The sequence below is a fragment of the Rutidosis leptorrhynchoides genome, chromosome 5 (assembly GCF_046630445.1).
Source record: "Rutidosis leptorrhynchoides isolate AG116_Rl617_1_P2 chromosome 5, CSIRO_AGI_Rlap_v1, whole genome shotgun sequence".
NCBI classification, from domain to species: Eukaryota; Viridiplantae; Streptophyta; class Magnoliopsida; order Asterales; family Asteraceae; genus Rutidosis; species Rutidosis leptorrhynchoides.
In genome coordinates this window covers 444,716,625-444,788,713 of record NC_092337.1, presented here as the reverse complement: position 1 = coordinate 444,788,713, position 72,089 = coordinate 444,716,625, and the positions used below count along the sequence as shown (strand labels likewise).

Genomic DNA, 72,089 nt, shown 5'->3' with positions numbered 1-72,089 from the left:
CGGAGTTTTGTGGTACCCACATTCGCACTCGCGGAGTTTGAAAATCCCGGACCAGTTTAACTGGTCGATACAAACCAGTTCCCAACACACCCACACACAAAATTCTGCGAAAAACACACACAAAACACTCTAAAAATCGCGATTTTTCACCGTTAATCATCAAATTTTTTGCTAAAATCATGTTGAGAATGATCCTACCAAGAAGTTACTCAAGGAGATCGGTAATTTCTACATCTAAACACTCTTTAATTCGGATTTTTAGTGTTCTTGAACAAATTTATACCTAATTTGATTTTGATAATTTCTAGTTTAATTATGCTTAAATTGTTTGTGTATTATGCTTGTATAACCTAGATTGATGCTATTTAACATGATTAGAAGCCTTAAACTTCAAATTTTGAGTAATCTAGTGTTTGTGTTCTTGAGCAAAATTGGAGCTTTTTGATATAAACGGGTTATGACCGAATTTTGTTGATGATTCATGCTTAATTGAGTAGTGTAACATGTTTAGGTTGCTAAATGATCAAAACTTTGATCCTAAACATGATTTTTTGAATATTAAAGTGGACTTTTTGAGTCAAAAATGCATGAACTCGATTTAATTAATATGAATGCCATTTGAAACTCGTTTAATTGCTATAATGATTATTTTTGACATGATTTAGAAGATGAATGCTAAGGAACATTGTATACATTTTCATATATGTTTATTTGTAAAAGTGTAGAATTGTTAATATTGTGAAAATGCATATAAAGTTTAATATGGATTAAACATGTCATTATGATTGTTTTGATTTATGATTCTGATAACACTAATGCATATTTGGATGCACAAAAATTGTGTTTAATGTGTTTTGCAGACTGAAAGGGGTGAATCTTCATCCGCATCTCAGGCTCACAATGCTCCTCCTGAGAATGCAGAAGAACAGGAGATTAACGACCAATATAGACAAAATCTACCGCATCAATTCATTTCATATTCAAATATAGAATTGGCAGATTTACACCCTAATTTAAGATTTGACAGACATTGGATAGATTATCCAAAATATCAGAGGAACTTGCACACCCTTCAGTCTAATGTTGTTGAAGTACCCAGGGTAATAGATTGGAACCGTTAGAAACAGTGGGATTGGCCGATCCAATCAGAGAATTACTTACACAAAGGTATGGTAATTCTACTTTTAATGATTGGGAACGTTTGTTCAATATACGTAGGCGTGTATATAGAGAATGGTGTGTGGAATTATTATGTAGTGTTGAAATAAATGATCGGGTAGCTACCTTAACCGATCGGAGTTTTATTAGATTTTTAGTAGGAGGTGTGATGCGCCATATGTCTCTACTAGACATGGCTTAGGCTTTGTGTGTATATACGCCCGAGGAACTAGCATCTACTGATTGTCAAAGGTTGATAGTTAATGGTAGGAGGGTTGATGAAAATTTTGATATGAATGGAATATGGAGTTGAATGACTAGCCATAACCGATTTCGTGGGGGGAATAACTTTTATACTGATATTTATAGAGCTGAGCTAAGAGTAATCCATAGGTTCTTAGCAAACTCGATTACACAGCGAGGTAGGAACAAAGAGAAGGTAAATGAGAATGATTTATTTTATCTCATGTGTATTCGAGACCCACAGAGCACTGTGAGTATACCTTATTGTGTGGGTTATTATTTATCGGCTATGGTTAGGAGTATACAGCCTAATAGTATAATAGGAGGTGGTATCTTTGTTACTTTAATTACTGAGTATCTCGGTGTAGATAGAAGTCAGGGGGGATTAATAATTGCAGCACCAGAATCCCGTGATACAATTGGTTTGAAAGTATATCATGGAGCTAAGGTTTTAAAGAAACGACATAACGCTGCAGCACCATATGATGGCAATCATCCACATGTCGAAAGAGATCAGCAGCAAGGTAATGCGGGAGGGGGGAATCAGATGATAGAAATGCAAATTTTTATGGCTCAACATGAGTATGAAATGGCTAGACAACGAGCATTTCAAGATTGACAGTATCATCAAAACCAAATCATAAGTCATTGTACATACATAAATACAAACTACATTCCTACTCCAATGCCCGTATTTCCTCCCTGGACTATACAGACCCGACCACCGTACCCTACATATGACCCAGCTCAAGCATTCTACAGCACTACGGCTATGAATGGAATCCCTACTGACATCATCCTCATTAACCCTAATTTTTTTTATGCCTATTTATTTGGTAACTTGTAATTTTATACTTTTAATACTTCTTTTGATACTATAATAGTTTTTATAATTTTCTAACTTTTATTATTAGATTTTAATAATTTTTGAATGTGGGGTGATATATCCAACTTCAAAAATATGTTTATATATGTTTGTAGTTTATCTCATGTACAAAACAGGGTAAAACAGCGCACTTTCAAAGACTGGCATTAAGTTCAGCAAAAGCTATTAATTTTGACGACAAAACGAAAAACAAGTGTGATGTAACAACAGACGGAATGAACAAATGATGTGCACCATTTATCATTCAACACAAACAACAATATGTTTGAAACTTTGATAAAATTTAATCATTTTTCTACGCTAATCACCCTCAATAATTTAAATTGTTACTGATTTCTTGCAAATGAGGGCATTGCAAGATCTTAAGTGTGGGAAGGGGTTAAATTCTTTCGGATAAATTCTTTTGGATATTTAAAATTTTAATTTAAACACTTGGTTACCATAAAAAAATACTAGTAACGCAGTAGTTGTATTAGAATCTAGTGCTCTCTGATAATAGAAGAACAGCCATAGCCTTATATACTGACTACCCAATTCTAGTAAAAAATTTCAAAATTTTCAACTAAATGAACTCAAAATCATGTTTATACATATTTATGAACGATAAAACTAGGTGTTAACACCGAAATTATTGTTACCTCGGAAAGGACATAAATTGAGAAATAACTCAAAACGCTTGAATTCATTAAAAATGGAATAGAGGAGAATAAAAACGCAAAGAAAGAAAAATAAAATCCAAGTGTGGAAAAATTTACCAAGTGTTATAATATATAAATATTTATATATAAATGGATAATCAATTATTGATACACAAAAGTAATATTATTGTATTACCTAAACTTGTGATATTTTTGCTATAAATAGCCATGAATGCAAGCATTAAACTTGCACCATTTCTCACACTTACAAAGTGTTTCTTTCTTTCTCTCCATTATCATCTTTGTTCTTACACTTCATTATTAGTATTCTTAATCAAGAATCAAATCACTAAAGGTAGTTATAAGCCTACTGAATTATAACATCAAGAATCAAACCACTAAAGGTAGTTATAAGCCTACTGAATTATAACACGTTATCAGCACGATAATCTTAATACTAATTATGGTTGGCTCTGCCACCTAAATGATATATGGTCGGTTATACCACCTGAATAATATATGGTCGACACTGTCGTCTAATTATCATTTATGTTACTAACATTTATATTTCAATTATCTAACATTTATATGGCCGACACTGTCGCCTAATTATCATTTATGTTACTAACATTTATATTTCTATTATCTAACATTTATATGGCCGACACTGTCGCCTAATTATCATTTATGTTTACTAATATTTATATTTATGTTATATAACATTTATTAATGATTGCTTACATATGGTCGACACTGTCACCTACTTATCATTTATGTTATATTAAATTTATGTTTAATGTTTATATACTTATGAATATAAAGTGACTATAATTTATCATGTTGTTTGTTTTAATAGAAAATGTCGAATCTGGAAAAGCTTAAATTTACTCCTTTAGAATCAACTGGAAACAACTACATGCCATGGGTTATAAAAGTAAAAATGCATCTTAAATCAATGGGCATTGTTGAAGCCATAAATGAAAACAACACTTGTTCTGAAAAAGAACAAGCAACGGCATGTTGCTTTATTCATCAACATATTGATGAATGCTTACAAAATAATTATGTGACTGTAGAAGATCCCCATGTTTTATGGGAAGGTCTCAAAAGCAGATTCAATAATCAAAGAGAAATTTTACTTCCAGCTGCTATGGAACAATGGAGAACATTAAGGTTCCAAGACTTTAAGAAAGTAAATGAATATAGCTCAGCTCTGTATAATACATGTTCACAACTTAAATTCTGTGGACATGAAATAAGTGATGCAGACATGATGGAGAAAACTTTCTCCACAATGAATGCTGCAAACATCACAGTGCAAAGAAATTTGAGAATGCTAAAGTTCAAAACATATCCTGAACTTAATTCATATCTCTTAGTTGCAGAGCAAAATGATGAGCTATTAATGAAAAATCAGCAATCCCGTCCTACTGGTACACTTGCAATCCCTGAAGCAAATACTGTAAATAATTATAAACAGGGACAAGGACGCGGGCAAGGTCGTGGTTATAATAACCATCACCATCATCATGCCAAAAGCCATAACTATGGTAGAAACCATCCTTATGGTAATGGTAATGGGCGAGGACGTGGTCGTGGCCGTGGTGGTCAAAGAAACAATAATCCACGAAAATATAAATATCAACCACAAAACAAGCCCACTAAACAAGATGTTGAAGAAAATTCTTCTAAAAATTCTGAAGAATCTTGCTACAGATGTGGTAGAATGGGCCACTGGGCTAATACTTGCCGAACATCTAAACATCTTGTTAAGATGTATCAGGATTCGCTGAAAGATAAAGAAAAGGAAGTAAACTTTGTGGATAACGTCGATCCAACAGTCACTGAGAAACCATCTGATTTATATGAAGATTTCTTGAATGTTTAAGTTGTGTCTTTCAAAAAATAAACGATTTAATATCGTCTGTCTTTGTCATTATGTTTGCTAAATGTTTCAGTACTATCTATTTGCGTTTAAAATATTGTGTAATATTAATGTACTCACTATTTATTTCTTATATATGAAGTTCAATATGAATTTTGCTGGAATACAACATCAATCAAGTGGTGGAGATCTCTGTATAGCAGATAGTGGAACTACACACACTATACTTAAATCCGAGAAATATTTTATTGATCTAAAACCAACGGAAGGAACTATACATACAATATCAGGACCTGCTAACTTGATAAAAGGGATAGGAAAGGCAAATTTTATACTACCAAATGGTACAAAATTTTTAATAAATGATGCCTTATTTTCTCCCAAGTCAAGCAGAAATTTATTGAGTTTCTCCGACATATACCTTAACGGGTATGATTATCAGTCAGTGACAACAGAAAATGAGAAATATTTAAGTATCACTGACAAGAGTCATGTGGTTGAAAAACTGCCAAGACTTAGTTCTGGATTACATTATACACATATAAATGTACCAGAAATACATATGGTAGTTAACGAAAAATATATTGATCCTGGTGTATTCAGTTTATGGCATAACAGATTAGGCCATCCAGGATCAACAATGATGAAAAGGATTATTGAATGTACTCATGGACAACCACTAAAGGATAGAAAAATCCATCATGATACAATGGTTCCATGTACATCTTGCTCTATTGGAAAATTGATAACTAGACCCTCACCACTTAAGGTTGAGAAAGAATCACCAATGTTTCTTGAAAGAATTCAAGGTGATATATGTGGACCAATTCATCCACCATGTGGACCATTTAGATATTTCATGGTTCTAATAGACGCATCTAGCAGATGGTCTCATGTTTGTCTGTTATCAAGCCGTAATGTGGCATTTGCAAAATTTCTTGCCCAAATTATTAAATTGAGAGCTCATTTTCCTGATTACACCATTAAAAGGGTGAGACTTGATAATGCTGGTGAATTTACATCTCAAGCATTTAATGACTATTGCATGTCTATAGGAATTGTTGTTGAACATTCTGTTGCTCATGTGCATACACAAAATGGTTTAGCCGAGTCATTGATTAAACGTTTACAGTTAATCGCTAGACCATTGATAATGAGAACAAAACTCCCTGTATCTATATGGGGTCATGCAATTTTACATGCTGCTGCATTGATTCGCATCAGACCAAGTGCAAGTCATAAATATTCCCCCCTACAACTTGCTTTTGGTCAAGAGCCAAATATTTCCCATCTTAGAACATTTGGTTGTGCAGTGTATGTTCCAATTGCGACACCACAACGTACAAAAATGGGTCCTCAAAGGAGGTTGGGAATATATGTTGGATATGAAACATCTTCAATATTAAGGTATATTGAACCTATGACAGGTGACGTTTTTACAGCACGTTTTGCTGATTGTCATTTTAATGAAACATTGTTTCCTAGATTAGGGGGAGAAATGAAAAATAAAGAAAATGATGTTTCATGGTGTGAACCTCAATTAAAGTATCTTGATCCTCGCACAAAAGAATGCGAGACAGAAGTTCAAAAGATAATGCATATACAAGAACTTGCAAATCAATTGCCTGATGCATTTACAGATACAAAAACGGTGACAAAATCATATATACCAGCAGTAAATACTCCAGCTCGAATTGAAATTCCAAAAGCTGGCAATAACGTCACTTATGAATCTTTGCCACGTCAGAAACGTGGAAGACCAATTGGTTCAAAGGATAAAAATCCTCGAAAAAGAAAATCAGCTGATAATGAAGTAAAAGAAAGTGTTCAAGAAGAACCACAAATCAGTACTCCTACTGCAGAGGAGATTGATGATGTCAATACAGAAATTGCAATCAATTATGCATATTCAAAAATATTATGGAACCGAAATGAAATGAAAAATCTTGATGAGAAATTTTCATTTAATGTTGCATATGACATCATGAATAATGATGATGATCCAGAACCAACATCTATGGTTGAATGTCAAAATAGACATGATTGGGCTCAATGGAAAGAAGCAATACGAGCTGAATTAGAATCACTCAATAAAAGAAAAGTTTTCGGATCCATCATTCTCACTCCTAAAGATGTGAAACCTGTAGGATACAGATGGATTTTTGTCCGAAAAAGAAATGAGAAAAATGAAGTTACAAGGTATAAAGCTAGACTTGTAGCTCAAGGTTTTTCTCAAAGACCGGGAATTGATTATGAAGAAACTTATTCCCCTGTTATGGATGCAATTACTTTTAGGTACTTAATCAGCCTGGCAGTTTCTAAAAATTTAGAAATGCATCTCATGGATGTTGTGACTGCTTACCTATATGGATCACTTGATAGTGATATATATATGAAGATACCTGAAGGATTTAAGGTACCAGAAGCATCAAATGCAAAACCCAAAGAAATGTATTCGATTAAATTACAAAGATCTTTATATGGGTTAAAACAATCTGGACGTATGTGGTATAACCGATTAAGTGATTACTTGATAAGCAAAGGGTATACAAATAACCTTACTTGCCCTTGTGTTTTCATTAAGAAAACAACATCCGGATATGTGATCATAGCTGTTTATGTTGATGATCTTAACATCATAGGTACAAATAAAGAGATCTATGAAGCCATTCAACTTCTAAAGAAAGAATTTGAAATGAAAGATCTCGGAAAAACCAAGTATTGCCTTGGTTTACAAATTGAGTATATGCCTAATGGTTTACTTGTACATCAAACAACATATACTGAAAAGATTTTGAAACGTTTCAATATGGACAAGGCAAAACCATTAAGTACTCCTATGGTTGTTAGATCACTCAATGTTGAAACTGATCCATTTCGTCCATGTGAAGATCATGAAGATATTCTTGGACCAGAAGTACCATATCTTAGTGCAATTGGAGCTCTTATGTATCTTACAAATTGTACAAGACCTGACATTTCTTTTGCAGTTAATTTGTTGGCAAGATTCAGCTCTGCTCCTACCAAAAGACACTGGAATGGGATCAAACACATATTTCGATACCTTCGAGGAACTACTGATTTAGGATTATTTTATTCTAACGAATCAAAACAAGATTTGGTTGGTTATGCTGATGCAGGTTATTTATCTGATCCACATAAAGCTAAATCTCAAACTGGATATGTATTCCTAAATGGAGGTACTGCAATATCATGGCGTTCTCAAAAACAAACACTTGTTGCTACATCATCAAATCATGCCGAAGTGATTGCATTACATGAAGCTACTCGGGAATGTTTTTGGTTGAGATCAATGACACAAATCATTACTGATTCTTGTGGACTAGAACGCGATAAAAGTCCAACAATTATCTATGAAGATAATGCAGCTTGCATAGCACAGATGAAAGAAGGGTATATCAAAAGTGACCGAACCAAACACATACCTCCTAGATTCTTCTCATACACTCAAAATCTCATTAAGGACAACGAGATTGAAATGAGATATGTTCAATCCAGCAAAAACTCTGCTGATCTTTTCACGAAAGCACTTCCAACTGCTATTTTCAGAACACACGTTCATAACATTGGCATGAGACATGTTCAAAAGATGTAACAACCGAAGCGATGTCTACTTGAGGGGGAGTCAACTCCATGCTGCACTCTTTTTTCCTTAGCTAAAGTTTTTCCCACTGGGTTTTCTTTAGCAAGGTTTTTAACGAGGCAGTAACTTACAGTTGATCTTCAACAAACAAAATTGCTATCCAAGGGGGAGTGTTATAATATATAAATATATATATATAAATGGATAGTCAATTATTGATACACAAAAGTAATATTATTGTATTACCTAAACTTGTGATATTTTTGCTATAAATAGCCATGAATGCAAGCATTAAACTTGCACCATTTCTCACACTTACAAAGTGTTTCTTTCTTTCTCTCCATTATCATCTTTGTTCTTACACTTCATTATTAGTATTCTTAATCAAGAATCAAATCACTAAAGGTAGTTATAAGCCTACTGAATTATAACATCAAGAATCAAACCACTAAAGGTAGTTATAAGCCTACTGAATTATAACACCAAGTTATTTAGAACATATATCACATATTTTTGTACAAATAATTGAAGATACTTTTGTTTTGGACAATTTTATCAGTTTTACCCAATTTCTTATAATATATTTGAAAGAAATGTGCCACTTGATTTAAAAGGAAGTAAAGTCTTCCGAGAAAAAAGACACGCGCTTCTTGATTTAGGTCAGGAAGTTGTCGTCCAGACCAGTTGTAGAGTCTACGAAAAATCTTGAAAAGTTTTCTCGAAAATCAGCTGGAAATCCACGGACCTCAGCATCAAACAGGGTCGCCAAATGGTCAGACTTATCCTAACCATGAGAGGATCTGTCTCGTACAATGGGGGTACCATGCAAATTAGCTTATAAGACTAATGAATCAGATCCCCAGAAAGGATAATCTCCTTAAAAGGTCAAAAATCAGCTTTTAAGCCTGATATTACTCAATCCTTGAGATTGACTTTAAAGATTGAGAATTCAAACTCATGGAATTCGATGATATCTAAACTCGAGCTTGAACAAGAAAATATTTTGATCAAATTACAAACCGATTTGTTTTCTGAAACCCTATTTTTAATGCGTTCATTACCATTAAACGTAAAATTCTAAGAATTCACCGGAATTCATTAGGTCACCTGAACCAAATCGGGTGTCAACCGTAAGAACGGTGGTTGCATAGCATGGTCAAAGACAGGATCTTGTGCCAGACCGAAAAACTATAGGGTGATCTTTACTATTGCTCCTACCAAGGATAGTAATTGCATCCGACACGATATAGACCATAATCAAACGCATGTCACTGGACATTGCCTTAACAGTTGCTTGTTCAACACTTTCCTTTACAACCGGACGGTAGTTTACCGAAAGGTAATATACGAAGAAAGTAAATTGGACGTGTTGCTTTCCTAATACAAGGTTAGCAAATGGGTGACACAAAACCATAAGTTTTGAGCTAAAATTTTAAATATCTGAAACCCACAAAAATATTTTGCAAACACCCGTGAAGGGTTATTCTGGAATACTTATCTAGGATAAAAGCTAGATTGAATTTTCAAAAGATCAAATGTTTTCATAAAGATCCAATTTCCTAAAGGATCTAAATTTTTATAGTCATTTGGGACTGCAAACCACATCGTTATTACCATTGTTCATACCGCCGTATTGAAATCACTGATGTACAAAGTGTGAAGAATAAAGAAGTGATTCTAGTAAAATTTTATTCAAGATCTATATTGCTTGAGGACAAGCAATGCTAAAGTGTGGGAATATTTGATAATGCTAAAAACGAACATATATTTCATAGCATTATCCTTCAAGAAAGACAAGCTTTTAGTTGCAATTGTTCTATTTACAAGTTATATTCGTTTAAATAATAAAAGGTGAAGACAAAAGACAGATTCAACGAATTGAAGACGCAAACGACCAAAAAGCTAAAAAGTACAAAGTACAATCCAAGTGGTTCAAATTATTGATAAGAAACGTCTAAAAATTACAAGAGTACAAATCCCAAAAAGCAAAGTACAACATATTAAATTGTACGAAAAGGCGTTCGAAAATCCGGAACCGATACATGAACCAACTTTCAGCGCGCGACGTAACGGACCAAAAATTACAAGTCAACTATTCACAAGAATATAATATAATACATAATTAATTATATATATTATTATATATTATAATTATACGCAACCCACGTTTTGAATTTGATCTATGAGCTGGAATCCAGACCTCCGCACTCGCGGAGCTGTGATGAAGAAAACCTCCGCACTCGCGGAGCTCAACAGTTAAACGTGGGCCTATAAAAGGCCGCGCATTCTGATCGATGAAACACACCTTTTTCTATCTATCTATCTACGATATATTTATATTTATATTTTATAATTTTAATTTTAATTTAAGTTTAATAATAATAAGGTTATAGTGGCGAATGTTTTAAGTTTGTAAGTCGAAACTCTGTTCGTGTAACGCTACGCTATTAATACTCATTGTAAGTTATGTTCAACCTTTTTAAATTAATGAAAATTCAATCTAGCTATTAATACTCGTAGCTAAGTTATTATTATGCTTATTTAAGCCGAAGTAATCATTGTGTTGGGCTAAATATTAAAGACGGGGTTATTGGGCTTTGTACCATAATTGGGGTTTGGATAAAAGAACGACACTTGTGAAAATTAAACTATGGGCTATTAATGGGTTTTATATTAACTAAACGATACCTCATTAATTTAATATTAAAGGTTACAATTCGACGTATCTATAAATAATCACATACGCTTAATCGGGTACGGTGGGCGGGATATCTATAAATACCAATAATTGTCCATTTTACCGGACACGAGGATGGATTAATAGTCAATGGACTCGTTGAAACAGGGGTGGATTACATTCAAGGGTAATTGGTGTAATTGTTAACAAAGTATTGAAACATTGGATTACACGCAGTCGATAACCTGGTGTATTTATTAAACAAAGTATTAAGACCTTGTTACAGTTCGAATCCCCAATTAGTTGGAATATTTGACTTCGGGTATAAGGATAATTTGACGAGGACTCTCGCACTTTATATTTATGACCGATGGACTATTATGGACAAAACCGTATGGACATATCGAATAATCCAGGACAAAGGACAATTAACCCCTGGTAATAAATTAAAATCAACATGTTGAACATCATGATTACGGAAGTTTAAATAAGCATAATTCCTTTATTTTATATCTTATTGCATTTTTAATTATCGTACTTTTTAATTATCGCAATTTTATTTATCGTCATTTTATTTATCGCACTTTAAATTATCGCACTTTTATTATTGTTATTTACTTTACGCTTTAAATTAAGTCATTTATATATTTAATATTTTACATTAGGTTTTAATTGCGACTTAAGACATAAAATCGACAAACCAGTCATTAAACGGTAAAAACCCTCTTTTATAATAATAATAATAATAATATTACTTATATATATATATATATATATATATATATATATATATATATATATATATATATATATACAAATATAGTTTTTTTTTTTTTAAATATAACGTTAAACTTGGCTAAATCCCTGCGGAACGAACCGGACTTACTAAAAACTACATTACTGTACGATTAGGTACACTGCCTATAAGTGTTGTAGCAAGATTTAGGTATATCCACTCTATAAATAAATAAATAACTTGTATAAAATTGTATCGTATTTAATAGTATTTCGCAATAAAAATATAACTATTTCGTATACTACCTCGCATAACATCATAGCACGACTACAGTGGAAAACTTGTTAGGCTTTAAACTAGTGATACTATTGGAAAGTGTAAATTTTTTAGTGTGACACCATTAAATAGTGTAAAATTTTTTACGCTTTTAACTGTTGATACCCGTGACCAGTGGCGGAACTAGAAATGTTTTTAAAAAGCCTAGCAACTTTTTTTGGGCAAAAAATGAGCCTTTTGGGTAAAATATGAAGTTTTTTAGGCAAAATATTGAGGCTTTGGGGGCAAAATATAGGGACTTTTGGGCAAGAGAAAAATTTATCGGGAAAAAATGAAAAAATCCAAAATTTTTGCACTAAAAAGTTGAAATTAACTGGGGGCATCTCCCCTGGACTAAAGTACTTTCGCCCTTGCCCGTGACTACGATTCTTGGTCACATCCCTTGTAGGGTCCACGGGGCAGCGCCCCCGGTTGGGATTAACGCTTTCCATGGATATTTTCGCCAAAAGTCGCATCGTTTGGATTGACGATTTTTTTCACCGAAACGAAGGGTTGCACCCTTCCGTTACACCCTTTCAATGCACCCTTTTGTGTTGCAACCGAATTTAACATGTTTTCATTCCGGAAAACAGTTAGTTCCTTTCATTCGGAAGACACAAAAAAACACATATTCTCTAATATTCATATTTGAATCTTCAAGTCTATAATCAAATCATTGTTCTAATAGGATTAACAATTTCATAACCTGTTTTCTAATATGAAAATCAACCAACAAGGACCATGACCAAAGTGAAACAAAAAATAATTGACTACCTGGTTCAAATGATCAAATTGAAATGTAAATATATATGGAGCTGCAACTGCAAACTTACTATGTAGCATTAAATCTGAAAACTGTTTGCTGTTAATATGAACACATTTATGATTTAAGTTGTAGAGGTTTAAAAACATCTCAACATTACAAACACTAGGATTCTTCCAACCCACATGGTGTTCTGCTCTCAAGTCTCAACTCACACCCTTCATATTTACAAAACTATCCTTTATTCACGAGTATTAAAAGTTTCATTATTTTATACAAGTATTGTTTAAAAATTAAAACATTAATTTAAAACCAGCATTTATTATTCTCTGCCCATTTCTGAGCTTTTGGCACCTTCCCTTTCATCACCTCCATATATACCATCCCTGTGAAGCATTTGTTTGTGCCTCATCTCTTCACCTTCTTTCTCTTTCATTAGAATTGGTCTATCAGGATTCTAGACTGATAAACCAAACCAACATTGCCATTACAACAAATCCAGTTTGTTGTTTTTATTTAAGAATAATTAGATTGACTGCTTTGTAATGGAAAGACTTAATTCAATAGTAACTATTTTGTTGCTGCTTATTGGAATTGTACCTTTAGCTTTAGCAGGTGTGCATAACTATGGTCAAGCTCTCACTAAGAGCATTTTGTTTTTTGAAGCTCAAAGATCTGGCTATCTCCCTGGTAACCAAAGAATTAAATGGAGAGGCCATTCTGGTCTCAATGATGGCAAAGTCAATGGGGTAAAATTCATTTTCTACTGTATTTACTATCTTCAAGAAAAATTACAAAAAATAAACTAAAAACAACATTTGGGTATTTATTTAAAATAAAACTAAGATCAAACCCAATAATTAAATTGAAAAAAGATGAAATCTTGATGGTTAAATTTTGGTATACAGGTGAATCTTGTTGGAGGGTACTATGATGCAGGGGACAATGTGAAGTTTGGGCTGCCAATGGCATTTACAGTGACAATGATGTCTTGGAGCATAATAGAATATGGAAAGCAATTGGCTTCAAGTGGTGAACTTGCTCATGCCATGGATGCAGTCAAATGGGGCACTGATTACTTCATTAAAGCTCACCCTCAACCTTATGTACTTTATGGAGAGGTACAATCTTTCTTTGCATAATTGGATTTGTACAGCTTTAGGTGGGACCCGTCACCCACTTGAACATCTAAATCTAAATTATGCTTTAAAGATATTAGTATTTCTTAGTGTGTATTCTATGTTATAACAAATTTTAAAGATGCTGATTTTAAACTGTGGTTTGTTGTAGGTGGGAGATGGTAATACTGACCATTACTGTTGGCAAAGGCCAGAGGATATGACCACTTCAAGAAATGCTTACAGAATTGACCAAAATAACCCGGGATCGGACCTTGCCGGAGAAACTGCAGCCGCCATGGCTGCCGCTTCCATCGTGTTCCGTCGCTACAACCCTGCTTACTCAAAAGTGCTCCTCAGTCATGCTTACCAGGTACTAAATGAGTCATTAGTCATTACTGGCTCAACAACATACAATAGGTAGTTTAGGTGCTAACTTACAAGTTAATCATACAAGAATAGTTGTCAATAAAAACATCGTACTTTTATTTCTACATTGCCCCTTTTATCTTTCCCGTTAATTAAAGGGAAGTGATATGTACACAACCAATTTTTACACATACATAATCAAACATGTTTTACAGTGTTATACTGTACAACACTATAAAGTATATTTAGTTGTGTATTTGTAAAAATTAGTGTCCGGTCAATTGGCAGAATTAAGTAATGGTCAATTGGGCGTACGTTAGCAAAAATTGGGCGTAAGTTAGCAAACAGTTGGAGTATATAATTATGCTAAAGTGTAGCATGTGACTGAAAATTAATTAGGGTCAGTATGGTGCACGCTAGCAAAAGATGGCTGCATGTTAGCAACCATTCCATTTGTGGTCCGTTTCGCGCACGTTAACAACCATTGACAAATATGCCACTGGAAGTGTTTTTCTAGAAAAAACTAATTTTATTGATATATAGTGATTTAATTGCATGTGAGGTAAATATTATTAGTGTCTTTTATGACACCCCTAGTGTGTGTCAGTGGGTCAACTTTAATTTGGCAAAATTAAGAACACGTTAAACAAGATATGACTATATGAGTATCCAGTTATTGTAGTTTACATAGACATAGGGCGTATGTTAGCAAGGCAGTTGTAATTTCTTGGGTTATTTCATGGCTTTACCATCGACTTATTCCAGGTGTAAGTTAGCAGCATATCAGGGAATAGTGAACAGTTGTTTATTTACTCCATTAAAGTATCGTTGTGTTACCATTAATTTGTCTTACTCATACCAATTAAGGTACCAGTACCGATGCGTGTTAATTGTACTAATTACTAAGATTAAAAAAGATCCTCCTAGTATTATGTTTGTACAATTACTAATATCTAATAAGATTTTGTAATTTTACATTTACTCCACATAACGTTCTTTCTACGCCTCCATTAAACAATACTCCGTACATGTCTTAGTATCGTTACTTTATAATTTCTCAGCTAAAGAGTTCATTTTAACTAGTTCAAAGTTTTGAATTTTTTTTTTTTATTAACTTTATTCTTCACAATTAATTAAAAATCTTTTACTCCTTCCGTGTCTCATATTAATAGTCCAGTAACTCATTTTTAGATGTCACAAATTAATAGTCTGCTTTTATAAATAGAAAAGAATAAGAGCTTAATATCTATTATTATGCTATGTTGATATAATTAAAGGATAAAGAAAATGTAAGGGTAAAACTGAAAAGTAAACAGAAAATATATAATTTTATGACAATTTTTTAAAGTGTGTGTTTTTTGTATGTGTACTATTAATACGAGAGAGAGTAAATTTTCATACTAATAGTACTATGTTCGCAAAAAAAAAAAAAAAAAAAGCCGATTTGAACGTCCGTCTTGTAATCTAAAAAAAATATATGTTAGGCGCACATGTTGGATCACATATAGTCTGTACCACCGTAAGATTTGCTAGGACCACAATCTCATCCGTTAATATGATCTAGTTGATGAAGCGATAGATTGGAGGTGATCACACATATGGTCCAATAACACCCACTGATACATCACTATCCGTAAAATACCAATTATAACCCTAAATCATTCTAAATTGCTTTTTACCATATTTTTCAGCTATTTGATTTTGCGGACAAATACAGGGGCAAATATGACAGTAGCATCTCTGTTGCCCAGAAGTACTACCGATCTGTCAGTGGATATGGAGTATGTGATTTTAATCATTTCTAACTGCAAATCTTAACTAACTTTTTTCAATTATCAATGTTGATTTTATTTGGTTACGTACTGACTTATTTATTATATTTTTTGATACTTTTTAAGGATGAATTGCTATGGGCAGCTGCTTGGATGTACAAGGCAACAAACAATAAGTACTACTTGAATTACCTAGATCGAAACGGGGATGCTCTCGGTGGAACCGGTTGGTCCATGACCGAGTTCGGTTGGGATGTCAAGTATGCCGGTGTTCAAACCCTTGTTGCTAAGGTCGTTATTAATTTTCATTCAAGTGTCGTTACTTTATAAAAAAATTTATTTTCGTTGTAGCCTAGGGTTGGGGTCTTTATACAAGAGGTTAAGTTCAAACATTCCTATCAACATAGATTAGAGGATCATAAAAAAAATGATTGGGAACACTGAAACAGTCACAAAATAACCCATTTAAGTCGTATACAACTTAATAATAATAATCGCCTTGTGCGGTAAGCTACGAAGGAAAACCTTATATGTTTACCCGTTCTCATTGTAGCTGTTAATATCACATATTACATCTCAATTCTCAATACAATATTATGTATTGGTTGAAATTTATTATATTGGAGTACTTACAAATCATGTATTGAGTTGATATTATGCAGTTTTTGATGGGAGGAAAAGCCCGTGGTCATGGCCCGGTGTTCGGGAAGTATCAAGAAAAGGCAGAGTTTTTCATGTGTTCATGCCTTGGTAAAAGTAGTCGTAACATTCAAAAGACTCCCGGAGGCTTAATATTTAGGCAAAGATGGAACAATTTGCAGTTCGTCACGAGTGCATCTTTCCTTCTTACGGTTTATGCAGACTACTTGACTTCTGCACGAAGAAACCTACGTTGTTCCTCTGGCACCTTCACCCCACCTCAGCTTCTAGCATTTGCAAAATCTCAGGTACATAAGAGTTAATGTACATTTTTGACTTTCTAAAGTCAACTTTAGCTACTTTAATATTCAAGAAACATCTTGAAATGTGTGATTTTGGCTAAAATAGAAAATACCCATGATAGAAATGAGCAACAAAACATGTGGGTAGTAATCAAAATTTAATCTTTTGACATAAAAATCAATGTACATTTTGACTTTCAAAAGTCATGTTTATTGTTTAGCTACTGTATTATTCAAGAAACATTTTTAAATGTGTGATTTTGGCCAATATTTGAGATACCCATGATAGAAATGTGGGAAAAAACATGTGGGTAGTAATCAAAATTCAATCTTTTGACATAAAAGTCAATGTACATTTTGACTTTTAAAAGTCATGTTTAGTGTTTAGCTACTATATTATTCAAGAAGCATTTTTGAATGTGTGATTTTGGCCAATAAGGAGATACCTATGATAGAAATGTGAGAAAAAACATGTGGGTTGTAATCAAAATTTAATCTTTTGGATTGGTTTATGATCTTTCTGTAGGTGGATTATATTCTTGGAGACAACCCAAGAGCAACAAGTTATATGGTTGGATATGGGAACAACTACCCCCAACAAGTACACCATAGAGGTTCCTCAATTGTGTCAATTAAGGTCAACCCTTCGTTCGTGAGCTGCAGAGGTGGTTACGCCACATGGTATAGCCGAAAAGCAAGTGACCCGAATCTCCTAACAGGTGCAGTTGTTGGTGGACCCGATGCGTATGACAATTTTGCTGACCAAAGAAACAACTTTCAGCAGACCGAGCCTGCTACATATAACAACGCACCTCTTCTTGGAGTATTAGCTAGACTACATGCTGGTCATACTGGTTATAACCAGCTCCTTCAAGGTACATTTATGAATAATTGATTTACTCTATTTCTCATCTATTTACAGCCTTCCTAGAATTTTTTTAATCTAAATATCCTTATAAAATTTTTATGCAGTCGAAGTCCCTCTTCTTAAGCCTACTGCTGTTCAACCACAGCTTGAAGTGACTCCATCCGAAGGTAAATGTTGAAAACAGTTCTGTTTTCATACATATATTCAATGTTGTAGATGACTTGCTACATGTGAAATAAATCCAACTCTTGATTCTATCTTCAGATTTGATGGCCATCACGCAGAAGCCTACAAGTTCGTGGGAAGCTAATGATAAAACATACTATAGATACACAGTTACACTGACTAATAAATCAAACAAGATTATCAAGAACGTGAACATTTCAGTAACAAAGCTGTATGGTCCACTATGGGGTCTAACCAAGACTGCAGGCGGTTCATACGGGTTCCCATCATGGGTTAGCTCATTACCAGCAGGAAAAAGCATTGAGTTTGTGTACATTCATCCCAAGGCACAAGCAGAGGTCTCAGTTTCAAGCTACACTTTTGCGTAAATGGTCAAAGAAGACCAAAAGTTGTATACATGAAGGCTATAAGGAAAGTCCACTTTTTGGGATTTTCTTTAGGACGTTACGAATAAGGTCTGAAGATGGAGGAAAAACGGAGCGAAGAGACGGTTTAAAAAAGAAGTGCTCATCCTCTTTATCCTCCTCCTTCATTAGGTCTTTGAGACAATTTGAGAGGCAATACAAGTACACAAGGCATACTTCTAAATCACAAGATATTAGAAGAATCCTTTTTTTTTAAATATTTTTTTCTACTTCAAAATAGGTTGAAGTGTCATCTTTTCTTGTTTGTGTGTAAATTTGCAATCTTTTCTAGTCTTGCATTATGAATATAGTTTTTTCAATGACCTTGTTTGATCAAGTCTTGTTTTTGTTTTGCTGATATATCATAGTTTGTAAACTTAACTATTCTTAAACATAACCCTAAGGGCTACATTTAGCAATCTCCTTATGTTATAATCACAATGTTACAAGGTTACTCATTAAGCAGTAACATATTTTGGTTTGACTCACCTACAACAATGACTCGTAAGAAGTAGTTTTGAGCAAATTACTTCTGCAATCCGCAACCCGATATGTAGTTCAAGAAACAATAGTGTAGTATTATACTCCATATAACATAAAACTATCAAAATCTGGTATAATAAGCTTACATAGTTGATGTCTTACTCTTATGGATACAACAAATTTCTAATTTTCCCTATAAGGACTCCCTCTTCCATCTACAGAGCAAAAATAGTGGACATATTACATCAAGAATGATTCTTTGAGGTACTCTCAAAATATGATCATTGCTTGTGTTAATATGTCCAGCTATATATATTGTCAAAAAAGATTATTAATACGATACAACATAATGAATAAGTTATTACATTTATTCAAAGGGCATGTAGGTAATAGGTACCCATTTTTAAGTTTTATTTGATGACTCCTTCCATACTCATGTCCTCTTGTTCTTTTTTCTTCCTTTAGCATTTCTCTCTAAAGTTTTAATCCGATTGCTGAGAACTGACGTTTTTGATACTTTTTGATCCGTGATTGCGGGCTTTTGTTTTTCCAAATGTTGTTGCATTGCTTTTGCAGCGGCATACTTTTTCATTCCTTCAAAAAAGGAAAACGCCGGTTTCGATTCACCAGCGGGAGATGTCGGTGGAGGTACTATTATCGGTATGTTCAAAAGCTGCTTCACACCAGGTCTTTTAATTACTGGATTATGAGTAGTAAAAAAATCAAATGTTAACTAAAGAAACAAACACTAATATTAACAGTTTTTAAATTTCACCCAATGACTTACTTAGTCCATATACAAGGGAGAACAGGTTAGAGGTAATCCAATAACAAAAGAGAGCCTGCACAAATGTTAAACATGATCTTCAATATGAATATATAGTTGCACATATTCTGCTATGTATTTTGTTACTTCTTTTTTTATATTTTAAAGAAGAATAAGATCTATAGTAATCAAATAAGGTGTTTTCTGATTCAGTAATCAAGAATTGTAATATGTACCTTTGGAAAAGTTGCAGTAAGGGGAACCGTAAGAGCAGCAAAACCCCTTGAGACGTTTTTCATCGTGCCGGCAGCAGGATTGCCTTCTAACCCTTCTTGCATGTTAAACTGATACTCCGTAAAATATAGACTTGTGAATAATATATTAATTTAGACAAGTGATAAAATACTGAATATAATTTCATCACGTATTGAAGAACATTTAAGAACACGCAATTAAGCAACAAATAATAAGGTGAGTGTCATAGTTAAAAGAAAGATATTAGATGTTACCTCTACAGTTATCCAGAATGAAAATGCAGTCAAACAAGGTAGTAAATAGAATGGATCAGCAGTAGTAAGATCGAGGAACCAAGAAACACCACCGGTTGAAAAAGATGGAACCTTTTCCACCATGTTTTGAATCTACAAACAAAATTTTAACAAGCCAATAAAAAAACAAAATATAGTAACTTCACAAATTCATTAATTTCCACAATATATAATGTGAAACATGAGTTATAAGAAAAATAACATGACCAACTTACAGCAAGAAAAAAGCTAACGAAGACAGGACCTTGGATGAGGAGCCCCTTCAAAGGAGTAAATGTACTAACGCCATGCCTGCAGATTTTTTATGTTTACTTGATTTTAAATAAAATCATTATAAAATACATATACATATAATCGAGTAAAAGTAGCAAATTACTTCTTCGAATAAGGATTATTGTAAGGAACTTACTCCTTGAATACCACCTTCATTTTCTCCTGACCTTCGGCTACAGCTGACGGACTCATGCCCTGAAAAGGATATTAAAGAAATAACAAAAATAAATAAACGTTCTAATGAAAATCAATAGACAACATATATTAACAATATATTTAGAGCACGCGGAAAAAGTGCATCTGTACCTTATCTTGCATCTCCTGCTTAATCTCCTCAAGTTGTGGTCTCAAAATCTGTTCAAAATATGCAAGACGTGAACAAATTAAATGAATACTACTCAATTTCAGAAGCACTGACAACCAATTAACAAAGATGTAGAGTGTGCAGATTTATGAATTAAATTACAAGATATTATAATCCATCCAGATATAACATATAATACAATATACAAATATTGCACTGTTGCTGTCAAATGTGCAAAAAAAAAATTAACAGGTTACGCAAAGAGTATATTAACGAATGAAAGCTGGAGAGTGTTGAACTCACCGTCAACTTTGTGGTAGCCTTCAGCTGATTAATCATGATCGGTATTGAACAGGTTCTAATAATTAGGGTTGTTATTACTATGCTCACCCACCTGACAGAAATTGAATGACGAAGAGTTATTCTTTCACCATTTATGAACCAGAAAGAAGACTACAAAGAGTATAGCATGTAAAGTGACAGTAAAATTATAAGAAAATCTTCACATAATAATCTGCATTCCATTCCACATGACACATGTTAATGGAATGATTTAGCGATGAATGTTGAACAAATGCTGAATCATTCGGTATTCGGTGCGTTTGTTTGTAACCTCAGAATGACAAGTGGTGGTGAAACTGTGTTGAACCATTTAGAGTTGAAATTATCTCTTAACAACTAAGCACATTCATTTTCTTTGAATACCTTCATGAAATTATATCCAGAAAAATTATCAAACAATTGTTTTTTATATATTCATGTAAAAAGTTAATATGGTAGATTTAAAGTATTTAGTGTTCATTCATCAACATGATTATCAAACAGATTATTGTCACTCATAACGAGGTTCAATTAGAACCTTTAAATCATTCCGATTATGAACCACTTTGCACTTAATCATTTTGTTTTATCTAACACACCTAGTAAATTTATATGAAAGTTTCATTCAGACAATAGTTAAATTTCACAATAAGCAATCTAAGCTATATAGTGTGAATATCAATTCCAAGGGTGTTTGTAGCTTTGTAAATCTACCCTTATTATTCAAAAAATTAGAAATCAAATAATCAGTTTTATAGTAGCATCAAGAAAACCATATTTGTGATAACCATGTTACTTAGATGTCATTTTAAATGTAAATCCTTGAAAAACCTACTCCGCATATTTTAGTTAATTATATGATATTACAGCTTCAAATAGTAGAAGTAGGTTACGGCTGATTACATCATACAATTCCTCTGAAAATGATAATGTACTATTATAATAAAAACAGAGTATCATAGTTATGGCCTTAACATACCTATAAAAATGTAAGTTTTACAATGTCTCCTTACCAGTTGAGCCCAGTTAAGCTATGGATCCCATCAATGGCATACTGCAAAGCTGCAACCGGCGGCCACGAATCCGCAGCAGCAACAGCAACTTCACTAATCACAGGAGCTTGATTCGACACTACTTCAATAGTTTTTTCAGTCAAATCATCAGCTATTTCACTCAAATACTCAATCTTGTCTACTCCATCTCCAATTGTAGTAGAAGATATATTCCTAGCTAACAATAATCCACCTGCTGTCATCGGTACATGATATCGATATCGAGACCATTTCGAATCTCGAAAACCGTTACCGCCAAACCCTAACGATGTATTATTGTTGTTACTGTAAACACCATATGATCTACTTTGAATGAACCTATTCAATTTGTCATCAGGATACTGATTATGCCGATTTTCATCATCGTGATTAAGATGTGAGATTGAAGGTGTAACTAATCGATGTTGAGTGAATTGTTTCAGTTGTGTAGTGAGACTACGTCTGTACGCCATTGGTTGATTCAGTTAACTAATAACTAATTTCCCCTGGATCCAGTGAGATTAAATTAGCATGCAGTGGATATAGATATAAGATGTATACGTATAAATTTAAACTATGAATACGATTGCTATCAAATTGAAATAAGAAATGAAAAAAGGAGACTTACAGTGAAAGTTTTATTACAAAAAATAGGGTTTATAGTTGGAAAAGATCAACCGTCTATCTGGTTTCAGTACTGTGTTTTTTAGGTATGACGACAGTGTTCTGTTTGAGATTTGTTTAATTACAAACAAGTCCTTTCAGTTTAGACATCCATCAATATCAGTCCTTATTCAAATCTAATTCATCAAAAAGTTGCCAATAATTATTAACTCAGACTAGATAATTTCAACCATCTTAATTCTTAATCTGATTCATAAAGGAAATTTATGTGACAATTATTGAAGATATGGATATCATCCAGAGATAGACAATTCTATGAAAATAATCTCCTAAAAGAGGAGTTTCAAGATAAAAGTAATATAACGAGTATGAATGGCGTTAGATACGTTCACAATATAGAAATTAGAAAATTGACGATGTCTAAATATTGTCATATTTATGTCTAAATTTGAACAATACTAGACAAACACTATGAAACAAAAGTAAGAATAACTAAAGTAGTTAGAATGCAAACATTTTGAGTGTTTGAATGAAGGGGAGCACTTATATGTAACTAAAGTAGTTAGATTACATAATAATGAAAAGTATTTCAAACATACAAAAAAGTATTAACATTAAATTATAAAGGAGGAAATATGTTTATTTTAATTTTCATATAAAGCCCTTCAAGTTGAGAGCTTTAACAAAACCTGTTCAAGATTGGTCTTGGTTAATTAAGACCGTGCAGTGTTATAATACCAACGCATAATCCGCAAGCAACCGATCTTTCATGAGCATTACAATATGAAACAAGCGTGATAATCAAGCCGTTCGTGTTTGTTATGCTTACAATCTTCATACGTAAAAGATTGTGTAGATGTTCTTATTACGTTTTAAATGAACTAGGTTCAAGGGGAGTTTGTTGGTGCATAATGTTTAAGTCCCTAGTTCATTTGTGGTTTACATTTGTTAGTGGATATTATTGATACTTATGTGTGGTTATTGCTTAGTACGTTTATTTATCATTATATAACCAAACACGTGATTTAAAATGTTAAATATATTCACTGTATCCATACGAATGTATTCTCCATCCGTACATATCAACTAAAGGGCGAGGTTTGTGCTCCATCCGTACGTACCAGATATACGTTTGTACGGATCAATTGACAGATACTATAAATTTAGGGTCTCGGGTTCTAACTTAAGGTTACTTTCACCCTACCCTAGCCGCACCAATTCGCTTTGAGTTGTATAGCATCATTGTTCTTCGATTTCTAAGTTCAAAATGTCGTTTTAATCTCTAGAATCGATTGTGTTATAATTGGTTTTGATTGAATACTTAATAGTGGGGATTTCGCACCGAATATTGAGAGTAGCGATTGATATAATCCGTTAAATCGATCCTACAAGAATCCAATAAACATAACTCACATCTCTCCATAGTTACAACTTACAAGTGCTAAAAGCGTATATGAACCATGACAGGCAAAAGTTGGCATATGACTGAAAGTTGACAAAGCAGTTAAAGTTTGATCAGTTGGCGTAGAATTATTGTTGATAAAGAAGAAGTCGTATAAGTTGTTTCTTCTGATTGTCATTGTTGGAATCTAGGTTGTGGTCGTTGTTCAAGAGCTTCTTCACACTGGGTTGTTTTAGAATTGAATAGATGGCAGAAAGGTAATTAAATGATAAATGATTAAAAGAAACTCACAGCTCCATAGTTACAAGTGCTAATTAGTTAACGTGAACCGTGATAGGCAATAGTTGGCTTCTGACTAATAAGAGTTGGTGAAGCAGTTACAGTTTTGGTTAATTGTGGTAGAATTGTTTCTTATATTTCCAATTGTCACTCTGGCAACCTGCAAGGCTCATTTTGTGGTAATTCTTCCGTACAGGGTATGTTCAACAGCTTTGATAAGGCTAAAAAGGAACATATATTTCATAGCATTATTCCCCAAGAAAGACAAGATTTTAGTTGCAATTGTTCCATTTTCAAGTGATATCCGTTTATATTAAATAAGTGCGAAGACAAAAGGCGAAAATGACGATTTGAAGACACAAAGGTCCAAAAAGCTAAAAAGTACAAGATACAATTCAAGAGGTTCAAATTATTGATGAGGAACGTCTCAAAATAACAAGAGTACAAGTCACAAAACGCAAAGTACACGATATTAAATTGTACGAAAAGGCGTTCGAAAATCCGGAACCGAGGCATGAACCAACTTTCAACGCTCGACGCAACGGAGCTGAAAGTACAAGTCAACTATGCACAAGAATATAATATAATATTTAAATAATTCATAATAAGAATAATATTAAATAATAAAAAGTTGTTAATTGAGCATAGTTCAGGGGTCATAAGTGAAAATTTCAATTTATCATTTGCCTATAAAAGGCCATCTAAATCGATGATTTAGATACACCTTTTTCCAATCTTCTTTCTTTCTTATGTAATTTATATTTATATTTATAATATTAAGTTTAATTTAAGATTAATAATAATTGGGTTATTGTAAGAAATGTTTTACGGGTTTTAAAGTAGGAACTATGTCCGTGTAACGCTACGCGATTAATAATTGTAACATCCCGCCTTTTTCCGTTTACTTTTCCGTTTAACTATTTATGTTCCGTTATATGTTTTTAACATCTCCCGTTAATACGCGTTTTAAATTATCATGTCTAGGTAATTTAACGCACCCGCAACCGAACTCGAGGGACTAGTTCCGCCACAAAGCCAAAGAAGTGACTAGCTTTTGACTAGTCAACCCCCTTATCCTCCCCATTTTCATTTTCTTTCTTCTTTTCTTTTCATACTTCTCCATTTTTCTCAAATTCTCCAAAAAGCAAATCATCATCTAAAATCATTCAAGAAGGATTCATTCCAAACCGTTTACATATTTGAACTCCTCGTGATCTCCTCTTCGATTCCATACCAACCTCATCAAATTTGGGTAACTTTCTAAAATCACTAATCTTTGTGTTCTTGAGATTTTTAAGTTATAAGTTTGTTAATTAGTGTCTATGGCTCAAGTTTAGTTTGTTTATGTGATTTGTATGCTTGATTTCGATATTTTGAAGTAACTAGTTCATATGGAAAGTTAACATGTTTAATCTTGAATTTTAAGTGTTCATATGTTGTTAGATGCTAAGACTTCATGTTTTAATCATGTTCCTAGTGTTACTAGCTTCATTATGATGTAAAGATTGACCAAGGAAACCCCTTAAACTTGATTATGAAATTTGGTGATTTTTGGTTGGGGTTTCATGAACTAAGAATGAATCTTTGATGCATTAAATGACATGAATGTAAATTGTAAGTGTTAGGTTGTGTTGTATGCTTAATTACCTACGAAACGGCATATCGTTCATGTAATTTGGTTACCGAATCATTAAATTTCAATATTGACTTGAATGCATTGATTATGGAACATTAAATGCGATTTTTGGTTGTTATAAGTGCAAGTTTGATTGATGATATGTGTTTAGTTGCTTTCCTCGTCAAATTACCTTTCCAACGATGTATGATAGGCGTTATAAGTGTTTGCGGGTCAAGAATTGTGTTAGAATTGGTTTTGGTTCGTGCATAATTAAAAAGCAGAAAAATAGCTGAAGCAGCAGGGTGGCGCGGCGCGCCATACCCCCCGCGCGGCGCGCCGATTGGGTCTGTCCAATTTGGTCAATTTTCGAATAATGTTTGGCATGCTACGCACCTCCGATTAACATGTAACTTGGCCAACATGCTCATATATGATTTCTAAGATTAGAAAAATAGTTCGGAACCCGACCCGAACGTGTTGACTTTCGTTGACTTTGACCGACCAAAGTTTGACTTTTTGTCAAACTTAACCAAATGATTATGCAACCTTCCTAACTTATTTATATACTTGTATCTTGCATGAAACTTGGCAATTTGATTTCACATGCTAAATAATCGAGTCGTAACGAGCCATAGGACTAATTGAACATCTTTGACCTATCGTGTTTACCGTTATTGATACAACCTATTGTTTAGGTCAAGACTAGCATTGTTCTTTGCACACGTTTACTTGTTGAAGTACTTTACTACTCGTGCACTCAAGGTGAGATCATAGTCCCACTTTTACTCTTTTAAACTTACTTTTGGGATGAGAAAACATAAACGATTCTTTTGAACTAAGTGAACACAAGAACGGGAAAACAAACATTCTACATACGAGTTTAGAACGAAAATCCTCAATCCGATTATCATTAGTTACATCAGATGGTGTAAGCGAGAACTTATGTTATATGGCCATATGGGTTTGACAAACCCTCATTCAAACGGTTCGCTACCGTTTACGAATGAAATATATTTTCGGGAACAGTGTTGTTCTAGCACTAATTGATGGGGTATTCAACGGACGGAACGTTAAGCTTTGATAATTGGGTGCTCGTGAATATTAACTTTTAGAATGTACTATGGCTTTATCGATGTTGCAAATCTTGTGGTTCAACTTACTATTACTCATTTACTTATTTAAACCTATGATTTCACCAACGTTTTCGTTGACAGTTTCACTATGTTTTTCTCAGGTCCTTGAACTTAGGTGATACATGCTTCCGCTCATACTATTTGATACTTGCATTGGATGTCGAGTATACTTGCATACGTGGAGCGTCTTCTTGACTACTTTTAATCGTGTCGCATGTGTTTCATACAAACTTTAAACATTGTTATGTACTTGTTATGGAAACTACTTTTGTAAACTTTGAAACACCCTTATTTATGAAATGAATGCGACATACTTTTCAGTCAAACTTTGTTATAAAGACTTACGACCATGTAATGGGACCATACGTAGATGACGCCGTCATTTGACGATTTGTCGGGGTCGCTACAAGTGGTATCAGAGCTTTGGTTGTAGGGATTTAGAGTTCATTGGTGTCAACCCCGAGTCTTAGGGTACATTGGTGAGTCTAGACTACAACCGGCATATAGACTTGACATAGGAATTACTTGACAAATTGTGCATTTATACTCTAACTCTTCTACTCATATCTACTCTTATTCTATCTAAATCTTGCGTTGTATAATTTAATTGACACGCCACCTTGACTATATGACGTAATGTCGAATGCACATATGAATTAGGGTAATATAATTCCCGGAAATTATATTACGGTGACTCATATGAACATACCGACATTATGACATAAAGAATTTAAGGCGGGTCAAGGATAATTTTCTCTCTATCTTTATTCCATATCACGGTTAGTATTATTTAGAATACTAACCAACGGTATTATTTTGTTTTGAAGGAACAATGGCTCCTCGTCGTGTACGCCGCAATGAAACTCCCGAACAAGCTCTCGAACGGATGATAGCTACCGCCGTAGATGCGGCCATGGCCGGTCACTCTTCCAACAACAATAACAATAACAACCACCACAACAACAACAACAACAATGGGGCCGGTAACTCAAACGAGGGATGCTCCTACAAAGCTTTCATGGGGTGCAAACCTCACACTTATGATGGAACCGGTGGACCGGTTGTGCTTACTCGTTGGTTTGAACAAACCGAGGCCGTCTTTAGCATAAGCGGTTGTCGGGATCAAGACAAGGTCAAATACTCCACCCACACGTTCTCCGGTGTTGCTCTCACTTGGTGGAACACCTATGTTCAATCGGTGGGTACCGATGAAGCTCATGCCCTCTCTTGGACCGACTTGAAGGAAAAGATGATTGTCGAATACTTTCCGCGCGAAGAAACCCGAAAGCTCGAGGAAGAACTAAGAGCTTTGAAAGCGGTCGGAAACGATCTTAAGGCTTATAATCAACGCTTCGCCGAACTATCCTTGATGTGTCCTAATCTTGTTAACCCCGAATCTCAAAGGATTGAGCTCTACATGCTCGGTCTTCCAAAAAGCATCAAACAAGGGGTGATGTCATCCAAACCCACTACTCATCAAGCCGCTATGAACATGGCTCGCCAACTAATTGAAACGGTTGACGAAATCGTAGCGCCGGCTCCTAAGGCCGAGGACAAGTCGGGTGGCAACAAAAGGAAATGGGAAGCCACTCCATCAACTAACTACAACAACAACACCTTCACCAAAAAGCCCTTCAACAACGACGGCAAGAAGGGTTATGTCGGAAACTTACCTTTGTGCAACAAGTGCCACAAACATCATTACGGCGAATGTAACAAGCTAATTTGTCACCGTTGCCAAGGAGTTGGTCATAGGGCCAACAATTGCACAAGCACCGCCCCCGTCGCTCGAAAGGGGCCCAATCCTCCAAAAACGGTCACTTGTTACGAGTGTGGCCAAACGGGCCATTATAAGAACGAATGCCCGAAAAAGAAAACCAACCCCAACAACCGAGGCCGAGCCTTTAACATCAACACCGAGGAAGCCCGAGATGACAACGAACTAGTCACGGGTACGTTTCTTCTCAACAACTCTTATGTTACTTGCTTATTCGATTCGGGTGCCGATAAATGTTTTGTGTCCAAGACTTTAGCTCCTACCCTTTGCACTCCACCACACCCTTTAGATACTACTTATTCCATCGAAGTGGCCGACGGAAAACTCTTAAGTGCCGACAAATATTACCGGGGGTGTACTTTGAACATTTTGGGTAAAGAATTTGAAATTGACTTGATACCCATGGAACTAGGAAGCTTTGATGTAATAATCGGTATGAATTGGTTAGTCAAAACGAAATCTCACATTCTTTGTGATCTTAACGCAATCCGAATTCCTATCGAGAATGGTGAACCTTTGATCGTCTATGGCGATAAGAGTTGCACCGGACTCAACCTCGTTTCGAGTATTAAAGTTGGAAAACTACTCCGTAAGGGTTGTTTTGCGATCCTTGCTCACGTTAAGAAAGTCGAGTCCGATGAGAAGCACATCGATGATGTGCCAATTGTTAGTGACTATTCCGATGTATTTCCCGACGAATTACCGGGTCTTCCACCTCATCGACCGGTTGAATTCCAAATCGATCTTATTCCGGGAGCCGCACCCGTAGCGCGTGCACCATATAGACTCGCTCCATCTGAAATGCAAGAATTGCAAAGTCAAATCCAAGAACTACTTGATCGTGGTTTTATCCAACCTAGCCATTCACCTTGGGGCGCTCCGATTTTGTTTGTTAAAAAGAAAGACGGATCCCTACGAATGTGCATTGATTATCGCGAACTAAATAAATTGACGGTTAAGAACCGATATCCTCTTCCTCGCATCGATGACCTCTTTGATCAACTACAAGGGTCTTGTGTATATTCGAAAATCGATCTCCGCTCGGGTTATCATCAATTGAGGGTTAAGGGGGAAGATGTCTCCAAAACCGCTTTCCGAACTCGTTATGGTAGTTATGAATTCCTTGTCATGCCATTTGGTCTCACTAACGCACCGGCGGTATTCATGGATCTTATGAACCGCGTGTGCAAACCGTATCTCGATAAATTCGTTATTGTGTTCATCGATGACATATTGATCTATTCTAAAAATGAAGAAGAGCACGAGGAACACCTCCGACTTGTGCTTGAACTTTTAAGACAAGAACAACTCTATGCCAAATTCTCCAAGTGTGAATTTTGGTTAAAGGAAGTTCAGTTTCTTGGTCATGTTGTAAGTGACCAAGGTATTAAAGTCGATCCAACGAAAATCGAAGCCATTAGCAAATGGGAGACTCCTACTACTCCTACTCACATTCGTCAATTTTTGGGTCTCGCCGGGTACTATCGTAGATTCATCGAAAATTTCTCTTTGGTTACACGTCCTCTAACCGCATTGACTCACAAGGGAAAGAAATTCATTTGGGCGACCGAACATGAATCCGCATTCCAAATCTTGAAAACGAAGCTAACCACCGCTCCTATCTTGTCACTTCCCGAAGGCAATGATGACTTTGTTGTATATTGCGATGCCTCAAAACATGGTTTTGGGTGTGTATTGATGCAACGAACGAAAGTCATTGCTTATGCTTCTCGACAACTCAAAATTCATGAACGAAACTATACGACACATGATCTCGAACTCGGAGCCGTTGTCTTTGCACTTAAAATGTGGAGACACTATCTTTATGGAACCAAGAGTACTATCTTCACCGATCACAAAAGCCTTCAACACATTTTCGATCAAAAGCAACTAAACATGAGACAACGAAGGTGGATTGAAACCTTAAACGATTACGATTGCGAGCTTCGTTACCATCCTGGGAAGGCAAATGTAGTAGCCGATGCCTTAAGTCGAAAAGAAAGAGCGGTGCCTCTTCGTGTCCGAGCCTTAAACATCACTATCCACACAAACCTTAATAGCCAAATTCGGGTAGCCCAAGATGAGGCTCTCAAGGATGAAAACCTTTCGCACGAGCTCTTGAACATTCTCGTCTCTCGATTCGAAATTAGGGAGACCGGACTCCGATATTTCGCCGGAAGAATTTGGGTGCCTAGTTATGGGGATCTACGAAGCCTTATTTTAGATGAAGCCCATAAGTCACGATACTCGATTCACCCCGGTGCCAATAAGATGTACCACGATCTTAAACAACTATATTGGTGGCCGAACATCAAAAGGGACGTAGCTACGTATGTTTCCAAGTGTTTGACATGTTCCAAAGTCAAAGCCGAACACCAAAGACCGTCCGGACTACTTCAACAACCCGAGATCCCGCAATGGAAGTGGGAAAGGATAACGATGGATTTTATCACCAAGCTACCAAAAACGACGGGCGGTTTTGATACCATTTGGGTTATTGTTGACCGTCTCACCAAATCCGCACACTTCCTTGCCATGAAAGAAACGGACAAAATGGAGAAACTTGCACAACTTTACATTAAAGAGATCGTAGCCCGACACGGTGTACCATTATCGATTATCTCCGACCGAGATGGCCGTTTCGTTTCTAGATTTTGGCGTACATTGCAAGAAGCGTTGGGAACGCGTTTAGACATGAGCACCGCATATCATCCTCAAACCGATGGACAAAGCGAACGTACAATTCAAACCTTAGAGGACATGTTACGAGCTTGCGTGGTTGATTTCGGAAAAGCTTGGGACAAGCACTTACCTCTCGCCGAGTTCTCTTACAACAATAGTTATCACGCGAGTATTAAAGCCGCACCTTTTGAAGCGCTATATGGCCGCAAATGTCGTTCACCTCTTTGTTGGGCCGAGGTAGGCGACGTGCAAATCACCGGACCCGAACTCATTCACGAAACCACCGAGAAAATCGTTCAAATCCGAGATAGGCTTAGGACGGCCCGAAGTCGTCAAAAGAGCTATACCGACAAACGACGCAACGATCTTGAATTTCAAATCGGTGACCGAGTAATGTTAAAAGTCGCACCTTGGAAGGGTGTAATCCGTTTTGGGAAACGCGGGAAGCTAAATCCGCGGTATATTGGTCCTTTCGAAATCTTGGAGCGTATTGGAACCGTTGCTTATCGTTTAGATCTTCCGCCTCAACTAAGCTCCGTTCATCCTACTTTCCATGTATCTAACTTGAAGAAGTGTCTTGCCGAGCCCGATATCGTCGTCCCACTCGAGGAACTCACTATTAATGACAAACTCCATTTTGTGGAGGAACCGGTTGAAATTGTGGACACCTCCGTCAAGACATTGAAACAAAGCCGAATCCCGATTGTCAAGGTTCGTTGGAATGCCAAAAGAGGACCCGAGTTTACTTGGGAAAGACAAGATCAAATGCAAAGGAAGTATCCTCATCTATTCGTGAATTCGGAAACGCAAGATCTCGAGGAAGAAACAACGACTACTACGCCTACTTAAATTTCGGGACGAAATTTCTTTTAAGGAGTAGGTAATGTAACATCCCGCCTTTTTCCGTTTACTTTTCCGTTTAACTATTTATGTTCCGTTATATGTTTTTAACATCTCCCGTTAATACGCGTTTTAAATTATCATGTCTAGGTAATTTAACGCACCCGCAACCGAACTCGAGGGACTAGTTCCGCCACAAAGCCAAAGAAGTGACTAGCTTTTGACTAGTCAACCCCCTTATCCTCCCCATTTTCATTTTCTTTCTTCTTTTCTTTTCATACTTCTCCATTTTTCTCAAATTCTCCAAAAAGCAAATCATCATCTAAAATCATTCAAGAAGGATTCATTCCAAACCGTTTACATATTTGAACTCCTCGTGATCTCCTCTTCGATTCCATACCAACCTCATCAAATTTGGGTAACTTTCTAAAATCACTAATCTTTGTGTTCTTGAGATTTTTAAGTTATAAGTTTGTTAATTAGTGTCTATGGCTCAAGTTTAGTTTGTTTATGTGATTTGTATGCTTGATTTCGATATTTTGAAGTAACTAGTTCATATGGAAAGTTAACATGTTTAATCTTGAATTTTAAGTGTTCATATGTTGTTAGATGCTAAGACTTCATGTTTTAATCATGTTCCTAGTGTTACTAGCTTCATTATGATGTAAAGATTGACCAAGGAAACCCCTTAAACTTGATTATGAAATTTGGTGATTTTTGGTTGGGGTTTCATGAACTAAGAATGAATCTTTGATGCATTAAATGACATGAATGTAAATTGTAAGTGTTAGGTTGTGTTGTATGCTTAATTACCTACGAAACGGCATATCGTTCATGTAATTTGGTTACCGAATCATTAAATTTCAATATTGACTTGAATGCATTGATTATGGAACATTAAATGCGATTTTTGGTTGTTATAAGTGCAAGTTTGATTGATGATATGTGTTTAGTTGCTTTCCTCGTCAAATTACCTTTCCAACGATGTATGATAGGCGTTATAAGTGTTTGCGGGTCAAGAATTGTGTTAGAATTGGTTTTGGTTCGTGCATAATTAAAAAGCAGAAAAATAGCTGAAGCAGCAGGGTGGCGCGGCGCGCCATACCCCCCGCGCGGCGCGCCGATTGGGTCTGTCCAATTTGGTCAATTTTCGAATAATGTTTGGCATGCTACGCACCTCCGATTAACATGTAACTTGGCCAACATGCTCATATATGATTTCTAAGATTAGAAAAATAGTTCGGAACCCGACCCGAACGTGTTGACTTTCGTTGACTTTGACCGACCAAAGTTTGACTTTTTGTCAAACTTAACCAAATGATTATGCAACCTTCCTAACTTATTTATATACTTGTATCTTGCATGAAACTTGGCAATTTGATTTCACATGCTAAATAATCGAGTCGTAACGAGCCATAGGACTAATTGAACATCTTTGACCTATCGTGTTTACCGTTATTGATACAACCTATTGTTTAGGTCAAGACTAGCATTGTTCTTTGCACACGTTTACTTGTTGAAGTACTTTACTACTCGTGCACTCAAGGTGAGATCATAGTCCCACTTTTACTCTTTTAAACTTACTTTTGGGATGAGAAAACATAAACGATTCTTTTGAACTAAGTGAACACAAGAACGGGAAAACAAACATTCTACATACGAGTTTAGAACGAAAATCCTCAATCCGATTATCATTAGTTACATCAGATGGTGTAAGCGAGAACTTATGTTATATGGCCATATGGGTTTGACAAACCCTCATTCAAACGGTTCGCTACCGTTTACGAATGAAATATATTTTCGGGAACAGTGTTGTTCTAGCACTAATTGATGGGGTATTCAACGGACGGAACGTTAAGCTTTGATAATTGGGTGCTCGTGAATATTAACTTTTAGAATGTACTATGGCTTTATCGATGTTGCAAATCTTGTGGTTCAACTTACTATTACTCATTTACTTATTTAAACCTATGATTTCACCAACGTTTTCGTTGACAGTTTCACTATGTTTTTCTCAGGTCCTTGAACTTAGGTGATACATGCTTCCGCTCATACTATTTGATACTTGCATTGGATGTCGAGTATACTTGCATACGTGGAGCGTCTTCTTGACTACTTTTAATCGTGTCGCATGTGTTTCATACAAACTTTAAACATTGTTATGTACTTGTTATGGAAACTACTTTTGTAAACTTTGAAACACCCTTATTTATGAAATGAATGCGACATACTTTTCAGTCAAACTTTGTTATAAAGACTTACGACCATGTAATGGGACCATACGTAGATGACGCCGTCATTTGACGATTTGTCGGGGTCGCTACAATAATCATTGTAAGTTATGTTCTTCCTTTTTAAATTAATGTCTCGTAACTAAGTTATTATTATGCTTATTTAAGCCGAAGTAATCGTGATGTTTGACTAAATATTAAGACGGGGTTATTGGATTTTGTACCATAATTAAGGTTTGGGCAAAAGACCGACACTTGTGGAAATTGGACTATTGACTATTAATAGATGGGGGGTATTGTCTAATTGAGTGACAACTCATTGGAGTCTGTCGAACCTATCTTCAAATTAATTATCCTAATAATTAATAATGATTATGGTTGTCCTATTTAGTGATGTTCATATGGAATCTATTATAATCATTTAATTAATTATTCGAGTTAGGTAATTGATTATTCAAACTGATCAAGTGGGTAAATTAATATTCATATCTAATCAAAACAGGGGTAGATTACATACAGTGATAACTGGTGTAATTGTTGACAGAAGTGATAACTGCGTCACAGTTTAAATCCTTAATTAGTTGGAATATTTGACTTCGGGTATAAGGGTAATTTGACGAGGACACTCGCACTTTATATTTATGACCGATGGACTATTATGGATAAAAACCAGATAGGTATCAAATAAACCATGACAAAGGACAATTAACCCGAGTAACAATTAATTAAAATCAAAACGTTAAACATCATGATTACGGAAGTTTAAATAAGCATAATTGTTTTATTGTATTTTTCATCGCACTTTTATTTTCTGTCATTTTATTTATCGCAATTTATTTTACGCACTTTAATTTTTGTCATTTATTTTTACGCTTAAAATCGACAAACCGGTCATTAAACGGTAAAACCCCCATTTTATAATAATACTACTACTACTTATTTATATATATATTTTTACAAATAAACTTAATAATATAGCGTTAACTTCACCAGCTCCCTGTGGAACGAACCGGACTTACTAAAAACTACACTACTCTACGATTAGGTACACTGCCTATAAGTGTTGTAGCAAGGTTTAGGTATATCCACTCGATAAATAAATAAATAAAACTTGTGTAATATTTCGTCGCATTTTGTAGTAAAAATTAATACTATTTCGTACACCCCGCTGCACACATCAAGTTTTTGGCGCCGCTGCCGGGGAGCGCTAAAACGCTATATTTTTAATTATAATAATATTGAAATAAAATATAATAATATAATAATATTGAAATAGAATATAATAATATAATAATATTGAAATAGAATATAATAATATAATAATATTTTAAAAAGTCGTTTTTATTAAATACTTCAGGGGTATATTATGTAACTTGTAATTAATAATTTCTATCATGTCGCTTTCATGTGAATAGTAAATTAATTAATTTCTTTTTATTTACTATTCATGAATAGTAAATGAATTAAAAAAAAAGTTTTGAAAAAAAATAATAATTATAAAAAAATTATTAATTTGTAAAAAAAATCGTTTTTTTTAAAAAAAAAAAGTTGTAAAAAAAAATGTTTTTTTAAGAAAAAAAATTCGTTTTTTTTAAAAAAAAAAAATTTGTAAAAAAAAATTTCATTTTTTTTAAAAAAAAAAAAATTTAAAAAAAAAAATTTTTTTTAAAAAATAATAAATAATAATTTTTTTTTTTAAGTTTTATTACCTTTAGATTTTTAGACTATAGTTACAATTTTTAGTATTAAGTTTAGTTTTGCATAGTTATTTTTATTTCTAGAATTTTTAGGTTTGCCGTAAAATCCCTTAAGTGCTTATTCCTTAGACTAAGATTTAGGTGATTTAGAATTTTGCGACGCCGTTTTTCGCGCTACTTTCTTATTTTTATTTTTCGACGCCTATTTTTCGACCTTTTATTTTTCGACATTTTTCGACGCGCAATCTATTTCTTTCTTATTTCTCGACGCTCTAGTTTTTAGGACTTAGAATTTTCTCTATTTCTTATCTAATTCTCAAACGGAAAGAAAAATTATTTAAGCGGTTAAGTTAATAGACGTTGACATTTTTCTGGTTCGTAGTAATAGTTGGATTTGTTAGTGGCTAGTTGTGGGCTTCCGATTTAAAGGGTCCTGGCTACCTGCTACATCTTTTGGCTATTCGAAACGTGGGCAAAATCAGAAAAGTCTATTAATTGGACAACTTATATAAGTTTTTCTTATTTTTTTTATAACTACTAGGATATTCTGTGAATGCACCGAGCAAAACGTTCACCACCTTTCATACGTTCACCACCTGTAACTCGATCAAGACATTTAGCAAATATTGTCGTCGTTGATTTTTCTTTAGAATCATCATCCAGTCGAACAAATACTCCAATTCAAATTTCCGACAATCCATCTTTTGAACCCGATTTCACAACTAAGAAACTGGAGGATATTCAAGGACAATTCCAAGATCCTGAACCACAAACCGTTAAATCAGAGTCCTCTAGTGATTCGTATTCAACGAATTCAATTATGGTAGTAACGGAACCTCTAAGTATGGAAGATCGAATGAGAGCTAAACGCACGGGCCAAGGTCACGCCATTATTAAGCCAGAAGTTAATGCTCCAGATTATGAAATCAAAGGACAAATTCTACATATGGTAACTAATCAGTGCCAATATAGTGGTACGCCAAAAGAAGATCCCAACGAACATCTTCGTACCTTTAATAGGATCTGTACACTATTCAAAATCCGAGAAGTGGAGGATGAACAGATATATCTCATGTTGTTTCCCTGGACTTTAAAGGGAGAAGCCAAAGATTGGTTAGAATCGTTACCTGAAGGGGCGATTGATACATGGGATGTTTTAGTTGAAAAATTTCTTAAACAATTCTTTCCGGCATCTAAAGCCGTGAGACTTCAAGGAGAAATTGTTACGTTCACACAAAAGCCAAATGAAACATTATATGAGGCGTGGACAAGATTCGGAAGGATGTTGAGAGGATGTCCTCAACACGGTTTAGACACTTATCATATAGTACAAATATTCTATCAAGGTGTCAACGTTGCTACAAGAAAAGACATCGACATAATAGCTGGTGGTTCCATTATGAAGAAAACTGCAACTGAAGCTTACAAGATCATTGATAGCACAGCCTCCCACTCACATGAGTGGCATCAAGAAAAAGATATCGTTAGGTCATCTAAAGCAGCTAGAGCCGATTCTAGCCATGACTTTGATTCCGTTTCCGCAAAAATAGATGCTTTCGAAAGACGAATGGAAAAGATGAATAAAGATATTCACGCAATACGAATCAGTTGTGAGCAATGCGGTGGACCACACTTATTGAAAGATTGTCACATTGAACCAACGATGGAACAACGAGAGAATGTTTCCTATATGAACCAAAGGACGGGAAGTAATTATCAAAATAATTATCAACCGCCAAGGCTAAACTTCAATCGAAATCAAAACATTCTTTACAATCCAAATGGAACCAACAATAACTCGTATAACCAACAAGGTTCGAATAACCAACCAACTCAAAACAACACTTTCAATCCACAAAGACATGGCTTGTATAAACCACCACAACAAACCGAAGAGAAAAAGCCAAATCTAGAAGAAATGATGGCAAAGCTAGTTGAATCTCAAACACAATTTATTACATCTCAAACTCAAACAAACAAAAGGTTTGATCAGTCATTAAGAACTCAACAAGCTTCTATTTTGAATCTAGAAAAACATGTTGGTACTCTTGCTAGCATGATGAGTGAGAGGGAACAAGGAAAGCTACCGAGTAATACTGAAGTAAATTCTCGAAATGAAAATGTTAATATGGTTTCAACAAATTCTGAAAAACCAGCTCCAGAAGATGGGAAGGTTTTAGATGAGAGTAACAATGAAGAATTTACAACACCACCACCACCCGAGTATGTAAAGCCAGTGGTGGAACCATATAAACCACCCATCCCGTTTCCAATAAAAGGAGTTGAGTATGAGCAAGTGATAGGTAATAAAGATTGTGATACCTCTGGAAAGAAGAAGAAGAAAAAGAATAAGGAAGTACAAGAAACAAAAACCGTAGAAGTAAACCCGGTGAATACAGTTCCACCAAAACCTCCACCTAGGGTAGGTGATCCGGGTGAATTTATTATTCCTTGTCTACTTAGTGATTGTGTCATGTATGATGCACTGGCAGATTTAGGTGCAAGTGTGAGTGTTATGCCTCTTTCCTTATATAAGAGATTAGGTGTAGGTAAGTTAAGTCCAACGGATATGAGTGTTCGACTCCTTGATCAAACCATTAAGCACCCAGTTGGAATTGCTAACAACCTACCCATTCAAGTAGGTAATTTAACCTTTCTAGTCGAATTCATTGTCATTGACATATAAGAGGACCCAAACATTCCTCTAATTTTAGGTCGACCATTCTTAGCGTCCACCGGGGCGTTATTTGATGTAAGAAATGGTAGAATGACACTTAGTAGTGATGAAAAATCGATCACCTTTATGATTCGAAAGTCTAAATCTCCACCAACCAAAACTGTTGAACCAGCAAAAACGATTGGTAAGAACCATATTGTTTTACCAACTCCAACGGTAGTGCTTAGCAATAATAAAATGCCTAAGTGTGGGGAAAATGAAGTAACACCTAATGATAACTTGATAACAAGGAACCCCATTGTTGATACGAAATTAAATGACCCCGTTATTAACAGTTCAATGAAGAAACTTTTTAAACGGGTTATTGATGCTAAAAGTAAGGGGAACTTTAAGTTATGTAACCGGTTAGTATCCAATCTTTCGCCTAAAGAAAAGGCGAAGCTAGTTGAATTTTGGGATATTACGGAAGAAGCCGGGCACTGGCTTAAAGAAAAAGTCACAGATATGCAAGTTGATTATGGACCAAAAGAAATTGACAATGAAGACACCACAACTACCTAAGTGTGGGGAGATTCAAGTGTTTTAAAAAGAGAATGCTATCTAGAGTTAGTTGTTCTATTCTCGTGTAGTTCCGAGAATGGAATCCGATTGGTCTTTTCCGCTAGCAGACACTAAAGAACTAGTTTTCTCCCTCCATTCTGAATTTTTTTTGTTTTTTAGGTTTTATATGAAATTAATATGCATTTTAATTTATGTTTTTAAAATCAAAAATTTACTTTATTTCATTAAGTTAAAAATATGATTTTTAAAATTCGTCGTGAGTTGAAGACTAGGTCGTTGAGCCGAAATTGCTTTACCCGAGGGCGGGGCGACAAATTTTGTTATCATTATTTTTAATTTTATTGATATAAAGTATGCCAAAAAAAATATTATATTTTATAATTTTTTGAACGTGGGGTTATATACCAAACTTCAAAAATATGTATATATATATGTTTGTATTTTATTATATACAAAACAGGGTAAAACAGCGCACTTTCAAAGACTGTCATTAAGTTCAGCAAAAGGCACTAATTTTGACAACAAGACGCGAAAGATCAAATGTGAAATAACAACAATATGATTGCGAACTCGGTATTTCTAATCACTTTTCTACACTAATCACCCTCATGAATTTATAATTATAGTCTGATTTCATGCAAATGAGGGCATTGCATGATCTTAAGTGTGGGGAAGGGTTATAAATTCTCTCGGGTTTATACTTGGTTTATTTGCCAAATTTTGTGAAAATTTGAAAAATTTTCAACTAAATGAAGTCAAAATCATGTTTACACATATTTATGAACGATGAAAACTAGGTGTTAATGCCGAAATTATCGTTACCTTGGAAAGGACATAAATTGAGAAACACCCTAAAACGCTTGAATTCATTTAAAATGAAATAAAGGAGAATAAAAAGGCAAAGAAAGAAACTAAGTGTGGGGAGAATGTACCAAGTTATTCAATTAAAAACTATCTATCACATGTTTCTGTAAAGTTATTGCAGGTGTTTTTGTTTTGGACTAAATTAACTGTTTTACCCGATTTATTAAAGAAAGATGGATCTACACGATGAATCAATTCCATCATTAAAAGGAAGTAAAGTCTTCCGAAAAAGACACGCGCTTCTTGATTTAGGTCATGAAGTTGTCGTCCAGACCAGCTGTAGGTTGACGAAAAATCTAGAAAAGTCATCTCTAAAATCAGCAGGAAATCCACGGACCTCAGCATCAAACAGGGTCGCCAAGTGGTCAGATTTATCCTAACCATGAGAAGGATTTATCTCGTACAATGGGGGGGCACCGTGCAAATTAGCTTGATAAGACTACCGAATCAGATCCCCAGAAAGGATAATCTCCTTAAAAGATCAAAAATCAGCTTTTAAGACTGATATTACTCAATCCTTGAGATTGACCTTAAAGATTGAGAATTCAAACTCATGGAATTCGATGATGTCTAAACTCGAGCTTGAACGAGAAAATATTTTGATCAAAATTAAAACCGATTTGTTTTCTGAAAACCCATTTTCAATGCGTTCATTACCATTGAACGTAAAATCCTAGGAATTCACCTAGAATTCATTAGGTCACCTGAACCAAATCGGGTGTCAACCGTAAGAACGGTGGTTGCATAGCATGGTCGGAGACAGGACCTTGTGCCAGATCGAAAAATTATAGGATGATCTTTACTATTGCTCCTACCAAGGATAGTACTAGCATCCGACACGTTAAAAAGACCATAATCATCTGCATGTCACGGGACATTGCCTTAACAGTTTCTTGTTCATCGCTTTCCTTTACAACCGGACGGTAGTTTACCGAAAGGTAATATACGGAACAAGTAAACTGGATGTGTGCTTTCCGATACAGGGATAGCAGTGGATTACACGAACCTAAAAGTTTTAGCCAAAATATTGATCCACAAATATATTTTGCAACACCGATGGTGGATCAAATCAGAAAACTTGTCTAGGGTAAAATTTAGCTTGAATTTTCAAAAGATCAAAAGTTTTCATAAAGATCCAATTTCCTAACGGATCTAAATTTTCATAAGTCATGTGGGACTGTAAACCGCCTTTCAAATGTGCACTTTGCTTTGGAAACCGAAAGTAAATCGGCTATTTGATTGCAAGTGTCGTTGACCTAAACCCGAGGCAACTGTGAATGACACACCCACCTTTAACCATGGTTCTATTGTTACTATCATTGTTTATACCGCCATATCAAAATCACTGATGTACAAAGTGTGAAGAATAAAGAAGTGATTCGTGTGATGTATTATATTATTTCAAGACTGTATTGCTTGAGGACAAGCAACGCTCAAGTGTGGGGATATTGATAAGGCTAAAAAGGAACATATATTTCATAGCATTATTCCCCAAGAAAGACAAGATTTTAGTTGCAATTGTTCCATTTTCAAGTGATATCCGTTTATATTAAATAAGTGCGAAGACAAAAGGCGAAAATGACGATTTGAAGACACAAAGGTCCAAAAAGCTAAAAAGTACAAGATACAATTCAAGAGGTTCAAATTATTGATGAGGAACGTCTCAAAATGACAAGAGTACAAGTCACAAAACGCAAAGTACACGATATTAAATTGTACGAAAAGGCGTTCGAAAATCCGGAACCGAGGCATGAACCAACTTTCAACGCTCGACGCAACGGAGCTGAAAGTACAAGTCAACTATGCACAAGAATATAATATAATATTTAAATAATTCATAATAAGAATAATATTAAATAATAAAAAGTTGTTAATTGAGCATAGTTCAGGGGTCATAAGTGAAAATTTCAATTTATCATTTGCCTATAAAAGGCCATCTAAATCGATGATTTAGATACACCTTTTTCCAATCTTCTTTCTTTCTTATGTAATTTATATTTATATTTATAATATTAAGTTTAATTTAAGATTAATAATAATTGGGTTATTGTAAGAAATGTTTTACGGGTTTTAAAGTAGGAACTCTGTCCGTGTAACGCTACGCGATTAATAATCACTGTAAGTTATGTTCTTCCTTTTTAAATTAATGTCTCGTAACTAAGTTATTATTATGCTTATTTAAGCCGAAGTAATCGTGATGTTTGACTAAATATTAAGACGGGGTTATTGGATTTTGTACCATAATTAAGGTTTGGGCAAAAGACCGACACTTGTGGAAATTGGACTATTGACTATTAATAGATGGGGGTATTGTCTAATTGAGTGACAACTCATTGGAGTCTGTCGAACCTATCTTCAAATTAATTATCCTAATAATTAATAATGATTATGGTTGTCCTATTTAGTGACGTTCATATGGAATCTATTATAATCATTTAATTAATTATTCGGGTTGGGTAATTGATTATTCAAACTGATCAAGTGGGTAAATTAATATTCATATCTAATCAAAACAGGGGTAGATTACATACAGTGATAACTGGTGTAATTGTTGACAGAAGTGATAACTGCGTCACAGTTTAAATCCTTAATTAGTTGGAATATTTGACTTCGGGTATAAGGGTAATTTGACGAGGACACTCGCACTTTATATTTATGACCGATGGACTATTATGGATAAAAACCAGATAGGTATCAAATAAACCATGACAAAGGATAATTAACCCGAGTAACAATTAATTAAAATCAAAACGTTAAACATCATGATTACGGAAGTTTAAATAAGCATAATTGTTTTATTGTATTTTTCATCGCACTTTTATTTTCTGTCATTTTATTTTCTGTCATTTTATTTATCGCAATTTATTTTACGCACTTTAATTTTTGTCATTTATTTTTACGCTTAAAATCGACAAACCGGTCATTAAACGGTAAAACCCCCATTTTATAATAATACTACTACTACTTATTTATATATATATTTTTACAAATAAACTTAATAATATAGCGTTAACTTCACCAGCTCCCTGTGGAACGAACCGGACTTACTAAAAACTACACTACTCTACGATTAGGTACACTGCCTATAAGTGTTGTAGCAAGGTTTAGGTATATCCACTCGATAAATAAATAAATAAAACTTGTGTAATATTTCGTCGCATTTTGTAGTAAAAATTAATACTATTTCGTACACCCCGCTGCACACATCAAGCTTCTTCACACTTGGTTTTTTCAACACTAATTTAATAGAAACAAACTTAATTAGATAAAGATGTTACCTATAAAGAAATTTATAAAAACTTGTAAAATAATAATAATAACATGGACAAGAACTGAAATTACAATGGAGGCATGAGACATAATAACCCTGGATTTTATTATTTTATAGTTTTATTTTTTATTATTATTATATAATAATAATAGAAAGAAGATAGTAATGAAATTGGCAAATTATACAAGTTAAAGGTGAGGTGAGTAACTTGCTTAGTTTAAACACAAACTGGGATAAGTTGTTGGCGATCCCATAACAAAAGAAAGCCTACAAAATAGTTAAATTTAAACATGAACGTTTTACACACTCTGTTATAAAATTTGAAAATCATTAAATAACAAGTGTTATATGTACCATTGGGAAACCATTAAAAATGGAATATACAACAGCACCCTCAAAAGCAGCAACATGTAATTCAAAACCCTTTCTTTTCATACCTCTGTTTGGTTCAAGCTGAGTAACACAACCATATAGAAAACATTAAATCAATAGGTGCAAACTTAGTACACACAACCTAGAAAGAGACGAATTTTCAGATTAAGTGACATATTAAGTGATAAAGAAACAACAATTTTACTTAGTGAATTAAACAGATCACTAAGTGAAAAGTAATCAGGGAGGAGCAAAAACATATCACTAAGAGGAAAGTAAACAGCACTTAAACAGGCCCTGAATGGATTTTTTTAAACAAATAATGATGACTTTTAAGATGCACATGAATAAGAGCAGTAGAGACTAAATGTTACCAGCGCGGACATCATGTATGTACATGTAAACATCAAAGGAAGAATGAAAAAAGGATCGGGTGTTGTAAGATCGAAGAACCAACTCATCCCGCCAGTTGTAAAAGAAGGAACCTTATCCACCATGTTCTCAATCTGAAAATAACAAGATTAGATAGCAGATACAATACATACAATTACTTGAATATATAATGTTGACCAAAATTCGACCCGTATATCATTCTTAACTTACAGCATAAAAATAAGTGACGAAAAGAGGGACACGGACGCCAATGTCATACCATAAACGAAAAGCAACCCTATAATCATGGTGTCGAGCAGATGTTAGAAAAAAAGCTACCTATCACAATAAGAAACATAAAAAATTGCTTACACTTTAAATGCAGTCATCAGATCTTCTGAGATTTCAATGCCCTGACAATGGCGTTAAATAAAATACTTACAAAACTTAGTACATAGACAGTTTCACACGCTTACAAAGTAGATGTTCATACCTCATCTTGCGACTCTTCTTCAAGCGTTATACTCTGTACAATATTTGCAGATGTGATCATTCATGTATATCAATAACAACCTACTTAATCAATCGATTACATAACGAATACAGTAGAACTCACTTGACATTTAAAAAAAATCCTTGACTCTCTTAATCATGAGTGGAAATAACAACGTATTAACGGCAACAGTCGTTATTGCTATGCTTGCCCACCTGCAGATACAGGACAAAACATTTTTCATTCACCAATTTAGTTATATACTCCATTGTAGCTTAGCAATTGGCAGTGGCGAAAATACATGGGGGCAAGGGGGTGCCAGCCCCAGTGGATTATTTTTTTTCAGTGTAAAAATTTTGGGTTTTTCGACTTTGGCCCGGTGGATTTTTTTCCCCCAAAACCTACATATTTTGTTCCAAAACCTTTGAATTTTGCCCAAAATTTCAAACTTTTACCCCAAAACCTTCAAATTTTGCCCCAAAACTTTCAACTTTTGCCAAAAAACTTCATAATTTGGCCAAAAACCTCAATTTTTTGCCCTGAAACCTCCATATTTTGTCCAAAAAAATTGATACGGTTTTAATTTTTTTTTACCCCGGTGAAAAAAAATCCTAGTTCCGCCACTCGCAATTGGGGACCTGCAAAACAGGTCCAATTTCTTCAATCATAAATCAAACAGAAATTAATTAAGTAAAGGTGTGAATTCCATCAATAGTATACTGCAGAGTTGCAACCGGCATGGAAGAATCTGCTACAACTTCACTAATTGCAGGTGCAGTAATTGTACCTTTTTCAACTACATTCGCTACTATATCTACAATCTTCTCTGATCCATAGCCATATACTTCTCTAATAGAAGACATATTTCTAGCTAGCAGAAATGCACTTGCTGACGTAGGTACGTGACAGCAACGATGCGCAGACCATCTCGGATCTCGAAAAATGACAGTAGCACCACAAAACCCTAACCCTAACCCTAACCCTTTAAAAGAGGCGTGGTTATTATTATTAGTGTAAACGCCATACGATCGACGTTGGAGAAAACTGGAAGATTTGTCATCCGAATGCAGTAGTAGATGTTGACGATTATTGCCATTGATGAAAGAAATTGAAGAAATAACTGAACGTAGTTGTTGAGTAGTAGAAGGTTTTGCCCTTCTAGTGAGACTCAGCATGTGTGCCAATATTGATTGATTCACGAAATTATACAAGGCGATGAGGCTGTTAATTAAATTAAAATATGTAATGCTGAGTATTGTAATAACAATAATAAGTTTATATTTATTCTGAAAAATAATGTTTTTACCCTTAACAGGTTAACAGGTCAAACAATTTTACTCCGTATGTTAGCTTCAAACAACTATTTTATGTCCCTTGATTTCTAAAGTTTGTCCAATATTGCACGATAGCAACTTATTTTTTATTTTTCAAAGTGTAGCATTTAATCCTCTTAACAGATATATATATATATATATATATATATATATATATATATATATATATATATATATATATATATATATATATATATATATATATATATTACCGGATATATATCATATCTTGTAACTTAGGAATAAACTGCATTTATCTTTTATTTATTTGTGAACATTTGTATATTACTTATTGTTAGCTAGTTCTTTTACCATATATAAACACATATCAAGATGTGGTTTCATAAATTCGTATATGATATCAGCCTAACCTAAACTTAGCCGTCGTTTTTCTTCAATCCGATCGAATTTTACTATGGGTAGTGATTGTTCTTCCTCATCTGATAACACTGATTCCCCTCTCTCTCTTTACAACCATTCTTAAAACTCGGCTGACTAACTTTTATGGCACAAACAAACGGTGCCTCTCTTGACATACAAAAAGTCACCAGCTTCCGCAACCACCTCTGATCATCACAACTGGTGATCAATCAATCATTGAGTTCTACTTATGCTTCGTGGATTGATGCTGACCAGCGTGCACTTACCCTTATTCGATCTTAAAAGTCTGGAGAAGCAATGGCCAAAATACTTGGTCATTCTACCTCGCGTGTTGTTTGGCCGGCACTTGAACTTTTCCATCGTCATGATCCTCTTGAATGAACTTATGAACTCATACACTCTGGTATTCTCTTTATCGTCTAAAGAATGGATCCTCCACAATTCCTAAATTCTCGAGCAAGTTTAAAAGGATATGTGATCCGCTTCGAGCTATTAGTCATCCTCTTGATGAAGATGATAAATTACCTTGGTTTTTGTGTGGACTTGGTTCGACTTTTCAAACTTTTTATACTGCTCAACGTTTGAAGACACCTCGGCCTGTTCTGTGATCTTGTATCTTATGCTGAAAATGAGATGTTTTTACATTATGTCATTGATTCGATTGTCACTCCCTTCGCTTTTAATACCACTTCTTCGACCACCACTTTAACTGTTGGAGTGTGGAGACATTTAAACAAAACTGAAAAAAGTGTCACTAAAAACTGTTTCAACACTTGTACGGATTTTGCAGATTTCGGTAAGCGTGAAACAGAGAAAAACAGATCAAAAAACAGAGAAAATTGATTGTGCGCGGTGATGGTGCGCTGCGCGCTCCCTGCGCGCACTAGAGAAGTTTTGATCAGAAGGCTTGCTCGAAGTTTGGGAGTGTGCACGGCGCGCACGTTTAAGTGTGCACGGCGCTCACGATGTCTGGCAGCAAGTGGGCAACTTGCACACATGAGATCCGATCTTGATTGATTCTCCTTTCACTTTAGGTGCTTAGTGGGTTGCTTTACACCACTAATTGTGGCTGTGATCATGTCATTAGTGGGTGTAAAGCATGGCTAGTTGGTTTATCTTTCATGATTACTAGCACACTTGAAGATCAAGTTGTAGTTTGGTTGGTTTCTTGTTTGCTCTATATATAGAGCTCATTCATAGTCATTGTAACACACCACTCTCAAATATTCAGTAAATAAACGATCTCTAGTTGGTCCGTGGACTAAAGCAATCACAACGATTGCATATAACCACGTTATATCTTGTGTCGATTTACTTTTTCGCATTTATATTCTTTCGTTCATTAAGTGGGTGAGTGATCTTGAAGAATCACTTGCGTTGTTTGGGTCCTAATATCCTAACAACTGGTATCAGAGCACAAGGTTTCGTTAAGGGAACGATGGTGGAAGATGGGAAGTTTAGAATCCACCGATTTGATGGGAGAGACTTTGGCTTTTGGAAGATGCAAATTGAAGATTACTTGTATCAAAAGAAGCTACACCAACCCTTGTTAGAGACCAAGCCCGAAAACATGAACGATGCCGATTGGACGCTTTTGGATCGTCAAGCTTTGGGTGCTATTCGTCTTTCACTTGCTAAGAACGTTGCATACAACGTTGTGAATGAGAAGACGACGTTTGCTTGCTTGAAAGCACTCTCTAACATGTATGAGAAATCTACATCTACAAATAAGGTATTTCTCATGCGTCAATTGTTTAATACTAAAATGAAGGAAGGTACGAGTGCAACGGATCATATCAATGAATTTAATAATATCGTTTCAAGACTTGAATCGGTAGAGATTAAGTTTGATGATGAACTAAAAGCACTTATCTTGCTTTCATCATTACCGGAAAGTTGGTCGGGTACGGTTACCGCGGTTAGTAGCTCTACGGGAACTACTAAGCTAGCGTTTGAAGGAATAAGGGACTTGATTCTTGGTGAAGATACTCGTAGGAGAAATTCGGGGGAATCGACATCCGGTTCTTTGTTAAGTACTGACAACCGGGGTAGAAAATTTGAACGCGGTGAGAAGAAGGGTAGGAAGAAGTCTAAGAAGATGTATCCATCAAAGGATAGAAGTGAAGTTACTTGTTGGGGTTGCAATCAAAAGGGGCACTTTCAAAGGAATTGCAAAAATGGTTCCACGAAAGGTGTAAACTTGGCCGAAGGGGAAAGTGATGATGCACTTTTGTGTAGTGTTGAAAATTCTATGGAGTCTTGGATTTTGGATTCGGGAGCTTCATTTCATGCTACTCATATCAAAAGCATGATGAAGAATTTTCGTTCATACCAAGGCAAGGTGAGATTGGCAGACAACAAGCAACTCAATATAGAGGGCATTGGAGATGTTGTTTTGAAGACTACTCTTGGTTCTAATTGGACTTTGAAGAACGTAAGGTACATTCCTAAATTGAAAAGGAAACTTATTTCGGTTGGTCAATTAGATGATGAAGGTAACGCGGTTACTTTTGAAAACCGCCAATGGAAGGTGGTTAAGGGTAGTAGTATTGTGGCTCGTGGACATAAAAGGGGAACTCTTTATATGGTTGAAGTGTTTGATGAAGACACGGTGGTTGCTACGATTAATGTTGTGTCCGAATCAACTCTATGGCACCGAAGACTCGGGCATATGAGTGAGAAGGGTATGAAGATGCTTGTTTCGAGTGGGAGAATTCCGGATTTGAAAAAGGTAGAACTTGGGTTTTGCGAACCATGTGTATATGGGAAGCAAAAGAAGGTGACCTTTGGGAAATCAGGGAATGCACCTAAGTTGGAAAAATTGGAGCTCGTTCATACGGATGTGTTTGGTCCAACCAATGTAGAATCACATGGAGGTTCTCGCTATTATGTCACCTTCATTGACGACTCCACTCGAAAGGTATGGGTTTATTTTCTTAAAGCTAAATCCGATGTATTTAATACTTTTGTGAAGTGGAAAGCTATGGTAGAAAATGAAACTAACTTGAAAGTCAAGAGCTTGAAGTCGAATAATGGAGGGGAATATGGTAGTCTTGAGTTTAAAGACCATTGTGCAAAGCTCGGTATTAGAATGTTAAAAACGGTACCAGAGACACCGCAACACAATGGGGTCACCGAACGTATGAATCGTACGTTAAATGAAAGGGCTAAGAGTATGAGACTACATGCCGGTTTGCCTAAAATGTTTTGGGCGGATGCGGTTAACACGACGGCTTATTTGATAAATAGGGAACCCTCAACACCGTTGGGTTTCCGAATTCCCGAGGAAGAATGGCAAGGTAAGAAGGTGAGTTATGGTCACCTTAGGATCTTTGGGTGTAATGCATATGTGAAGACCAAAGATGCGGATAAAGAAAAGCTTGAAGCTAAGTTAAAGAAGTGTACTTTCATAGGCTAAGGGTCGGATGAAATGGGCTGTCGTTGTTGGGACAACGAGGCTAGAAAAGTAATTCGTTCGCGAGATGTTACTTTTGATGAAGATTCGGTCTATGGCAAACCGGAAACGGGGAGTCCTAAACCGAGTCAAGTTACTTTTGACGATGTTTCTATTGATGATCTTGCAGGTTCTAGTGGGAGTACGGGGAACAATGAATTTCCAAATAACGGTGAGGCGTCGGAAAATGCTAATGATGGGGATGATTCGGAAAGCGGTGATGATTCCGAACATAGTGCGAGTTCTAGTGATGAGGAGGACACAAATGAAACCGGTCCAACCATTCCGGTTACTCCTACACCAAGACGCTCGACTAGAGTGCCCAAACCTAATCCTAGGTATTCTCCATCAGCAAACTACTTGCTCTATACCGAGAATGGTGAACCCGAAAGTTACTTTGAGGCAAGAAAAACAAAAGAATCCATACAATGGGAGCTTGCCATGAAAGAAGATATGGGTTCACTTGAGAAGAATAAAACTTGGTCACTAGTGAAGTTACCTCATGATAAAAGGGCATTGCAAAACAAATGGGTGTATCGAATCAAGAATGAGTCGGATGGCAAGAAAAGGTACAAGGCTCGTTTGGTAGTCAAAGGCTTTCAACAAAAGGAAGGGGTTGACTACAAAGAGATATTTTCACCGGTAGTTAAAATGACTACTATCCGTTTGGTACTTTCTATAGTCGCATCCGAAGACTTACATCTTGAGCAACTAGATGTAAAAACTGCATTCTTACATGGTGATCTTGTTAAAGAGATCTACATGAGGCAACCCGAGGGCTTTGAGGTAAAGGGTAAAGAGAAGTGGGTTTGTAAGCTAAAGAAAAGTTTGTATGGATTGAAGCAAGCACCTCGGCAATGGTACTTGAAGTTTGATGATTTTATGAAGAAGATTGGTTTCTTAAGATGTGAAGCGGATCACTGTTGCTACTTGAAGAAATCCAAGTCTTCTTATATAATCTTATTGTTGTATGTTGATGACATGTTACTTGCAGGTTCAAACATGTCCGAAATTAACAAGTTGAAGGGATTACTTTCCCGAGAATTCGAGATGAAAGATCTTGGCGGTGCTAAGCAAATACTTGGCATGAGTATTGTACGTGATCGTGTGAAGGGTACTCTATACTTGTCTCAATCCAAATATATTGAGAAAGTAATAGAGAGGTTCAACATGGAAGATTCAAAGGCTCGTTCTATGCCTTTGGGAAGCACCTTAAAGTTATCGAAAAGTCAATCACCAAAGACGGAAAGAGACAAGAAGGATATGGAAAAGGTTCCATATGCATCAGCCGTGGGTAGTATTATGTATGCCATGGTTTGTACAAGACCCGATATTGCTCAAGCAGTGGGAGTTGTAAGTCGTTATATGTCTAATCTGGGAAAAGAGCATTGGGAAGCGGTCAAATGGTTGCTTCGTTATTTGAAAGGTACTTCTAATATGGGATTGTGTTTCTCCAAAAACAATCTCATACTTAGAGGTTATGCGGATGCTAATTTGGGTGGATGTGATGATTCGGGGAAAAGCACTACGGGTTATGTTTTCACAATGGGGAAGACGGCGATTAGTTGGTTATCTCGATTGCAAAAGAGTGTTGCTTTGTCAACCACCGAAGCCGAATACATGGCTATTGCGGAAGCTTCTAAAGAGCTAGTATGGTTGAAGAACTTCTTAGGCGAGTTGGGTAAAAGACAAGACTATTGCGTCTTGTATTGTGATAATCAAAGTGCGGTTCATCTTGGGAAGAATCCGGTGTTTCATAGTCGAACGAAACACATCAAGATAAGGTATCATTTTATTCGACAACATATAAATGATGGCACTTTATTCTTGGAGAAAATCCTTGGTACAAAGAATCCTGCCGATATGTTTACTAAGGTGGTTACGACGGAAAAATTGAGGTTTTGCATTACCTCAATTGGTCTTCTCATGAATTGATGAGAGAAGACCCCAGCTAGAGATGTGAATGGTGTTACAAGTTTAACAAGTAGTATTGAAGACCTTTTATCGAAAGTCTACTCATCCGAAGAATGTGTTGAGCGTGCGTGTCCCAAATGATATTTGGCGGTAATCGAAGGTGGTTTAATGTTCTTGGTAAATTCATTGATATGAATGGAGCTTGTTCAAAGTCTCCAAGTGGGAGATTGTTGGAGTGTGGAGACATTTAAACAAAACTGAAAAAAGTGTCACTAAAAACTGTTTCAACACTTGCACGGATTTTGCAGATTTTGGTAAGCGTGAAACAGAGAAAAACAGATCAAAAAACAGAGCAAATTGATTGTGCGCGGTGATGGTGCGCGGCGCACTCCCTGCGCGCACTAGAGAAGTTTTGATCAGAAGGCTTGCTCGAAGTTTGGGAGTGTGCACGGCGCGCACGTTTAAGTGTGCACGGCGCCCACGATGTCTGGAAGCAAGTGGGCAACTTGCACACATGAGATCCGATCTTGATTGATTCTCCTTTCACTTTAGGTGCTTAGTGGGTTGCTTTACACCACTAATTGTGGCTGTGATCATGTCATTAGTGGGTGTAAAGCATGGCTAGTTGGTTTATCTTTCATGATTACTAGCACACTTGAAGATCAAGTTGTCGTTTGGTTGGTTTCTTGTTTGCTCTATATATAGAGCTCATTCATAGTCATTGTAACACACCACTCTCAAATATTCAGTAAATAAACGATCTCTAGTTGGTCCGTGGACTAAAGCAATCACAACGATTGCATATAACCACGTTATATCTTGTGTCGATTTACTTTTTCGCATTTATATTCTTTCGTTCATTAAAAATGAGATGTTTTTACATTATGTCATTGATTCGATTGTCACTCCCTTCGCTTTTAATACCACTTCTTCGACCACCACTTTAACCTCATCTCGTGGTCTTGGCAAATCTAGTTCTCGAGGTTCTTGTTATTCTCGTGTAAGGGGGCATGGAAATCGATGTATCCCTTATTGCCAATTATGTAGAAATTATGGTCATTATGCGAACCAATGTCCCGATCTTCACACTTATGCTCGCAAAAACACCGTTGATGCAAACCTAGCTGAGCAAGCTCAATGCAATACCTCTGATTGATTTGTTGACACCGACGTCTCAACCCACATGACTCCTTCGACCTCTCATCTTGATGTCACTACTCCTTATCTAGGTAACGAATATGTTACTTTTGCTAATGGTGATAATTCATCTATAAGTCATATTGGTAAAACAAAACTTACCTCTCATATTTCACTTCTTGACATTCTTGTTGTTTCTAACCTTAAAAAGAACTTACTTTCTGTAAGCAAACTCACACAAGATAATCACGCTGATTTTTTGCTTTCTAATCCTTTGTTCTTATTCAGAATCGGCCCAAAGAACCCTTAGTTCAAGGAAGACGTTGAAACAGTTTATGTGTACTTGAGAAGAGTCGACATGCTTTTTTGGCCAACCTATATTTAATACCTCTCAAACCGTCTTTTGAATTATGACATAGTCGATTAGGTTATGTATCTCATGATGTTATTCTGGTTTTAAATAAGTTTGGTTGTCTAGCTTTTAGCTGTTTATTACCAACCCAATAGTCGATTAGGTTATGTATCTCATGATGTTATTCTGGTTTTAAATAAGTTTGGTTGTCTAGCTTTTAGCTGTTTATTACCAACCCACATTTATATTCTTCTTGTGAATTCTCCAAAAGTAAACATTTGTCATTGATTTAAATTTGAAAAATTCTTTACATATTTTGGATCTTGTTCATTGTGACTTATGGGAACCATGAGCGGTTGTCTCTGTTGATGGTTTTAGATACTATGTTAATTTTATTGATGACTATTCTAGGTTTACGTGATTTTATCCTAAGAAAGTTAAGTCCGAATTCTATACCATTTTTGCGGCTTTCATTGCTTTGGTTTAAACACATTTTTCTTACAAAATCATGACGTTTCAATCTGATGGTAGCACTGAGTTTACCAATAATGCAGTTCGCACCTTACTATCTACTAATGGTACGCATCATCAAAATTCTTGTCTGTATACTCCACAACAAAACGGACGGACTGGACGAAAGCATAGGCGTATCACCAGACTCTCTTGGCCATGAGGTTCAATGAGCATATTCTTTCCGCGTACTTGACACACTTAGTTGGACTACTTTCATCATAAATCTGACTGCCTGCACAAATAATTTGTAACAAATCACCCTACGAGTTACTTTTTGCATTCCAAGCTACTTATGTTAATTTCCAGGTATTTGGTCGATGTGTTTATCCAACCTTCGAGATTCTTTGTCTCACAAATTGGCCTCTAGAAGCCCTCCATGTGTGTTTATTGGTTATAGTTCAAGATATAAAAGATATCGGTGAGTGTATTTATTTACCCAACGCATTTACACTACTCGTCATGCTAAGTTTGAAGTTTGATGAATCAGTCTTTCCATTTAAAAGACAATCTTCAACAGTTACATCGGATATGCCACCTTTATCCACCTATTGTGATGCTTATCCTACTATGATTTCTTCGGGTCCAACACCACCTGCATCACAATCATCACTGCCTACTGTTTCATCCCCTTTGTGGTTTATGTCCTGATGGGAACCACTCCACGAGTAACCATGATCCATCTCCTCCTAATTTGCTGCAACCAACTATATCACTCATGTTAATATTTCGCCATTACATCATGCTGTTTTCTCCATTAAGGAACCCGATGGATTCAAAACGGCAGCTAAAGATACTAAATGGTATTCGGCTATTTGTTATGGACACTTCTACTTGTTATGAACAAATGATTCATGATCACACGGATGAAGAGAAAAACCCGAAGAATAATCTACTTATAGTCATCGGTTTACTAAGAACCACTAGGCGTAAAGTGAAAATGCCAAAGTGAACAAAAGTGGTAAGTGTGAAACAATCTCGACAAATATCAATTGTTTACAGTAGGCACACTATAATTATAATTTATAATTATATAAAAACAGAAAACCATAATTTTTCGTACTTTCTAATACAGTCATCGGTTAAGCAAAAGAAGGCTCATAACATACCAATACGAGCTAGTTAAATTGTGATTGACATAGTCTTTAACAAGTAAACCCATATGAAATCATAAGTTTATGGGTTGGCAACGCTAGTCACATACTTAACAAACACAAAATTCACACCTCCATAATCACAAGTGATAACGGTGTAGATGGTCCCAGATAGGCAAAAGTTGACCTTGGCTTTGACTGAGAGTTAACGGAGCAGTTACAGTTGATTAGTTGTCATCTAATTAGTTTCTTCTAATTGTACTCTTTGCAATACTAAGCTTGTGGTGGATGTTGTATATCAGGTATCTTCAAGCGCTTCTTCACACTGGGTTGTTTCAATACTGAATTAATAGTTGCCAACAATATAATTAGGTTTAATTATAATTTGAATTGAATTATTATTAGAAACAATATTTGAATAATTTAAAGTGAGGTGATCAACTTACTCAGTCCATATACAAAGTAGGACAAGTTGTTGGCGATTCCATAACAAAAGAAAGCCTGCAAAATATATAAATTCAAACATCATCTTCAACTAGAATAAAACTTTTACCATACTCTGCTACAAATAGTAAATGATAATTACTGTAGTTGTTAGTAAATAGGAGTGTTATATGTACCTTTGAGAAACCAGCTAAACCGATAAACATAAGAGCATAAAAAACACTTGAAAGAATTTCCGCCCTTAGCCTTATATAATTAGGCTGATTACCTTCCATACCTCGTTTGTTAGCCTGAGTAACACATCCATACAAAAAACATTTATAAATATGGTACAAACTAGCTAGTTGTATCCGCTTGTATGCAATGTTAACAATACATGTCAGTAAATCAAAGTTAAATTGAATATACACGCAATTAAGAGAAGAATGCTACCTCTGCTCCCATCCAGTATGAACATGCAAAAATTGAAGGAAGAATAAAGAAAGGATCAGATGTTGTAAGATCAAGAAACCAACTTGACCCACCAGTTGTAAAAGATGGAACCAATTCGACCATCTTCTCAATCTAAAAACAAAAAACATGCGAGAAAGATTAGAAAGCAGATTCAGTAACTTAACGATACAGTAGCTTCACGATTCAACTACACGTTATTCTGAACTTACAGCATAATAAAAAGTGAAAAAGACAGGGATGCGGATGAAGGCTCCATTCATATATGTATTAGAAGCACGTTTAAAGCTCGGACAATCGCTCTGTATAAATAACAAAAATAAGTAGACAATTTCATGACCTTACAAAGTTGAGACTTCCTATTTACATGAATCAACAATGATCTATCTTACTAAAGGTTATAACATCGATTTTCGAATCATGAACAGTTAGTAATATGTTAACATCAAAGAAGTAGATGCCCATACCTTCTCTTCTGCTTTTTCTTTAATTTCCTTATAACTTAGTCCCTTGATAAGCTGTAAAACATTATGCAGATAAGAACAATCAATCAATCAATCACATAACATAACATAACATAACATAACATAACATAACATAACATAACATAACATAACATAACATAACATAACATAACATAACATAGCATATATTATAGTAGGACTTGCAATTACATCATATAAATATGCTTCAGCCCTGACTTTCTTAATCATGATCGGAAATAAAAACGTATTAACAATGAGAGTCGTTATTGCTATGCTTGCCCACCTGGTACAACACAACAAGTTATTCGTTCACTAATTAGCAGTTAGGAACGTGCAAAACAACTTAAAATATAAAAAAATTAAACACACAATTTCTACAATATATCAAACAAAAACTATTTTGGCTTAAGTTTGGTACCAATTGAGGCCAGTAAAGATGTGAATCCCATCAATTGCGTACTGCAAAGCTGCAACTGGTAGCGAAGAATCTGCAGCAGCAGCTGCAACTTCACCAAATTTAGGGGCTACAGATTCAATCATCTTAGGGGCTTGATTAGACACAAACTCCATAGTTTTATCGACACAAATATCTGCCGTATCATTCATAGTCTTACTCGTTTCAGTAAACATACTCCTAGCTAACAGAAATCCACTCGCTGACATTGGTACGTGACAGCATCTTCGATCTCGAAAATTAACAATGCCACCACCAAACCCTAACCCTAACAGAGTGTTGGCATGATTATTGTTACTGTAAACACTGTACGATCGCCGTTGGAGAAATGTAGTACACTTCTCGTCTGAATGCAGTAGATATTTAGGTTCGTCTCGATTAATAAAAGAAATTGAAGGAAAAATTGAGGTTAATTGTCGAGCAAAAGGTTTTCCCCTTTGAGTGAGACTACGCATGTATGCCATATTCATTGCAAAATTATGTTATGCTCCGAAAGATACGTAATTAATATATTATCAATAATATGGGCTTGATGAAGAAGTTACCATATTTAATTTATTTTTTTTATTTATTATATAAAACAAAATACATGAAGTAAATAATATAATTCCGGGGTAATACACCCGACCAATCAAAATGCTCCCAATTCGAATTACCCACCCACCCCATTTTTTTGAATTTCAAAATGAAAATTCTTTCCCACCTTTACCATCAACCACCTCCACCCATAGCCACCTCTCCTCAGTCCTCACCCTGACTCCCCTTTTATCTACCATTCTTCTTCTAAGAACGTTGCCACTGGCTCTGGTCACGGAGATGTTTTAAGATCTGAATTTGTACAGTCTGATGGTGCTTTCCGACTAATAAAGAGGCGTCTAATGGTGATATTTTCATTGGGAGATTACCTATGGGATACAACAAATCGGATATACACGATGCCTTTTTTTCCCACGGTAAAATCGTTGATATCAAGGCTTGGTCGGATCGTCGGTACGCTTTCGTGACGTACGACTCCGGTATGGATGCAGTTACTGCCATCAAAAAGAAGAACGGAGTGAGTCTGTTTGGTAAGAAGTTGTTTGTTGGTGTCGCATCTCGTAAACATAAATCCAGACCTGTTTCTGTTGTTCTTAATCGGGTAAGCGCCTCAGTATTGAGGGTTAATCTCTGTGTTAACTACGATTTTCTGAACAAGTCATGGTTGTGTGCCCTTTTGTTAGATCACCGCCCTTTTTCTTATAGCAAATTAGTTTCGATTTTAACCCAAAAAGGTGTTATTGTTAATCAAGTGTTTAAATGGGGCTCTGTTGGGTATATCGTTATGTGTATTGATGACGAGCATTTGAACAAGATATGCTCTGATCATTCTATGAATGATGAGTTGATTTCTATTGCACCTTTTTCATCTCGGGAAGATAAATTTTTCTGTTTTACTTGGGTTGATATTTCTAGTATATCGGATAACTTGTTTTCGAAATTCAATATTAAAGAATTGGTAGCGGGATTTGCCAAAGTCCTTTTTGTTGTTCATGTATCGCCTGATTTGAAACAATGGGTACGACTTTCTCTTTTATGGAAATCGACAGTCCTTCGTTTTAATTGACGTCATTAAGGTGGTTAAGAATAATTTGGGCTCGGAGTCTTTCTTTATTCGGGTTACCGAAGTTGTCCCAAACGACTTTTTTCGTGTTTTCAATAAGAGTTTCCGGATACGGCTTTGGCCAATTCTAACCATGCAGTGTGCGAATGTGATTTTATCAACGATGGTGACCGGTTGCTTGATAAAATCAGAGCATGGGCTCAAAGCAATGGGCTAGCCCTCCTAGAGGTCGTGCTCTAAATGAAATAGATGAACTTAATCGACTTATATCATCTTTTTCCTTTTCTAACATGTGCGATTCATGGAGATGGAAATTGAACACAAGTTGAATATTCACGACTAAAGGTTTAACAATGATGATATATGATAAAAGACTCGTGGCTGATATCACACTCGTGGAAACAATTAGAAACAAGGCTCTACCGCAAAAAGATCGACATCTTTGTTTGGAGATCGTTAATGAAAGGAATCTTGACAAGGTCAGAACTAGACAAACGTGGGATGAAACTCCACTGGACTTTATGCCCACTTTGCAACACACTCGTGGAAACGGCTGATCATATGGGATTATCACCAAAATGCCCAAATATTTTTACCCCTTGCACCAGAGCCCCAAAAAAAAAAAATTGACAAAACGCCCTCGCAAGGCGCAAGGTACCTTGCGTACACACTGGCGCAAGTACGCAAGCCTTCTTGCGTCCTTGCGTCCTTGCGCCTATATCTTATCAGCATAGGATTTTCAGATAAGATTTCATTAGATTTTCTAGATTTTCATGGATAGAATTTCGATCCTATATAAAGAATGTCCCTGGAACTTGTAATTTATCATTTCCTAACAACTCATTCCAAAAGAATTTCAGTGATTATTGGCTACACAAGGTACATTTTCAAGCATTTTTTTTCACTAACTAAGTATTTATGAATTGTGTTAATGAAGATAAATTTGTTGTTCATATATGTTGTGGGGGTTCTTTTGAGTACATTAACAACATTCTCATGTATTTACCCCTAGATTGTTTTAGAATTCGGCTAAAACTACCTGTTGCACCTGTAAAACCAATGAATTAGAGAATATTATTAAAAAATGTTCTTAAAAAAAATACAAATGCCACCCAATTCACCTGTTTCAATGAGATACATTTATAATAACCATGTTTTTGATATTAACGATGATTATGAAGACTTTCAAGAGTTCTTACAATATGCAATTGTAAATGCTCCGATTGATATTTATGTTGTTGAGAAAGTACGAATGAATCTACCACAACGAAATCCAGAAACACACGTACCACAACGAAACTACGAAACACACCAACCACAACGAAACCCAGAAACACTCCAACCACAACCAAACCCAGAAACACACTCAACACAAGTCACTGAACCAAACCTTCATAATTTAGAAGCGGGAGAGCCTGAAATGCCACCTCCAAACACTGAAGAGTTTGATATGTTTAACTATGGTGTTGAAAACGTATGTAAAATTAAAGAAGGAGACCACCCATTTGAGATATCTGTTGTCGCATCTAGTGATTCAGATGAAGAAAAAGACGGAGACGAAGACGAAGAAGATCAATATGAAGAATAAAAGCAAGATTTATTCTGGAATATGCCACCTCTATTGAGTCAGCAAGAGCAAGAGCCTGAATTTACGACACAAACACCAACCACGTATAGGGTATCAGATTTAATTAAAGTTCGTCAAACTTTTTTGAACAAGGTCGAGTTCATAAACACTCTATTTACAAAATGTCTTGAAGAAAACTTCCAAATTAAGCCTGTAAAGACGAAAAAATCTCGATACACCGCTAATTGTGTGTTGCCAAATTGTGAATGGAAAATTAGTGCTTACAAAATACGGAACACTGAAAACTCTATGGTAAAGAAATTGCATGACGTACACACATGCTCACGCACACTAATTATGGGAAACAATAAACATGCTACCAAAAAGGTGTTGGGTAGTATGCTTGTGGATTCTTTCAAGTATGCAAACTGGGAATACAAAGCAAATGATATACGTGCGGATATAGGACAACAGTTTGGTGTCAGCATATCTTACAATCAAGCATGGAGGGCCAAATGTCATACATTACATATGCTTCGTGGCAGTGCTGAGGACTCGTTCCGAATGCTTCCCCTTTACCTATATAACATTAGGATCCACAACCCGGGAAGCGTAAGTAATTTGGTCACCGACAAAGAAGATAGATTTTTGATGTGTTACTATTCCCTTGGTGTAGTTGTAAGTATCGATAATCTCTCTCATTTTTAACTTATAATTGACCTTATTATAATTGAACACTTTTGACCTGCTAAAATCTATGTAGGTTCGATCATTTGTTCAACATTGTCGCCCGGTAATCATCGTCGATGGTGCGCAGTTGAAGGCAGGGTACTCGGGGACAAATTTAGTTGCCGTTGCGATGGATGACAATAATGGAATTCTGCCATTGGCCTATGGAATTGGTGGCGGCGAGACAAACTAGGTTTGGTCATGGTTCTTAGGCAACCTAAGAGATCATTTAATGAGTTGTGGTATGAGTGATCGTATTTCAGAGCTTACTTTTATTTCTGATCGTGCTGCTTCAATAGCACATGGTGTTTCAACTATGTTTCCTGAAGCCTTTCACTGTTTTTGTGCACGTCATTTGTTTGGAAGCATCAAGACTAAATCTAACAAATTCAAATATTTTGAATGGCATTATTGAAAAATGGTGAAAGCTTACCGTGGGTCGGATTTTGAGGATCATCTTAGTGTATTTCGAAGAAGATTGAGAGCGCCTTACAATTATTTAGAACAAGTTGGTTTCCACAAATGGTCCAGAAGTAGAGCTGAACATGTTAGGTATTCATACCTTACTAGCAACAGTGTAGAGTCTGTTAACGCACTATCCAAACATGCTCGAAAACTACCTGTTTGCATGTTGTTTGAGTTTTTTCGCGCTTCAGTACAAGATTGGTATTTCAAACATCGCTACCAGTCGGTTAGTCTTACTTCAACGGTTACCCCATATGCTGAACGTAAACTAGGCAAGAGGACGAGAAAATCTAGAAGATGGCAAGCAATTCCATCGACAAACAATCTAATAGAAGTGCGAGATGGCAGAAAAAATGGAATGGTTAATCTCGACGATAAAGTATGTTCATGTGGGCAGTGGCAGTTATCGGGGATACCTTGCGGTCATGTTATTGCAGCAGCACGACTTTTCGGCGTGGAGGATGTTACTCAATTTGTATCACACTGGTTCACAACTCAAACTTATATAAATATGTATTTGGAACACATCCTTCCTTTGCCCCATCGGTCAGAATGGTCGTATCCGTCGCCCGGCGTTTTACAAATTGTAAACCCTCCCATTAAGGAGAAAAGAGCCCCTGGACGCCCTAAAAGTACAAAACGTATTCCGTCGAAGGGTGAAGATACTGAAAAAACTGTAAGAACTTGCACTCGTTGCAAAGAACCAGGTCATGGTAGGGATACGTGCACAGCTTCTTATGACCGAACAGGTGAATCAACTTCTAAAAGGGTAGTAAAAACATCGGCCTCAAAATCGAAGAAGGGTAAGGAGAAGGCCACAGATGCTGAAGCTTTTAAGGCATATCAGTCTTAGTTTTATGCAACGTGCAATTTAGGGAGCGATAATTAGTAACACTATCGCATTTGTTGTAATGTCAGTTTTATTTTTAACTTATTGTTGGATTTCGTTAGTTATAATGTATTGTTGTATTTGCCTTGTATTCTAGGTACCTACTGTGTTATTTTATGTAATAAATGTAATTTGTTTTACAACACACGCAAGGAAGCAAATCACTTATTGGGTACACAAGGCTTTGCTTGCGTACGCAAGGCTTTGCTTGCGTACGCAAGGCTTTGCTTGCGTACGCAAGGCTTTGTTTTTGTACGCAAGGGTTTGCTTGCGTACGCAAGGCTTTGCTTGCGTACGCAAGATAGACGAAAGTATACACACGGAAGGACGCAAAATCCTGCTTGCGTACAAAAAACAGCTAAAAATATGTACACACAAGGACGCAAATCTAAGCTTGCGTACGTAGTGTCAAATACAACTGTTGCAAAAAGTGACTTTACCAGCAACCTATTTACACCATATTTGCATACAAGACCTGTTACCTATTAGCTACAATGTATCAATCAACCTGAATCTCTACTGGTGGAGTTGGTGGCGGCGGTTCTTGTGTATCAAAACGTGTACGAAAAAACGTCCTTGCCATTCTGTTTCTATACTGCTCTGCAGCCTTTTTAGCATCTCCAATGTTGTCAACCTCCTCCCTTCCATAAATAATCCTCTCCATATGTATGCACACCCAAACCCCACAATCACCATGACCACCAGTCTGCATTGGCACAACGGGACAAGGTTCAATCATCAACTCCAAACTCTCTTTATTTTCATAGTATCCGACAATTTGGGAGTCTTGCGTCTTGTTAAAATAGTCAATCGCCTTCAAGTACACTGGCAAGTTGTCACCCAAAATCTTGAAAACTGCGTCAAGTTTTTTTTTCACTGACACATCCGGGTAAACTGTCGTACACAAAAACCTTCATTTCTTCTAACTTCAACTGAAGCAGCAGGAAATGTTCTTCGTCATAAAAATGTATTGGGATCAAGACCTGTAACAGACAGGCAGAAAGGTTAAAATAAAACAACAGACGCAAGGACGCAAGATAAACCTTGCGAACACCAAAAACATACGCAAGGGAGCAAGGTCAACCTTGCGACAACGGGACGCAAGGACACAATATAAACCTTGCGTAGCCAAAACACACGCAAGACGCAATTTTGACATTGCGACAAAGACACCCAAGGACGCAAGGGAGAACTTGCGTCCAGTAACCAAGACGCAAGGTCGCAAGAATGTCCTTGCATCTGCTCCAGAACAACAAATGCTGTAAAAATTCTTGTGTTTACCTGATCACAGTCAGCCCAAGATGGATATAGGTCAACACTGCCATCTCCAAGTCCAATTAAGTACATGTAATCTGGAGGATTTTGGCCAATAATTCCCTCTCCATCCGTTGTAGATTCCTCCTGTGTGCCCACCTCCTTCTGAGTATTGTCAAAATAAGTGTTGAACCTCTCAAACATGTTCAGGAATCCCAGTGGCATAATAGTCCATCTAGAACTAGCCTTAAGCACCTCAGCTGGAAACTCAGGAGTGGCATAAAATTGACTGGCTCGGGGGAGAAATCTCTGACGATATCTCAACAGAAATGTAGCCCAGCCGTCAATGTGCTATAAATATAACAAGTTAACATATACAGTGTAACCTTAGTATAATTTATAAATTGTATAAAATCATATAAAATTAACAAAAGAATAACAAAATAACAAACTTACAAACTTACCAAGTTATCCAAATAACCAGAATGCCCTAATGCCAGTAATCGAAGCCAAAACTCTTGATTTATAAAAATGAACTGCTCATTTTGAAAGATGAACATGAAACGCGTCTCTTGCTTGCTCTCAATCATTGTATTTGGATCTTTTGCTGGACCTGCATGCTTTCTACCATCTCTCCAGGCATTAGGTGGCGGTGGTTGGAGAGTTCCTTGATCATTTATAAACCTGTCAATCATCCCCCAAATTTCTTCCTCAGTAGCCCAGTCTTGTTCCTTTCTTTTTCTCTTAGTCACTTTAACAGGCTGCTTATCAACACTAACCTACAATAATTATGGGAAACAAGGTTAATATAAATTAATTCAAACAGACACAATGACGCAAACATAATCTTGCGTGTGTAAAATACACCACACGCAAGGACGCAAGAAAAACCTTGCGCCTAAAAGATAACAGACGCAAGGACGCAAATGATTGTTTGCGCCAGCCAAACTCACCTCTACTGCTGCATCTATGTCCATGGGTACCGCATCCTCATTAATTTGTTGTTGACCTTGATCTTCTTCAGTCCCTAACTTTACAGCATTCATGCTTTCCACTTTCTCAATCACATCTTTTGACAACTGAGTAAAATACAAATGCTAACTTAGTAAACAACCATACGCAAAGACGCAAACTCAACCTTGCGACAAGCCCACGCAAGGACGCAAGTACAACCTTGCGTGCCTAGAAGCCAAGACGCAAGAACACTCTTGCGACACGCAAGGACGTAAGGCATGTCTTGCGTCCGAGACAGTAACAGAAAACAACATTAAATAGCCATTGTTTATTGCAATAATTTAACATACAACTTTTTTAATTTGCTGGGCTGTACCTTCTCAATGGGTTTTCTGTACCCAGGTGTTGTGAATGGGGACCTTAATACACCAGTTGGCTTTCTTTCTCTGATTCCACGTCGAATGTGCATTGGAGACGGCCTTTCAGTCTCATTATCAGACAAAGATCGATTGAAACACATATCATCATCCTAAACACAATAAATAACATAAGTAATAAATAAATCAATAAATCAATTCAATTAATACCAAAATAATAATAAATAAATCAACATAAATCAATTCAATTCAATGTACCTGATATTTTTGTTGTTGTTGTTGCGATAAAAGTTCTTCGTGTTGCATAACAAGTTTTTTGCAATCAATTAACTCTTTCTCTTGTTTGTCCACCCGCTTTGTCAACAACTCTAACATACGATGTAAATTGTGTACATCGTGAAGGCCCTCTGTATGAACATCTTATGTTGAATGCTTGTGGTGTGTCTGCTCAGACCCATCAACAACTGGATCATCTGTATCAACTTCATCATCCTGGACCTCAACCTCGATCTCATCTTCTGGTACCTTTCCTCCTCTAAAGTACACGTCACTCTGAATCCACCATTGACAACTCTGCTCTGTTTCAGTTGGCTGCAGACCACGAAAAGGTCTCTTTTTCTTGGGACACTCATCCTACAATTAATTATTAATTATTTAATTATCAAATAAGAATATTAGCAGAAACCAATACGCAAAGACGCAAAGAAAATCTTGCGTCCGTGTACGCAAGGACGCAAGCAACTCTTGCGTTGAGGAACAAAACCACACGCAAGGACGCAAGGTCCACCTTGCGTCTACATAAAACACACACAAGGACGCAAGGGATACCTTGCGCCCATACCAGAACCTGTCTGTAAACAGATAACAGATAAACTATGAACAATTTAGGATAGGCTAACATTTTAAAAATGTAACTAACCTGAATATGTAGGAGTTTAAGGTATTCAGACATTCCAAATGACTCGGCAGATGAACGCTTCCAAAAAAGAGCCCTCAGTACTCCATTCTTGTCAGTCTTTTTTGCAAACGGTTTAATGGTACGACGGTAAGACTCGAGAATCCAAATCTACAAATAAAAAAACAATTAATTTAATTTATGTTACATCTTAAATATTAACATTAAATAACAAATATTCAACCATTTACCTTGAAAGCCCACATAAATCCAGCCAAAGTGTACGCCTTTCCACTCTCTAATTGGCTTTCACGAATAACAAAGCCTTCACTAACCGCTTCGTAAGTTGGCTCCCAAATACGAGACCCCCATGGGTACTGATTAACACGCGATAACTCTTCGACTAGCCATAAAAACTTTTTATTCACAACATGGATCCCTTGTTTACCCATAAAACCTCTCTCTACAATCAAGATAATTGTTAATCGCACCACATCATCGTCACTAATACGGCTGTGATCAGATTTTAAAAGCATCTTTTCAACATCACTAATCAAAACATTTTGAGAATCTTTAAAACCCTTAAATAAACGTCGTCTAATAGGTGCGGTCTGGACGTCATAATTCTTCGGGATGTAATGTGCCATGTCCGTCCGGCTACTAAACGAAAAACCTGTCACAAGACAAAATTCACGGCGACCAAATCTAATCGAAAAATTGTTCTGAAAATGAAACCATATATCCTCATGCTCATCGGGGTACTTAACATTATCCAGTCTTTCCGGCCGCACACTCTTCCGTTGAAGCATGCAATGTACAAGCCCGGGATCATTACCAAAGTATTCTAGATCTAACCATGGACCAAAACACGTTTCTTTAAACTTTTTAATTTGATTCTCAGTCATGACCTTCTTCACAACCCCTATAACGCTCAACTTATTCTTCATCGTTAACTTTCCTTCCACAAATCCCTGCATAAGTAACTTTATAATCAGCAGAAAGTACAAGGACGCAAGGACGCAAGATAAAACTTGCGTCCGTTTAATAGACCAACGCAAGGACGCAAAGACATGTTTCTGGCGACACGCAAGGAGCAAATATAACCTTGCGTCCACTAACGATGCGTACGCAAGCACGCAAACTAGGACTTGCGTCTGATTAATTTCCATAATTTTACGAGCAGTTTATGTATGTTTCACTCGACCATATAACCTAAAATACAGTTGCATGTCATAAAACAACGATTGTACTTCATTAAACACAAATACACCTCGAAGAGACATTTCATCGAGCAGTTGGTGTGCACATTTATACAATTCGCATCGAACCCAAAATAAACCGATAAAACACACATAAATAACAAAGTAATCACTAAACTGGGTGCTCGCCATCGTAGAGAGGTTGATTCCTTGATTATTAGCTTGATTACCTCGTGAAAACCCGATTTATTTTGCGTGAAAACCCTAATACTTCGTGTAAACGCTTGTAGGCTAGAATAAGAGGTCACGGTGGTGGCAAGAGGGGTTAGGTGGTGGTGGAGATGATGAAGGAGGAGAATCTGGTAGTAGTAATGGAAGCGATGAAGAGGGTTTGCGTTTGTGCTTGCGTTTTTGCGAATTCCCTGTGTTACGGTTTATTTGCGTGTTTGCGAAGTCGGATGAAAGTGTGGAGTGACGGGTTTAAACATGTCATTTAACCGTGATTTTTTTAGAAGAATACGCAAGGAGGCAAGGACGCAAGGTCGCAAGGTACCTTGCGCCTTGCGAGGGCATTTTGTCAATTTTTTTTTTTGGGCTCTGGCCCAAGGGGTAAAAAATATTTGGGCATTTTGGTGATAATCCCTGATCATATCCTTATAGAGTGCTTGAAATCTGCATATATTTGCACTTTACTTCTAAAGTGGTGGAACCTTCATTCTTACACGATCGATAACATCAATGATGCATTCGTGGAAAATCAAATCTAACAAATACCCCGTTGGGTAAAACAATATGGCAACCAACTAAATGTGTGTGCAATTATACGATTTGGAAGAATAGAAATGCCAAAGTCTTTTGCAACAAAGAATGGTCACCTAACATGATTTATTATTTTTTTTTTTTGAAAGGCAAGCCCCGAAAGTGTAGCATGTGGAGATTGAACTGAGTTCCTTTGGAACTTTCCAAGCATCTTACCATCAAACCACCCATTGGGGTTCACCTAACATGATTATCCCGGACATTCAAATTCAAAGCTTTAATTGGATATCGAGAAGACTTATGAAAGCGTCTGTAGAATGACATCAATGGTTGATAAATCTCGACTTCTACATTTCATCCACATATCAGCATACAAAAATTGGCTAATATCAAAATGACAATAGTCTTCATTCAACACAATTAACTCCAACAATGAAAATAAATTCTATGGTGTATAATTATTAATAAGTTTAGGGTGTAGTTTTTCGTATTCAGGCCTTAGCCACCTCGTTGTTGGGCATTCATCTCATGTAACGTTGCTTTTCAACAACAAAAAAAGATGGTATAAACAAGGAAAATGCTAACGACAGCCTTAAGGGTTGTCGTTAACATACATTAAGTAATTGTACATGGTGATTATTAGTCATTTTCATAAAGGCGGTTATCAAAATTTACAACATTTTAAAGCGTGTTAACGACAGCCTTAAGGGCTGTCATTAGCATTTTCCTATAAACAATTATTTTGTTTACTTTTTTTATACTACGTATATTTTTTCAATACTCTTTTGTGACAATTCAACAGTATATACATACACTTTTTTCATTTGTTAAAATTATACTCCCTCCGTCACACTATAAGTGTACTTATTTGACTTTTAAATTCTATCTTTATTAACTTTGACAGTAAATATTTTTATTTGTGTTATATCTTATTTGATGAAAATTATATAAATAAAATTGCATTGGAAAACTCAATACATTTATATAAATTTTATCAAATATTATAAAACACAAATAAGGATATTTACGGTCAAAGTTGACAAACAAAAACTTTGAAAGTTAATTTATACACATATAGTGAGACGGGGGAGTAATAATTAATCGATCACACGGTCATAATATACTTATAATATAGCAGAATGGTCATTTGCAGTTATAAAATTAATATAGACCGGAATGAACCACAATCAAGCTATATAAGATGATACACACTGTATTAATTAATTGTTGAAAACTTGTAACAATGAACTACATAACATACTAAATTAATTTCAATTTCTCTTTTTGTGAGTGGAGAATTTTTTTCTGGACTCGTGGCTAAAGAAACGACTTTTCTTCTACTCTAGAGTAGAGGAAAGAATGTCTACATCTCACATTCTCTCATACCTCGCATATATGAGATTGAGTTTTGTTGTTGTTGTATGAATAAGCTTGAGAGATTTTCCTTACATTTAAAATTTTTATGTGTTTTCGCGAATTCACATGTTATAAATTACTCTGTAGTTTATTTATATCACGTAATAATTTAATTTAGTTATTTTATTAAAAGTGTGACATAACTTTCAGTCTTTATTATGCAAACAATCTTCAAGTAGTTGTTGCTATTGAACAATAAATTTATTTATGTAGTAGATAGGAGGAATACAGACAATGTGGCCGTGTCACCGACTCACCGTGTGGGACTTCAGGTACGACTATATATGTATAATTTGCTTTAAGTTTTATACCTTGGCTAGCGTACAACTTTTGATACATGATTTACAAACCGAAACAATAGACATAACAGAGCCTGAGTGAGATACAAAGAAGATGCCTCGTAAGTACGTACCATCAAATCGAATAGATATAGGCAGTGCAGTCGGTGAATACTTCATTAAGGATGCCCCAACTATTAAAAATTGATAAAATAACATCCTTCTAACTAAATGCATACATTGCATAAACATTTTATTAATAAAAAAACACGACATAGTGTTATCTAAAGTGTTTTGTATAATATATATATACACCCCAAGATTGTAAAAGTTGTCGGAAACTAGTCAATTGAGAATTTATAGGGATTAACAGCTAAGTCAGGGATTAGTTGAGATTTATCTTTGACAAACTTTGACTTTAACTTTAGAACATAAATTTTTTTGTTTTTAACAGCGGTACGAAATCACTCGGGGATTTAACCACCCATGCGTCCCCCCGTCACCGCCCCCGCAACGCGATGTGCGAAAGGCACCCTTGGGTGGAATTCATGGATAAAGAGACAACCTTTTGTGTAATGTTGCACCCTACGAGAGTCGAACTCCTGACCTCTCGCTAAAAGAGGCAGACAACTACCACATGAGCTACAAACACAATGCTATTTTATACGTAGTAAACTATTTTGACTAGCTAAATCTCATTTTAAACGAGTAAATCGAACTTTTGATTGAGTCGAGAACTAATCAGTCTAGTTGGACTAATTAAAAATCGCAACTAGCTAGTCTAGATCTAGTCGGGTAAATATTATAACCTTATGCACCATCACTATTTTAACACTCTGTGCATAAATCATTGATCTTAGCATCATCTTAGAATACTAAACACAAGACACTTTTGTTCATGATTGTACAGGGAGGAAATGAAACATGAGCATCTTATACAAATGTTTATGGACAAATTTGATTTCAATTCTTAACATATGTTTATCTTGTAGTCAATCAAATTTAACATTTTTCATTAGATAAAAAGAACTGAACTTCTATTTTTAGAAATATAGATAAACACGAATATATGTATATAAGTTGGAAAAAAATTTGTATCATCAATTGGTTTTAGAAGACTAAGTAACTAATGTTCTTATACATAGGATATGTTGTTGGTCTGTAGCAAGAGTTATAATGTTTTTAGTGTGTAACGGGTTATAATTGCATATTCTATTAACTGATTTACATAAATTTTATAGAGCCAAAAATAATGTTGATATAGAGTAATGTCACCTATAAATACCCATATGCTTTCCCCTACACATCACATGCAATTAGTTGAAACTTGAAAGGTTCTAACAACTCCTCAATTATCTTTCTAAAATCTTTTTGTTCTTCACAAAAGACAAAAGTTTTGGTGTTTTTAAAACACCAAGAACACTACTTTACTTTGGAAACCAAAAACAAGCAAAGAGAAGAATAGTTTCATAGTTTTCCATTTTTGCAACAAATCTATTGTTTTTAGGCAATAAAGATTATGGGAAACTATATGGAAACATGCATTCAAAAATCAGAACCAACACAAGAAGATATCCCACAACATCCACAACAAAAGCAAGAGAAACAAGTACAACAAGAGTCTCAGAAAACAAGTAGTACTTTCAGCAAAGAAAGGAGTCCAATGAGGGTAAAATTGGTATTAACAAAAGATGAGTTACAGTGGCTACTGCTTCATTTAAAGAAAGATCAAGGAAGAAAATTGGAAGAAATGTTGGGAGAAATTGAAAAAAGTAGATTAAAAGGACAAAGTGTTTCTAAGTGGAAACCTTGTTTAGATAGTATCATGGAGAGTCCTGAAATCCATCATCACATGGATAGATCACCATAATTTTGATATTACTTTTGTACCCTTGTTGATCATCTTGTATCTTATGCTTTTCTTTTGGTCATGACCATATATGTAAATAAGTGTTCCGTCTTTGTATCTTTTTTATTAAAGCTCGAGTCTTTCTTGATTATCAACATATTTTGCTTTGTTGTTATTTCATTTTTTTGGAGTTTGGATGGCTTAAGTTCTGATTTTAGATCTTGATTTATATATCATTTGAAACTTATGCATACACCAAGATATAATGCATTGCAAGAAGATATAATAGAACACCTCATTTCTCTCTCACTTCTCCCGTGGTGTTTTGTTGTCTTCGTCAGAATGGTTTGGTTCAGCCGCCACTTCGGGCATCTTTGAATGTAACCTTAGTTATGCAAGGGTTAAGTGCGGCAGGCACAAATAAAAACTAAAGCTATACTAGCAAATATTTTTTAAAACTTCAATTTTATAGCTTCAATCATTTCTCCAAACGTACATTCAATTAGGTGATTTTTCAATTTCGTATATTTTTTCCATCAAAATACATAGTTGGGAGAATATCATCTATCCCCTTATTATAAATTTCTTAATATCATATATCCTAAACATAAACCTTTAAATATCTCAAATTTACCTATTTTTCATTCAATTATAATCATAATCATTA

General features: G+C 35.6%; 6 protein-coding genes and 1 non-coding gene across 7 annotated transcripts; 2 read left to right on the top strand and 5 right to left on the bottom strand.

Annotated features, from left to right (window-relative positions):
• The first annotated feature begins 13,330 nt into the window (after positions 1 to 13,330).
• On the top strand, positions 13,331 to 18,787 carry LOC139850324 (endoglucanase 6-like). The gene is made up of 9 exons (XM_071839909.1): positions 13,331 to 13,654; positions 13,814 to 14,026; positions 14,196 to 14,396; positions 16,084 to 16,173; positions 16,291 to 16,455; positions 16,827 to 17,111; positions 17,632 to 17,980; positions 18,078 to 18,140; positions 18,238 to 18,787. The coding sequence occupies exons 1-9, from the start codon at positions 13,451 to 13,453 to the stop codon at positions 18,525 to 18,527; spliced, it is 1,860 nt and encodes a 619-aa protein (XP_071696010.1). The 5' UTR covers positions 13,331 to 13,450; the 3' UTR covers positions 18,528 to 18,787.
• Positions 18,788 to 19,125: 338 nt separating this feature from the next.
• On the bottom strand, positions 19,126 to 22,985 carry LOC139847594 (mitochondrial inner membrane protein OXA1-like). The gene is made up of 10 exons (XM_071837298.1): positions 22,918 to 22,985; positions 22,272 to 22,795; positions 21,241 to 21,331; positions 20,940 to 20,987; positions 20,770 to 20,828; positions 20,576 to 20,651; positions 20,322 to 20,453; positions 20,049 to 20,156; positions 19,834 to 19,888; positions 19,126 to 19,745 (listed from the first exon to the last, which is right to left on the bottom strand). Exons 2-10 carry the CDS (start codon positions 22,760 to 22,762, stop codon positions 19,480 to 19,482), a joined length of 1,326 nt encoding a protein of 441 aa, XP_071693399.1. The 5' UTR covers positions 22,763 to 22,795; positions 22,918 to 22,985; the 3' UTR covers positions 19,126 to 19,479.
• A 14,791-nt stretch (positions 22,986 to 37,776) lies between these two features.
• Positions 37,777 to 37,883, bottom strand: LOC139850887 (small nucleolar RNA R71). The gene has a single exon (XR_011760263.1). It is a non-coding gene; the product is annotated as a small nucleolar RNA R71 (small nucleolar RNA).
• Positions 37,884 to 43,880: 5,997 nt separating this feature from the next.
• LOC139850127 (mitochondrial inner membrane protein OXA1-like) lies at positions 43,881 to 45,978 on the bottom strand. Its single transcript, XM_071839716.1, has 9 exons — positions 45,903 to 45,978; positions 45,306 to 45,397; positions 45,183 to 45,215; positions 45,062 to 45,102; positions 44,921 to 44,987; positions 44,692 to 44,823; positions 44,300 to 44,398; positions 44,154 to 44,212; positions 43,881 to 43,911 (listed from the first exon to the last, which is right to left on the bottom strand). The coding sequence occupies exons 4-9, from the start codon at positions 45,076 to 45,078 to the stop codon at positions 43,881 to 43,883; spliced, it is 405 nt and encodes a 134-aa protein (XP_071695817.1). The 5' UTR covers positions 45,079 to 45,102; positions 45,183 to 45,215; positions 45,306 to 45,397; positions 45,903 to 45,978.
• Positions 45,979 to 55,631: 9,653 nt separating this feature from the next.
• Positions 55,632 to 57,967, bottom strand: LOC139850126 (mitochondrial inner membrane protein OXA1-like). The gene is made up of 9 exons (XM_071839715.1): positions 57,895 to 57,967; positions 57,156 to 57,459; positions 56,927 to 57,020; positions 56,720 to 56,770; positions 56,465 to 56,554; positions 56,235 to 56,366; positions 55,979 to 56,092; positions 55,805 to 55,859; positions 55,632 to 55,699 (listed from the first exon to the last, which is right to left on the bottom strand). The coding sequence occupies exons 1-9, from the start codon at positions 57,965 to 57,967 to the stop codon at positions 55,632 to 55,634; spliced, it is 981 nt and encodes a 326-aa protein (XP_071695816.1).
• Positions 57,968 to 60,757: 2,790 nt separating this feature from the next.
• Positions 60,758 to 61,280, top strand: LOC139850125 (uncharacterized). Its single transcript, XM_071839714.1, has 2 exons — positions 60,758 to 61,036; positions 61,122 to 61,280. The coding sequence occupies exons 1-2, from the start codon at positions 60,758 to 60,760 to the stop codon at positions 61,278 to 61,280; spliced, it is 438 nt and encodes a 145-aa protein (XP_071695815.1).
• A 1,674-nt stretch (positions 61,281 to 62,954) lies between these two features.
• Positions 62,955 to 64,672, bottom strand: LOC139850124 (uncharacterized). The gene is made up of 4 exons (XM_071839713.1): positions 64,649 to 64,672; positions 64,160 to 64,474; positions 63,723 to 64,046; positions 62,955 to 63,424 (listed from the first exon to the last, which is right to left on the bottom strand). Exons 1-4 carry the CDS (start codon positions 64,670 to 64,672, stop codon positions 63,302 to 63,304), a joined length of 786 nt encoding a protein of 261 aa, XP_071695814.1. The 3' UTR covers positions 62,955 to 63,301.
• Positions 64,673 to 72,089: the final 7,417 nt, after the last annotated feature.

What these genes read in the sequence shown, in the direction of transcription:
- LOC139850126 (XM_071839715.1), bottom strand. Translation starts at nt 57,967, where the DNA reads ATGGTAGATAAAAGGGGAGTCAGGGTGAGGACTGAGGAGAGGTGGCTA. An exon ending in GGAGGTGGTTGATGGTAAAG is followed by an intron (nt 57,460 to 57,894) that starts GTGGGAAAGAAT and finishes ACACTCTGTTAG; the next exon opens with GGTTAGGGTTTGGTGGTGGC. An exon ending in CATACTGGATGGGAGCAGAG is followed by an intron (nt 56,093 to 56,234) that starts GTAGCATTCTTC and finishes TGTGTTACTCAG; the next exon opens with GCTAACAAACGAGGTATGGA.
- LOC139850324 (XM_071839909.1), top strand. Translation starts at nt 13,451, where the DNA reads ATGGAAAGACTTAATTCAATAGTAACTATTTTGTTGCTGCTTATTGGA. An exon ending in TAGCATTTGCAAAATCTCAG is followed by an intron (nt 17,112 to 17,631) that starts GTACATAAGAGT and finishes ATCTTTCTGTAG; the next exon opens with GTGGATTATATTCTTGGAGA. An exon ending in TGAAGTGACTCCATCCGAAG is followed by an intron (nt 18,141 to 18,237) that starts GTAAATGTTGAA and finishes TTCTATCTTCAG; the next exon opens with ATTTGATGGCCATCACGCAG.
- LOC139850127 (XM_071839716.1), bottom strand. An exon ending in CATACATGATGTCCGCGCTG is followed by an intron (nt 44,399 to 44,691) that starts GTAACATTTAGT and finishes TGTGTTACTCAG; the next exon opens with CTTGAACCAAACAGAGGTAT. An exon ending in TTTGTGTTTAAACTAAGCAA is followed by an intron (nt 43,912 to 44,153) that starts GTTACTCACCTC and finishes CTATTAAATTAG; the next exon opens with TGTTGAAAAAACCAAGTGTG.
- LOC139850124 (XM_071839713.1), bottom strand. Translation starts at nt 64,672, where the DNA reads ATGGACATAGATGCAGCAGTAGAG. An exon ending in ACATAGATGCAGCAGTAGAG is followed by an intron (nt 64,475 to 64,648) that starts GTGAGTTTGGCT and finishes TAATTATTGTAG; the next exon opens with GTTAGTGTTGATAAGCAGCC. An exon ending in CTGGTTATTTGGATAACTTG is followed by an intron (nt 64,047 to 64,159) that starts GTAAGTTTGTAA and finishes TTATATTTATAG; the next exon opens with CACATTGACGGCTGGGCTAC.
- LOC139847594 (XM_071837298.1), bottom strand. Translation starts at nt 22,762, where the DNA reads ATGGCGTACAGACGTAGTCTCACTACACAACTGAAACAATTCACTCAA. An exon ending in AGCAGGAGATGCAAGATAAG is followed by an intron (nt 20,829 to 20,939) that starts GTACAGATGCAC and finishes TATCCTTTTCAG; the next exon opens with GGCATGAGTCCGTCAGCTGT. An exon ending in CATTCTGGATAACTGTAGAG is followed by an intron (nt 20,157 to 20,321) that starts GTAACATCTAAT and finishes ACGGAGTATCAG; the next exon opens with TTTAACATGCAAGAAGGGTT.
- LOC139850125 (XM_071839714.1), top strand. Translation starts at nt 60,758, where the DNA reads ATGCTTGTGGATTCTTTCAAGTATGCAAACTGGGAATACAAAGCAAAT. An exon ending in ACTATTCCCTTGGTGTAGTT is followed by an intron (nt 61,037 to 61,121) that starts GTAAGTATCGAT and finishes AAATCTATGTAG; the next exon opens with GTTCGATCATTTGTTCAACA.